This window comes from Leopardus geoffroyi, chromosome A2, assembly GCF_018350155.1.
Source record: "Leopardus geoffroyi isolate Oge1 chromosome A2, O.geoffroyi_Oge1_pat1.0, whole genome shotgun sequence".
In the NCBI taxonomy this organism is placed as follows: Eukaryota; Metazoa; Chordata; class Mammalia; order Carnivora; family Felidae; genus Leopardus; species Leopardus geoffroyi.
Genome location: NC_059331.1, coordinates 67,494,458 through 67,566,546, shown reverse-complemented (window position 1 = coordinate 67,566,546; position 72,089 = coordinate 67,494,458). Strand labels below are relative to the sequence as shown.

The following is a 72,089-nucleotide window of genomic DNA, read 5'->3' as shown; positions in this document are numbered from 1 at the left end:
TGTGAGAGTAACCTCATCACCCTGTATCTCAGGTCTCGTGGCTGTAAAATGGGAATGACGTCACCACAAACTAAGAAGGAATCACATGATTAGCACCATCCCAATACTGTTTAAACATGAAATAGACATGCATAATAATGAGCCTTGTCGTTATTGTTCATCTTATCTTGACATGATCAAAGCAGACATTCGCTGGGTGTCAGCCTTGAGATTCTTGTTTCAGAGAAAATGTTCCCACAAGACAAGTAAAAAACAACATTTCAACGCCTACAGATAAAGCCAAAGTTTTGGTATGAGTCCTTCTTTGCCTCCTGGTGACTGTCTTCAGTAAGGAATCCAGCTGACAGCCATGTAGGCAGAAAACGATCAAGATGATTATGTAAAAAGAGCCAGTTAGTTATATAATATTTTGCTCACAGGCTATGTGAAGTCTTTATTTTATGACTATGAGCTATGTTTGGCAGAATTCCTTCTCTTACGCAGACACACATTCTCATTGCCCAGAAGAATAACATTCATTGATATTCTCCTACCTTCTTCTCATGTTCTAGAGGAACATGAGAACTATTGATCGAGGAGCCATCAAACAAGAGATCTTAAATCCACACTTTCGGACTAGGTATGTTGAAATGACTAAGACCACTTCGTTATTCAGAGCCCTGAAAAAATAGGATATGAGGGTTACTCTAACGGACACAAATAACTCAAAAGTGCGTGTTTCACATAAATAAAACATTAGCAAGCTGTAGATGAGCATCGAAGAAGAACTCCGTCTTATGGCATCTCTTATATGACTCTTTGCAGCAGTGGGGGGGACCCCATGACAGTGTATAATGGAACCAGAAACAAAAACAAAAAATAAAAGAAAGAGAGAGAGAGAGAGAAGAAGAAGAAAGAAAGAATACAGAAATAAAACCAAAAGGGGAAAAAACCCTGTGGGCTGATATGATGAAACATTCATTACTTTGTGGGAAAGCAGCCAAAATAATTTATACTTCAATACCCCGTACTGAAATCAGAGAGAATGGGGTAGAAATGCCAATACAACTCTGCATGGAGAGAGCTGTGAAGCATGACACATTGATTGAGACATTTAATGGCAATTCAAACAGACTAATTATGAATTAAGGTACTAAAAATGCATGTGATTTCACTTCTGAGGCAACAGCTGAATTTTTATTTCGAGATGCGATATTTGGCTACTCATCATAGTATGATTGGGACAATATAACTTTATTGTGTAAGTGATTTTGTGCCAACAATGTGAAAACCGAATTTCAGATCCTGCTTATATGCAAAATGGAATGTGTTCAAGATATCAGTTAGACTCTCATGGCTCTTTAGCATTTACAAACAAATCGCAGGAAAACTAATGTTTTTTCATGTTTTTCTAAAAATATTGTTATAAGAGAGTATTATTCTCCCAAAAGTAAACGTTTTAATCTTGACTACATACCCATAATGCATGATGTTCGTATTCGGTTTTCTTTACTGAAAAGGTTCAAGAAACAGTTATGATTGTAAACCACATCTAGAGTAATAACAAAAATTGAAGTTCCTAGAATTTTTATTTTTTAAATCTCGTGATATCACTTATTTATGTGTTATCTATCATTAGCATAAAAAACATGGGTAGATTTGCATATTATGATGCATATAGTTTTATCGCTGAAGTCAATGAGGTCAAAAGCGCATGCGTGTGTTATGACTCTAGCTGTCACATACATGATTTTTTCTAACAGATGAAGTGTCTGTTGACCACTAGTTTATTCTAAAAACACTTCTAGGGCCTCATTTATAAATAATTCTTGATCTTATTCTAGTTTTACTTTCCCTCTTTATTTGTTATTATGTCCTTATCACTCATGGTATATTTCCACTTCTCCCTGAGTTATGGAAATGATGACGCCCGAATTGAAGTGATACCAGATGAACTTTCATCTCGACGTATTACTGAAGGTGAATGAATCACAGGCGACCCAGTTCTTCAAACAAAATAAACAAACGAAAGCACTCTGAAATTGGTTTAGGATATAAATTTGAATATTTTTTGCCATTGATTCTAAAGTCGCTAACTTTCAATTGTATAATGAGATCATTTCAAAATAAAAAGCTATAAGGCACGGGGCGCCTGGGTGGCGCAGTCGGTTAAGCGTCCGACTTCAGCCAGGTCACGGTCTCGCGGTCCGTGGGTTCGAGCCCCGCGTCGGGCTCTGGGCTGATGGCTCAGGGCCTGGAGCCTGTTTCCGATTCTGTGTCTGCCTCTCTCTCTGCCCCTCCCCCGTTCATGCTCTGTCTCTCTCTGTCCCAAAAATAAATAAATGTTGAAAAAAAAAATTAAAAAAAAAAAAAAAAAAAAAAGCTATAAGGCACTAAATCCTTTTTTAATGAAGGGAAAAGATACAGTCCCTGTTCTAATAAGAGTAACTTTTTTTTAAAAAAAATGACCCCATTAATAGGCCTTTCTCTGTAAAATATTGGAGATTTGACATAATTTAATTGTTTACACATCAGTAAACATATGCCTCTTATGCATCAAAAACTGAAAAGGCACGTCAAATTTTATAGAGGATTTAAATTCATCTTCTTATGATAAATTAAAAACATTTTAATGTGTATATTGCATTACTTAGTTAACTCCAAACATGTATACAACTGCCACAGTTTCGTACAAAAAAAATCTAATTACAATGCAGTACTTCCCAAGGAAAAATAAATAAACCTAGGTATTTATAGGTTTCTGGAACTTTCAAATTTAGCCAGTTCTTAAATAATTTGGTAAAAGCTAAAACACATAAGATGTCTTAAGTGTCATAACAGCAAAACTAAGAAACACTATGATTTTAAGTGTATTTAAGACTACCCATGAAAATGACTGTTATGGCTGAAGAAATGTCCTAGGTCTGAATGGTATAAAACATGTAAATGTAAATAAAAAAAAAATTACTCCAATCAGACATCAGTTAATATTTCAGAGTATCTTTCCATTGACAAAAGATGACCTTACTAAAAAACAGTGAGACTCAGAAAACCAGGTCTGATGGGAGGATTTTTCTACCATTAATGGGATTTTAAAGGAAAGAGTCAGCAGATATGAGAAGTCGATTCTGCTTAGTGAATACATTATGGCACTTTTAAAGTTCTGATGTATTACTTCCTAAATGTACCTCTTGAAGCATGTCCCTTGTTAATTAAAATTTCTGAATCACCTAGGTTTAATTTTCTGAGCTCCATTCTGAACTCTATCCCTGAAACCTCACTAAGATACTGGATAAGACCAATCATTTCTGAAGATAACCAAAGGTAGTCTTGAAAATGGAAGTCTTTGGGATCAAAAGATTCCACCTCGGCAATTTAGGACTCGCTCCTTAACAGGGCTGTTTAGGGCAAATAAATAAATACATACATAAATTTAAAATGATAAATAAGTAGCTTTCTAGCTTGTCTACCTGATGGCATCCTACCGATCCTCCGATATGAACACCGCTTAAACGCTTACTCCAAGACCCTTTACCTGACTGCCTTCTCCCGGCCTGTACATCAGGAATATTTTATCCCACACTCTGCTGAGCTACCAGCATACCTCATGCATGACACCCCTCTTTCATCATATGGCATCATAGTGTTTTGTGTGCATGCCTGCGCCCCTGATTAGACTGCATTTTGGAACGAGTAAGAATTACATCTTTTGGAATGTCATAACTTGTCTCCTTGGTGTAACACCCAGTGCAGAGTAAATGCTTCAGTAAATATTTGGGAATTAATTTGAAGGCTGCATAAGCTCCTTCTAGGGAATTGTGTCCAGAACCTCACTTCACAGAGGAAAATATTCCCACTGAGCTAAATAACTGCATTTCTCAGGTCCACTAGAGCTTAGCTCTTGTCATGTGGCTCAGTTCTGGTCAGTAACATACTATGCAACTGTTATCTGGACTTTCAGAAAAATCTTCTTAAACAAGAAAGGGTGCATCAGTCCTTATACTTTCCTCCTAGGGCTTGGCTTAAGTTTCTACTCAAGGTGCCCTATGCGATAACTGGAAATCCAGCCACCGTCTTGTGCCACGAGGAAAAGGGTCCTATCCCAGGCACAGGGAAGGAAAGAATCCAACGGTGATGAGGGTCTTGGTGGATGGCTTAGTGGAGCCACAATATTGGACCAGTGATATGGGCTGAATTGGATCTTCCAAAAAGTCTTACGTTTAAATCCTAACCACAAGTACCTTGCAATGTGACTGTTTTTGACAGGGTGTTATAAAGGTGATTAAGATAAAATGAGCTCATTAGGTTGGGCCCCAAATGCAATATGACTGGGGTTTTTGTGCAAAGAGGAAATGAAGGCATAGACACCTACAGAAAGAAGACCCTATAAACACTGAGAGAAGACGGCAATCTACAAGTCAAGGAGAGAGCCTCAGAAGTAACTGACCCTGCTGATACCTTGATCTTGACTTCTAGTCTCTAGAACTGTGAGAAAATAGATTTCTGTCACTTAATCCACCTAGACTATAGCACTTTGCAAAAGCAGTCCTAGCAAACTAATACAGGTCTTGGTTCAGAAAACTGAGACGCTGCTACAGGCAAATACCTACAGTGCAAATGTGGCCCCACAACTGTGTCACAGGCAAAAGCTGGAAGACTTTTAGGTGCATGTTAGAAAATGCCTACAAGGCCTTGAAGAGGTTGCTGGGAGAAAAATGGACATTCAAGGGGAGTCTGGTGATATAGAGCTCAGGAAGAAGAGAGAGCTGTAGAGAAATCGTCCACATCTTAGTGGTACACGTGTGTCGTTATGAACGGAATGTTCAGAGACATTGAAGAGTCAAGTCGCTTCTTGTTAGATCTCAGGTGGAAATGAAGAAAAAGTTATTGGAACCCGGAAGTAAGGAGACGCTTGCTATAAAGTGGCAAAGAACTTGGCCAAAATGTATTCTAGTGTGTTGTGGAAGGTAGAACTTACAAACGACGGATAGTTTCCTGAGGAGATTTCTCAGCAAAATGTGGAAGGTCCATCCTGGTGTCTCCTGAGAGAGATAAGTTGAAGAAGGAATTGTTAAGCAAAACAGAACCAGAACTTGAAGATTGGAAAATCCTCACTCTCTTCATACTCCAAAAAGTGAAAGAAAACAAAAAAATTCTTCTGGGGCAAACATCAAGGCTGTAAGTGGACAACTCTTTGCAGATACAATCAGCTTCTTACCAGAAGTCGGGGACAGAGATGGGGTGGGGCAGATGGAGATCTGTGGGAGGCTCTCTTATCTGATGCCTTGGCCCCCGTGAATTGCATGAAACATCAACAAGGGTTTTGAGAAATTATTTTGCTTTCAGATCATGTTAGCTTTCAAACGTGGGATCCATGACTCCGTTCTTCTTTCCTCTCTTCTCCTTATTTCTTCTGGAACGGAAATGCCGATCTTGTGACTGTCTACGCATCGTATTTTGGAAGCAGATAATTTTTTGGTCTGGTGTCATAGTTTCAGAGCCGGAGAGGAGCTTTGCCTCAGGAGAAATCACAACTCAAGTCTCACCCTTCCTTCATTTAGGTGAGCTATTCAGTTGAGATTTTGAATTTAGAACTGATGCTGGAATTGGATAAGACTTGGAGGTTGTTGTGATGCAGTGAATATATTTCCCCTGTGAGAAAGACATGAATTTGGAAAGTCCGACAGAGGAATGTTATATGTGGAATTCTGTCCCTCCCAAATTCACTCACTGATACCCCAACCCCAATACCTCTGAATGTGACTATTTAGTTGTAGAATAGGAGTTGTAGAATGAGCTAGATCACAAAAATTTCATCAGTCTTCTTTTTTTTTATTTTTTTAATGTTTATTTATTATTGACAGAGAGAGAGAGAGAGACAGAGCATGAGTGGGGGAGGGGCAGAGAGAGAGGGAGACACAGAATCCGAAGCAGACTCCAGTCTTTGAGCTGTCAGCACAGAGCCCGACGCGGGGCTTGAACTTACGGACAGTGAGATTATGACCTGAGCTGAAGTCGGACACTCAACCGACTGAGCCACCCAGGAGCCCCCCATCAGACTTCTTAATGGAAACTTTAAACCCTCCCCTCCCAAATTCACTCAAAATGACAGAATATATTTTTCAAACTAGAAATCTGTATTAATCAAATTAAGACCATCTGGGGTGCCTGGGTGGTTCAGTTGTTTGAATGACTGACTTCGTCTCAGGTCATGATCTCGTGGTTTGTGAGTTCGAGCCCCACGTCGTGCTCTGTAGGGCTCTGTGCTGACAGCTCAGAGACTGGAGCCTGCTTCGGATTCTGTGTCTCCCCCCTCTCTGCCCCTCCCCTGCTCATGCTCTGTGTATGTCTCTCTCTCTCAATAATAAATAAGCCTTAAAAAAATTAAAAAAAAAGAATCAACTATCATATATTTTCTTTAATGGATGTTTTCGGGTACGCCAATGCATCCTTTCTCAAGGACTACTGGAATAAATGGTCCACCGAAACAATAAACCAGTAGTGGGATCGAGTAGCAGGAATTTCTATCATGATGCTGAAGAGAGGCTTCAGGGAAAAAATGTGGCAGCTGGGTTTTAGAGCGATAGCCAGATTGTAGCTGGGGAATAAAAAGGCATTTAGGGTGGAATTCAAACTATTTAATGAGTCATATGCCATCAGCATTGAGCAATTAGAAGCAATGCCAGCCCAATCACAATGGATGCAAGCTGCAAACATGATGACTAGTTAGCTTGTGTTTCACCGTCTAGATATTAGCCTTCCTTGGGGCTGGCTTCATGGGCGCACAATTTGTGCAGTATGCACAACACTTGCAGAAGGGCCCTGTGCTTGGGTTCATGCTCTGGTTTTTAGCCATTAAATTCTGAAGTTTATCCCTGGACTTTTGTTTTGTGTGGAGTCTGATGGACCAATGGAGCATGTGCGAGAGCAGGCCGACCCAACAGGCGGCATTGTGTGCCTGTGGGCTCGGATCCTGGGCAGGACAGGCAGCAGGCTTGGGCAGAGTGCACCCAGAGCAGTTGGGCTAAAGGTTCTGCATGCACATTAGGGTCAGTCCCCGGTGGGAAGGCTAATCTTAGTCCCAGCAGTGGCAGCAGAAGCAGAGATATAGCCAGCTTGCCTTGGGAGTGAAGGCGCCCCTCACTGGGACAGTTTTCTCTGGTTTTTAAAGCCACTCCAACATGTCAAAACCAATGTCCACAACCTTAGAAATAAAAATTAAATTTAAAAGCCACCATATTTGATAGAAAATAACACTATTTTCATAGCGAAATGTTCTTGTCCTGAAAAACACAGCAATAGACGCACAAACGTAAATTTTGAATTATAGCAAAATCTTGGTTCGTGAACATAATTTGTTCTGGAAACATGCTTGTCATCCAAAGCACTTGATATCAAAGTGAATTTCAAGAACCTTTGGCTTAGTTGCGATCATGTGGCATTCAGCTTCACATACGGCTCGTATTGCAAGACATCACTCGCTTATCAAATTAAAATTTATTAGAAACGTTTGCTGGTCTTGCAGAACATTTGCAGAACAAGTTACTCACAACCCCCGGTTTTAGCGTATATAAAAGTCATGAAAGTCTTTTCATTTCTGGTGCAACCACCAGAAGTTAGAGCAGGTAACGGAGTATGCATTACACGGTCATCGCATAAATTTACATTTCAAATTAAATTCAGACTTACATGAAACTGATATGTACGATGAGTTGAATCTTTCTAGGAAAATTGTCCCAGGAGAACCATCAGCCCTACCTATATTAAAAATTATATTCTGAAATAATTCATCAGAGTGTATTCCAACGTTATCGTTGCCAATAAAAGACTCCCAGCACCAGTGCTGGTTGTATCAGCAGAAAGATCTTTCTCAAAATTAAAAATTACCCCAAGTTATTGTGATCTTGTATCTGCCAAGAACAGCCCAAGTCATTTTCAATTATATTGATTGAAAATGAAGTTGGTAAAAGAATAAATTCTGTTGAAGTAATAAATGAATTTATGGAGACGAGAGCCAGTATAATCTTATAATCAATCGACATATATTAATAAAGTAATATTACTTATTGTACTGTTTAAAATTATGATACCACAATTTTTTCATAATTTATAAGTTTATGTCGTAATTCATATAGTATCATTGCCCCTACTATGTTTTATAAGTAATATAACATCTTTTAAGAAATAGACATTATCTTTCAGTACCTTTAATGGCATTTTTGAACAAAGGTGCATGAATTTTCATCATGCCCTAGAAGTGATGCAGCCAGCCTTGGCCTAGTTGCCAAAAATAAAATTAAAAAAATAAAAAAATAAAACATACACTGACAGAAGGCCAGATATGTTTCTACATATTGAAAAGAGTTATAATTTTATTAAAATGTTTAAAGATGTATTGACAATAAGGGCACAGAGAAAACCTACACAAACAACAAAAACACGGCATTATTTATTTCAGAGGATACCAAAATGTATTAGAAAAACAACAACAACAACACAAACCTCATTTGATTCTGTAACTTGAACTTTGATTATATGAGCGTAATAATGAGACCATTCCCTATGACAGCCCCACACTCTGTTATTCTTATAACGGAGACATTATAGCTATAGTAATAGGAGGTGTGTGCACGAGTGAAGCTCCTCACTTTGCAAAGCAACGAGGCAACAATAAATGCAAAACTATAAATTCAATCCAGATATGTTAGGAGAAGCAGGCTAATTAAATTATAGGCTTAAATACGAGAAAAATTTCCAACAGTGTTGAGGATGACCTCCGTAGAACACAAATGAATGAGGGCTGGGAGGAGATATGATAAGGCTTTCTTTGTGATAAGCCTGAAAGAGGCTTTAAAAAATTTAATTGTGATATGCATCCCTTGATAGGAATTTAAATTGAAAAATAAACACTACTGGGGCGCCTGGGTGGCTCGGTCGGTTGAGCGTCTGACTTTGGCTTAGGTCATGATCTCACAGTTCGTGGATTGAAGCCCTGCATCAGACTCTGTGCTGACAGCTCGGAGCCTGGAACCTGCTTTGGATTCTGTGTCTCCCTCTCTCTCTGCCCCTCCCCCACTCACACTCTGTCTCTCTCACAAAAATAAACATTAAAAAATAATAAAAAATAAAGTCGCTAATTTAGTGTCAGCAGGATTTGAAACCCTAAATTATGCTCATCCCACCATATAAGTGCAAGGGTAAAGGCAAAATAACAATGCCTAGCAGAAGCCTTACAGTAAAACTTGAAAGTACTAGAAAGTTCTACCGCTTGCATTTGACCATTCTAGAGTATAAGCCCTTCTAGGGTGTAAGCCAGATCCGGTTGAGGAATTCCTTTGTGTTTCAGCGGAGAAAGTTTAGGAGTAGAGTAGAATTTCAGTAGGTGGTACAACTTTCATTTGTATGTGGAAACAGAGAAAATATTTTTTTTTAATGTGCTTAGGGATCATCAAAAACAAAAGTGGTTCATAGGTGGATCACCCTTCTCTACTCTTCTCTGTGATCCATTTTTTTTCACCAGTAGTTATTCACAACTCTAGTTTCGAGACTGTAATTTTAACTTCTTTTTTAATCCTTGAAGGACCCCCCAAATGTCTGCCATTGTCTCACCTAAGAGCATGGGAAGCCCCGAAACACAGAGAGCTTCTCACCTTTCTATCGGTGTATTTTGTAGCAAGTTTGCCCCAGGCGTGCTTTAAAAACATCTAGAAAACATGAATTCAAAAATATTTGTTACCTGCAGCACAGAAGCGCATAAATATCCAGGACAAATTTTCCAAATTGTGAGAAGCTAAAAGTAATTATTGGACTGAGGGACCATTGTTTGACAGTAAACAACCTGTTGCTGTATTTTTTTTGTATGCGTTTTTGTTATATTTCTATCAGGTAAATATCCAGAAACAACAGAAATCAATCCACATTAACTGACTCAACAGTTTGCAACAATTGCCAAGTAAAGATGGACACCCCCGATGTTTGGCCGCAGAAGGTTGTTTGCTGTCTTTAAATTAGCATACCTGGTCAGAGAATTGGGTTTTCCAGGGAAACAATTCCTTTACATGATGTATAGCTCCATTCTGCTCCCTGATTTTCCCGTAAAACAGACATAAACAAATAAGTTGTTAAGAACTACTTTCGGAAGAAAACGAACCTCAAGGTTTGGTCAATGGCCAAGTATTGGTTTAACCTGCTCAAGATGAAGTGTCCCTCTCGCAACCCAATGACCGTGCTTCCCCCACTGTAATGTCAGACAAGGGGGTCATCCGCACCAATGGTGGGTAAGATGTAACTTAAGAGCTTATTGTTCCCCCTGAAGACTATCTGTGTACGTGTGACAGTAACTGCAAAAGTAAGACACATAGAGAAACCAACACCAATCGACAAAATGTAATCAGCGACCACCCATCCCACCATATTCAAGAGGCCCGGAAGGTAGCAGCACTGCAAGACAAATGGTCTTGACATAAAAGGGTCGAAAATCAGTGTCCAGTTTTCCCTGAAAGCAGTCATGCTACCGCAGAATGTGTAAAAACTGTGAATGCGTATGTGACCTTTGACACGGAGACCTCTCTCACTGTTATTTTTACACTGCTCCGCTGTCATTTGATTGTATAAATACATGCTTAAATATAACTCTCTGAAATAAGTCTTTCCGTAACATGGTGGCTGGAAGGGTTGGGAAGGCGACTGCAGGTTGTTTTTTTTATCACCATTAGTCTCTTTCCTTTTGGACATACTTTCCCAAACTAAGTACACTGAAGGGCTGTAGAATTTGGACGGCAAACAGAGGTCATGGCATCTTTTGTATTAGATTTCTGTTCACGCAACAAATCACCACGTTTCATGGCTTCCAACAGCAGAAATTTCTTATAGTGCTAGAGGTCGCACGTCTAAAATGGATCTCGAAAGGCTAAAATTAAGGTGTCAGCAAGGTTGCATCACTTTCTGGAGTTTCTAGGGAAGCATCCATTTTTCTAGGTTCTAGATGCCGACCGCATTCCTTGGCCTATGGCCCCTTCTCTCATGTTCAAAGCCAGTAACCGTGGTTTGAATCCTTTTCATATCACATCTCTCTGAGCTAGCTGTTTTGGTTTCTCTGCTTTTAACGATTTGTTTGATTAAACTAGACTCACCCAGATAATTCAAAATCTTCCCACCTCAAGGTCGTTAACCTGAATCACATCTGCAAAGTCCCTTTTGTCATGTAACCAGGGGTCAAAGTCGTTCTAGGTCTGGGGATTAGGCATGGGCATTTCGTGCTGGCCATTAGTGTGCCTGCCATATATTCCAGTATATAGAATCAAAATCAGATTTCCACTTATATGTTATTTTTGTGAGTTTATTTTATTTTAAGAGAGAGAGCAGATGCATGTGCAAGAGTGTGGGAGGGACAGAGAGAGAGGAAGAGAAAGAATCCCAAGCAGATTCTGCTGTTCACACAGAGCCTGATGCAGAACTCAAGAACTGTGAGATCATGACCTGAGCCAACATCAAGGGTCGGGTGCTTACCTGATTGAGACACCCAGACCCCTTTCACTTACATATTCTAAAATACCGTCCACCCATCAGAAGAATCTGTTATAGTCGCAAATAGTAAAGATAGACATTTTATTTATTTTATTCTCCTCTGTACCTGTGGTTCTCAAATTATGATACCTGAAGAACAAACATCAATGCCATTGGAAACTTGATAAAAATGGGAAATTTTGAGCAACATCCCCAAACTATTAAGTCAGAGTCAAGCCCCAAATCTGGGCTTTTCCAAGGACCTGCAGGGAATGTTCATGGAGAATAACGTTTGAGAACCACGCTATCTACCTGTCGAACTGTAGGTTAGGAGAAGTAATTTAAGTCGGGACCGCATAACTTTCTTTCTAACTTTCATAACTTTCTTTCTTCCTAAAAAGATTGGGATGGGAAATCCCCACTAATGTTTCTGATCGAAGGCCATCAATGAATTGAATAATGTATACTTTCAGTAATTATGCATTCCTAAAAGAGTCTGTAAAGATTTATTATGAGCCATGTGCCAGGCTAAGGTCTCGTAATAACACGTGGTGTGTACTTCCTTTGCCCAAATCTACCTTCAGTGGCCACATGGGAAAGTAGGTACAAGGTCGTGGTGGTAGTAACTTTATCAAGAAAATCAGTAAATGCTACAAATCAAATCGGAATCTGATTTTCCTGCACAGAACGGATTTCTAAACATTTGCTGGCAAACCTTTGTTAATGCTCAAGTATAAGCTCTCTGTCCTTAAAGAAATTGCATATAATACCAGGTGAAAAAATACTGAGGGATCAGAAGCGAGAAGCGAGACGATCATGTCCCACAGAATTTAGAAAAACAGTGACGGTTGTTCTTATGTCCTCATTTTGATTTTTTTTTTCTTTTCAGTTAATTTTTGTTATTTTTTTACTATTCTATTAATAGCATAACATTAAATACAATGAAAATAAATATTTGATCCCTTCCAGGTAAATATATAGAAATGCATTCAAATTAGTTATTAAACAAATAAATTGAGATTGGATTGCAACATAGAATCCAACTCCTTGTGATGTGAAAGAACCATGCTTACAAAGTGGGATTCAGAAATCCTAAAAATAAACAAACGAGGAACACTATACCAGGCAAAGTCAGACAAAAAGACACAGTGTTTGTAAGAATGCTCCCTAACAAAGCGAAATTCAGAATAAAAAGCATTGGCCAGTCAAAAAGCACAACCTTTAGTGTTAAAGGCCATGCTACACAATGAAGATATAACAGTTATGGAAAATGTACTATCACATAACACGGTGGTAACCTTCACGAGGTATAAGTTACATAAAATATGCAATGAACTCATGCTTTTAAAACTGCCTTACTAAATCTAGCAAATAAATGACCAAGAGCAAAGAAATCCTAGTATCGGTGAGCAAACCCATTGCCACCTTACAGTTTTTGAAATCCACTCCTAATCAGAAAGATGTGAAGTCCTTTGCAACAATGGCTAATTCCAGGTTTGTGGCACAGGAAAACAAGGTGAGCTTGGGACATCTTATTGAGCAAAACTTTGAGAAAGTGGTCACGAATTATTTTTAGAAGTGACAAAATGACACCATGAAAAAGAACCCACTGAAGAATAGAACTGGCCAGGTAGGAATAATCTGTGCCTTAAAAAAAAATTGATAAGAATGTAACTTATAATACTGACCAAATAAAAATCCAGGTATGTACAACGATAGTCACAAAAGCAGAAGGCAAACTCGTCCTTTCCAGAAGAGTCTATCTATGCAAAATGTTGGGCTTTTTGTTATACTTGCCGTCTACATGTTATACTTCATGCGAGTATAGCTCTGATTAAATTAAACCAAGACAAAACAAACAAAAAACTGAGTCAGCGAAACTTTCACACTTCTTCCTGGAAACATCTATTATTGTTCATCTAGTAAAACCCAAGGGTTTCGTTCTGTTTTGTACTAATAGGAAGAAATCAACAGGTACCATTCGTATAAAGAAACTACTATGAGGAAAAAAAAAAGTTCATGAAAACGTGTGCAGTGACTTTCTGTTTAAACAGATGGTTGTGGAAAAAGCAACATAAAAGGCGGAAAGCCAACAGAATGGTGCAGTAGGAAGCCATAGGCCCTCCTCCTTCCATGGAGACACGGACTTAAGAACATTACGTGAGCCAGATTTCCTTCGGTAGAACTCCAGGCCAGTGGAGAAATTATAGCACCACAGGCAGGCTCCGGGCCAAGAAGAGGTGCATCAGAGCAGGTAGGAAACTGTGTTGTACTTCCCTACTTTAGTCCCTCCCACTCTCACCACATCAAGCATATGAGGGAGGGAAAGAGGCATGTGGAAGGCATGTTCAATGTTCTGGCCCATGGGGGGAGCTGCCCAAAGACTACTTTCTGCCTCACCTGACTCAGAGCATTTAGGGAAAGGAGGTAAACACACTTCAGATGCTTGGCTACCTACCACACTACAGAATAATGACATATCATACATCTGATATGGGGTTAATATCCACTGTATATAAAGAACTCCTACAACTCAACAACAATCACAAAAAGTAATCCAATTAATAAATGGGCAAAGTATGTGAATATACAGTTTTTCACACATATACAAATGGGCAGTAAGAATGTGAAAGGATGCTCAGCATCACTAATCATTAGGGAAATATAAAGCAAAACCAGAATGAGGCGTCACCTCACACACATTAGGACAGCCACTATCGAAAACACAGGGAACAGCAAGTGCTGACAGGAATGTATGGACATCAAAGCCCTCGTGTTCTGCTGTTGGGAATGTAAAATGGTGCAGCCACTATTGAAAACAGTACAGAGTTTCCTCAAAATGTTACAAATAAAATTATCATTTGATGCAGCTCTCCCACTTCTGATGATACATTCAGAAGAACTGATCTCGAAGACATATATGCACACCCACATTCATTGCAGCATTATTCACAGCAGCCAAGAATTGGGAGCAACCCAAATGTCCACTAACAGATGAATCAAGAAAATGTAGTATACACATACAATGGAATATTATTCAACCTTCAAAAGGAAGGAAATTCTGACACCTGCCCCATGCATGAACTTTGAGGATACCATGCTGAGTGAAGTTGGCCAAAGAAGACAATTTCTATGTGATGCCACTTATGTGAGATATCTAGAATAGGCAAAATCATGGAATCAGAACCTAGAATAGACTTTCCTAAGGGCTGGGGAGGAGACAAAATAGGGAGTTGTTTTTGATGGGTATAGTTTCAGTGTCACAAGATGAAAAAGTTCTAGAGATCTGCTACACAACAATGGGAATATAGTTAACCCTACTGAACCGTGCACTTAAAATGGTTGAGGATGGATTTTATATTATATGTTTTTTTTTAACCACAATTTTTTTAAAAAGCTGAGCCAAAAGTTTAGAATATTGACAAAAGTGTTTTTAAAGAAATGAACTATAAAATAAAAGTTGGAGAAATAAGAAAGTAAAAAACAAAGGCAGAGACATAGACAATCAAGGAGTCAATAGGCTGCGGATTGAGTTATTATGGAAAAAAATTATCAAAAATGGAAAATTGAATTAGTGACTTCATGGATGGAGCTGCCAACTAATTAAATAGTCATCCCAGTAATTCAGGAAGACAATATAACAGTCCACGTTAGAAGAGGGCTGGTGAGGTAGATGATCTGGCAGTGAGAGATAACAGCAGAGTGATAGAATCAGAGGACTCATTAGTTAGGATCGATGATCGATCCTTGAGGAAAGAATGAAAGTCATTACATCAAAAGCACTCATCCAAGATTTCCATTTCAAGCATCCCACCCTTTAAATACTCTCACCTTTTCAACTACCTTCTTGTAAGTTGACCTAAAAATTATACAAGACCAGAGATTTTCCACTCCAATTCTTTTCCTGTCCCCTGAGTTTTTCTTTCCTTTCTTACCTTAGATTAGATTCCAGGCACAGTTGAGTGGAGGGATAGGTGGATCATGCTGAAAATAGCAAGATTAAGTGACAATCAATCTAGATTATCTATTTTATCTAGATTTCTATCTTATCTGGATTATCTTTCAGAATGTTGAAGCCACTGGTCCCATTTTTTTCCATCTTTTAATAATGATATGTAGGGGCGCCTGGGTGGCACAGTCGGTTAAGCGTCCGACTTCAGCCAGGTCACGATCTCGCGGTCCGTGAGTTCGAGCCCCGCGTCGGGCTCTCGGCTGATGGCTCAGAGCCTGGAGCCTGTTTCCGATTCTGTGTCTCCCTCTCTCTCTGCCCCTCCCCCGTTCATGCTCTGTCTCTCTCTCTGTCCCAAAAATAAATAAACGTTGAAAAAAAATTTTTTTAATATAATGATATGTAGGTTATGATATATAATCTATAATCTTATGATATATAATTTTTCATATTCCTATCCTCAGAGTTCATTTTCTTATTGGTTTTGGGTTCTTATTCAGCTCTCATTTAAAAACAAAAAAGGCTAGCCACAACCCCCATTTTCTCTTACTGAACTTTGTTGTATTTCTATCTATTGCTCTGGAGAATACTTTTTCAGTCTCCTGCACAGGGTATTGAGTATATGGACTAGGTTTGGTTTTCCCAGAGCATAGCAGGAAAATGGGTTAGAAGATTAATCATTCAGTGTGTAACTTTCATTCATTTCTTCCCTTTTGGATTGTCCCACCCACATCTATCACAGATGACTTTGTGATCAGCCCCTAACAATGAAAACCTCATCTTGTCTTCCTTGGAAAGACACCTCCAAGTTCAAGGTGGGAAAGAGGACTGGGTACCCAGCTGCTTCTGGAAGACACAAACAATTCTCTTGTTTTAAGCTCATGCACAATTTGTTTTCAGAATCCCTAAGTTAATGGTGGTTGTGGTGGTGGTGTTGCATGTTTGTGTGTGCATTAGATGAAAGGATGATGAGAGGGAAATGACCGATTGGTTGTATAAAAGTCATCAAAATGAATTAAATTAATACAATGTAGGGGCGCCTGGGTGGCTCAATCGGTTGAGCATCTGACTCTTGATTTCAGCTCAAGTCATGATGTCACAGTCTGTGGGACTGAACCCCATGTCGGGCTCTGGACTGAGTGTGGAGCCTGCTTAAGATTGTCTCTCTCTTTCCCTCTGCCCCTCTCCCCCACTTGTATTCTCTCTCTTTCACAAAATAAAAAAAATAATACTAATAATAAAAAAATAAAATAATATGCCATGTAAAAACCATGACGGAAGGCATGACTCTCAGAGTGTTCCTATAAATTACTTTGAGGGCAGAAGAAAGAGAATGCATAGTTTCACAGTTCAGATGAAATTGGTTGGTCAAAGTTAGATTTTCTTTAAAGACCCATTTTTGCCTTAAAAAATGTACATTCTGTTTTATATTATATCTATTTATCACTAAAATATTTTAATGACGTTACATTAATGGATGTTCCAGGAAGTGCACCACATTAATCATAGGGCAGTGGACACCTACAGGAACCATGCTGTCTTAGAGATAAGCAGTGCCTTAGATTGAGAGTTGGGCTGAATTTAGATGTATAAGTTACACCATGCATAAACCTTGAATTTAGGGTACCAATCGCTAAGAAGTGACAAACTGACCATTATTGTCAGATTCTGTGCTATCAATAAATGGCTTCTATAACATGATAGCATATTGACATACTCCTGAAGTATGTGCCCTTTAAGAATCAAAAATTCTAGGGGCGCCTGGGTGGCTCCGTCGGTTAAGCATCCAACTTCAGCTCAGGTCATGATCTTGTGGTTATGAGCTCGAGCCCCACATTGGGCTGCTGCTTCCAGCTCAGAGCCCACTTTGGATCCTCTGTCTTCTCTCTCTGTCCCTCCTGTGCTCATGCTCGCTCTCTCGCTCTCTCTCAAAAGTAATACATAAATAGGGGCGCCTGGGTGGCGCAGTCGGTTAAGCGTCCGACTTCAGCCAGGTCACGATCTCGCGGTCCGTGAGTTCGAGCCCCGCGTCGGGCTCTGGGCTGATGGCTCGGAGCCTGGAGCCTGTTTCTGATTCTGTGTCTCCCTCTCTCTCTGCCCCTCCCCCGTTCATGCTCTGCCTCTCTCTGTCCCAAAAATAAATAAACGTTGAAAAAAAAAAAATTAAAAAAAAAAAAAAAGTAATACATAAATATCTTTTAAAAATCTAAATGATAACAGGTTTAACACAATGCATTTAATGTGAATTTTTATGAAGCCATGTAATTATATCTATTATTGATCATTGTATGAAATGTTATGCCGAGGTAGAGTTCATGCAGATTAATCGAATTCTTATGATCTCTGACAGTGAGATCTCAAGTACCTCAAACCCACAGTAAAATGCAAGAAAGTAAATCAGAGCATGAGCAAGTGTCATTGGGATTTGAACGATCATTCCTACATCGGCCAAGGGCATTTTCTACATCAGGGCAAAAACATTTCTAACAGAAAACCCTTATAGGAAAAAAATATGGGCTGGATTGGGGAGAGGAACGTATGCAGAAATCATTTCTTCCTCTGAGGGCCAAGATGAGTTAACTCATAGATTGAAACCTTCGCAACTTGGATCGAAAACTTTGCAACTTACTCGGAAAACTTCGAAAACATACATCTTGCTGAGCTCTGAGGCTGTGGCACACACCGCTGTTCTGGATCTCCCTCGGAAGGTTCGTTGGGACTTTCTCCTCTTGTAGACTTAAAGCACCATCTGCTTGAGAAACCACTGGGCTGTGTGACATCCTTCTCTTCTTCCGATGGTACGTAATTCTCAGTGCCAAATGCTTCTCTTCCCATCCCCCAGTTCATGCTCTACTTCTTCTTTGTGGTTGTTCTTCCCTTTTCTCTTAATCCACGTGCTTCAGCAACCAGGACTAAAGGTTTTTAACCTCCCATTGTTCGCCACATCTGGTACTTACTATTGCCAGATAGTCCCTTCATTCTTAACTCTATCTCTATTTCTTCATTTTAATAGACACTATCCTTGACTACGAATGAAACAAAACCTAAGTGTCCCAAGCGTACCTCTCCAAATCGAAAGTCTTTACATATTTGTTCAACATAGCCGGAGGAGAGACAGACCACAGGATGGAGAGCAGAGGAGAATATCCTTGCGTACATTTAGAAGGCAAAGCTCTGGCACTACATGTATTTTCTTGTACTGTTGGAATACAGTTGGGATAGGTGTTCTCATCAACCCTGCTTACAGAAATACATTATGAGTTTTCTTCTAAATTTCTTTACTAGGAGCCATTATGATTTTTTTAAAGATTTTTTTAATGTTTTTTTTTCACTTTTTTGAGAGACAGAGACAGAGCGTGAGCAGGGCAGGGGCAGAGAGAGAAGGAGACACAGAATCTGAAGTAGGCTCCGGGCTCTGAGCTGTCAGCACAGAGCCCGATGCGGGGCTCAAACCCACAAACCATGAGATCACGACCTGAGCTGAAGTCAGACGCTCAACCGACTGAGTCACCCAGGCGCCCCTATAATTTTAACATTAAACAAAGTCTCTAGGATTTTGTTCAACCACTGGCCTCAAGTTTATGGAAATAGTGTGCTTTTTTCCCTTTTTTTTTTTTTTTAATTCTCAAGTTAGCTAACACGCAGTGTAGTCTTGGCTTCAGGAGTAGAACCCAGTGATTCATCTCTTACCTATGATACCCAGTGCTCATCCCGAAAAATGCCCCCCTCAGTGCCCATTCCCCATGTAACCCATCCCGCCATTGCCCACTCCTGTCAACCTTCAGCTTCTTCTCTGTATTTAAGAGTCTCCTTGGTTTGCCTCCTTCTCTGTTTTTATCTTATTTTTCCTTCCCTTCCCCTATGGTCTTCTATTAAGTTTCTCAAATTTCACATATGAGTGAAATCATATGATGTCTGTCTTTCTTTGACTGACTTATTTTGCTTAGCATAATACCCTCCAGTTCCATCCACGTTGTGGCAAATGGCAAGATTTCATTCATTTTCATCACTTCCATTGTGTGTATACTGCATACCACATCTTCTTAATCCATTCATCAGTTGATGGACATTTGGGATCTCTTCATAATTTGACTATTGTTGATAGTGCTGCTATAAACGTTGGGGTGTCTTTTTATAAAATACTCCCCATCCTATTGGATGGTTCTGGTGAAATAAACTTTGTACTGACACTTATTCTCTTCCTTCCTCCTTCCCTCCCTTCCCTCTTCCCTTCCTTCCTTCCTTCCTTCCTTCCTTCCTTCCTTCCTTCCTTCTTTCCTTCCCCTTTTTTCTTTCTTTCTTTTTCTGAATGATAGTGCTAAGAAGCCACTGCATTGTGATGATGGGAAAGTGAAAGCAAGCCTTTAACATGGCGGCAATAATGGAGTTGGTACTTACGCGCTTACAAGAACTGCAGTCTCTTAGCCACCTTTCCAATATAAATTTGCTTAATCCTCCTAACCATGCTATGTTTTCTACTTTTTCTATTTCATAGAGAAGGAGAAATCAGGTGTAAAGTGGTAAATAAAACTTGCTCGGCATCACGGAGAGAGTAAAATGAGGACCAGATTCAAATCCACAGTGTGGCTTGTGGGTCCATAGTTAAAATCTCTTACCATATATTTTAAACATTTTTTTTAATGTTTATTTTTGACAGAGAGAGAAAGACAGAGTGCAAGCAGGGAAGGGGCAGAGAGAGAGAGAGGGAGACACAGAATCCGAAGCAGGCTCCAGGCTCTGAGCTGTCAGCACAGAGCCAACACGGGGCTCAAATTCACGAACCATGATATCGTGACCTGAGCCGAAGTCGGACGCTTAACCGACTGAGCCACCCAGGTGCCCCCATGTTTTAATTTTTAGAAAAACCTCTTGATTTTACTTTTATAGTCAGATGCTCCTCCCCAAAGAAACACAGTATTACAGGCTTGTAGCTGAAGCAGCATTCTTCGACTTGTTTATATCCCTCTGTACCTGGCTCAGCTATTGCTTTTAGCAGTAAGTCACAGAATCCAGGTTTTGTCCTACCTGCCACTTTATTTCCTTCTGTCAAACGTAGCTGTTGTTTACCTTAGTGATTTATCAAAATTTCTCATCAACTCGTTTTTTTAAAGCTATCCAACTCCTCCCAAGCCTCTCTCTTTAAAAGTGGGGGGAGAATCACTTTGTCAAAACAGTCACAGAAAGCTGAAGGCAGAAAGGGCTGCTACATCTTTCTTTACGTTCTGGGGTCCTTTTCAACGTGCCGGTTTCATTTGTACCTAAAAACTTTAAAAGATACTCAGTTCACCCACACTTTCTGGCTGACGCCAAATGGAATTCTCAGTACCCGAGAATTGCGGTCATGGAAGATAACAGGCTCACACTGTGTGCCTTGTACCGTGATTGATTTTCAGATGCTCTTCTGTGTAAGGGGCAAACTTAGAGGAAAGTAGACTTTTTTTCTTGATTAGAAAGAATCCAAGTGCGTTAGAGAATAGGTATGCACAGCAACAGTGGCTAAACGCCAGCTGCCCAGCCCCACTGGGGTAGCGGGGATCCTAATTTTCTGCAGCACGATGGTTTCCAGAGTTAGGGATTTATAACCAGTAAAATATAAATAAGATATCTGAGGACTAATATGAGATTGTTAATATTTTCTTTCCTAGTAAGAACACTAAAATACATATACACACACATGACCCCACGATCCACTGATCATCATACCGCATCCACATGGATATTACCACTTATTATCTAGCCTTATGAAAATTTCCCTACAATGTCTCAGTGTTTCTAATTTTCCCGTGAATACATGTGGATGTCTGTGTAGAATAGGACTGGCCAAAGGGAGAACTATTTTGTAGGCCATAAAGCCTCAGTTGGAATTCCAAATTCTGCCTCGAAAAGCAATCCCACACCCGGATATTGTATCCTGAACGTATCAGATAACCGGCTATTTGGATATCTATTCACTCCACAAATATTTGTGTCAAATTTCTATATCTAAGCCAAGAAATGACAGCTCTATAGAAAGGCAAGAAGCAAGACCTTCTAGACTTATGTGTATATGAGGAAAACATATAGTCAATATGCACATAGTGCAGCATAAAACAAAATAAGTAATCCAATTCAGTAGTCCCCCCACATCTGCGGGGCGTATGTTCCAAATGCTATATATACTGGGTTTTTTTTTCTACATATACGTACACATAATAAAGTTCAATTTATAAATTAGACACCGTAAGAGATTAGCAACAATAACTAATAAAACAGGATAATTATAACAATACACCGTATTAGAAGTTATGTGAATGCCATCTCTCTTTCTCAAAATATTTTATTGTTCTGTGCTCCTCCTTCTTATAATGATGTGAATGATGAAATGCCTACATGATGAGATTCAGTGAGACAAATGGTGTAGACATTGTGATGCAGCATTAGGCTGCTATTACCTTCTGACAGTGCATCGGAAGGACCATGTGCTTCCAGATCCACAGTTACGGGGGACTACTGTATCAAATAAAAACACGGCCATGAAAGGACCTTAACAGGGCTCACATTTTCCTTTCTTTCCTTCTTTTTGGGTCCAAATTCATTTTTATTTGGAAAATATAAAGGTGTTACACTTGAAATTGCTAACAAAGCTTTTTAAACAATCAATCATCCTGTTTTGACTACGACAATGAAAGTCTGGCTTGAAAAGAAAAGAAAAAAAAATATGCAGCATCATTTACTCACAGGCCTTTCAGAATTTGTTCTTGAAGTTTCTGGAACTTTCCTGTCTGTAAAGTACAGGAATCACTGAACTACATGAGGAAGCCTCTGGGGGCCAACCAATGAGAAGCTACACAATTGTCATGAAAGGGATCCATGTACCTTCGGCATAGGAATCTGGACGATCCAACGATCCTCTCCTCTCCAGCTCGGGAGGGACTTACGCTACAGGATGAAGAGTCAGATTGTTGGTTTAACAGTACATTTCTGGCACAGATGCGACTGGCCCTTAATATCCTGTGATTTTAGGACATTCTGTAAATAGTTTGGAGTTAATTCAATTTATTCAGAAATTAAACCTGTTTATAAAGGTTCACTACTGTGCCAGAACATCCGCTGGTTCTAGTATCCATATATAATATGTGTAGGTAAATCATAGTCTTAAAGTGTACTTAGAATACTGCATTATTCAAACCCAAACCGATTTTAATGAAATGTCTGCAATTAAAAGCAGCTGATGAAACTAAAGCCAAAATTCTCACAAAGGAGGCTCACTCTCACGAAACTGTTACTTAGAGAACTTCCGGAAGCATGTGTCCCTAAAGCCATTTGAGGACAGGTAAGGAGACACCCTCCCCTCATTCTTTACCATAGGATTCCAGTTGAAAGTGGGCCAGAAGTGAGCATTTCTAAATAGTTCAGAAAAGTCCATAGCAGTGTTAAAAAGACGTTTAAGAACGTCTCTCTGCCGGGGCGCATTGGTGGCTCAGTGGGTTAAACGGCTGACTTCAGCTCAGGTCATGATCTCACAGTTCGTGAGTTCCAGCCCCACGTGGCGCTCTGTGCTAACAGCTCTGAACCCGGAGCCTGCTTCCAATTCTGCGTCTCCCTCTCTCTTCCCCTCCTCTCCTGGTGTTATGTCTCTTTCTCTCAAAAATAAATCAACATTTAAAAAAAATGTCTCTCTGTCTTTCTGTTTCTGTGAGTAGTGGTGCTCATCAGAATTTCCTAGTGGCGCAAGGACAAAGGCAAGTCCGGACACTCGCTCAGATGTTAGAATGGAAGGTGCACTGTTGGGTCGCCCTTAGAACGTGCTTCTGCGGGCTTTCTCCTGTATGTGGATCACCAGTGTGGGTCAAGTGGACTCCTGTGAGGGAGTGGTGTTTGGTGGCCAGGACCTCTTGGGCATTTCTTCCTAAGTGGAATACACAGCAGATCAGGGGGTAGGGGAGATAACACAGGGAAGCTACTCTTTCCAGCTCAGAAGGAGTTGATGAAGCCCATGTATGCATTCAAGAAGCCCATGGGATCCTCCAGCTGTGGAGAGAGGTTGATGTAGTTATCCAGAATCAGCACTGATAGGGATTCACATGATCCAATGGCCCATCGAGAAAAGTAAATGGCAACTGTTACAGAAGTAAGAGCTCCCACCCAACATCTTCTAAACTTCCTTCTCTGGCTGAAATCCTGTAAGAGACTGTCGATAACTGAATTGCCATCATCGTTCTATATCCCTGCCTACATGTCCCACGGCTTGCTCTCAGAGTGTCAGGCGCATGGCCCGAAGACGGGGGGTGAGACCTCAGGAGAAGGTTCATCAATCACGTGAGGATAGACGACAGCATGTTTCCATCTTTGAGAAACTTTTGGAGAAGGTGAGGACGGTGAGTCTTGGGAAGTACACGTCCCTTCGAGAGACAGAGACTGTTTATGGCAAGCTTCCCAGATCAATTCTGCTTGAACCTATAGAGCAGCCCCCGAGCAACGATATCTCCGTAATCATGAGACAAAAGGTTGATCTTGTGGTTTGGTAGCTCCAGATGCCACAGAGATGCCTCCACAATGCCAGCCTGTTCAAATATGGAATAGTGATGTGGCCTCAGTTTGTCACCGAAGCCAAAGCCCAAGACATCAAGGGCAATCACTGGATGAAACCTCAGGGTCAGGCCATCCCAAACCTTGTGCCAACCATAGCTGGATGTTGGAAAGCCATGTGAAAGCACAACTATCTCAGACTTCCAACCACACCCACAGAGCCTTGGTGGAAGATGCCTAGTCCCTTGTAGGTAAAAAATTTGCATGACAACTGCCATGAGTGAAGAGAGGGAGAACACTGCGGGTAGGGAGGTGTGGGATATGCAGATAAGCCACAAGCAGGGGCACAGCCAGTAACCCCACCTGAACCGCTTATCCTGGTCCAGGTAAGATCTGGACTACAAGACTCGATGTTTGGAAGAGAGCTCACATTCCATATTTAATTAGAACCCTATGGCTGGAATGAGACCTGGGAGGAAATAGCAAGACAGAGAAGTGAGATACTTTAGATGTGTATAGCTTAGGCGGGAAATGTACTAGGGTCCTAGAGTTAGAAATTCCTGGTAACAAAGAATCCCCTAGTGTTTATTAGGGATCAAAAAGGGACCATGTCTCAGTTATGCCATCTAGATCACAGGCAGATACAAGGAGCACCATTCTAAAGCAAGGCCTCAGAATCTTAGATGGCTTCAGAAGTATGATGTGATGCCAAGCTGGGAGGAGGGAGACACTTGCCTTTGGTACAAATGCATATGTCTTGGGGAAACAGCACTGGGTTGGGTATCAACAGGTATAAATTCCGGTTCCAGATGCCATGTGTGTAAATCAACACCGCTCAATTTCCCTTTCTGTAAAGGGAACTGTAATCTACCTCTCAGGGCCAACATGTTAGTTAAAATGTCTAATCAAAAAGAATGGGCAAACGCACCCAGGGCTATCAATTGGTACTGTGCTCAGAGCAGGTGTGGCAAATGAATTTCAACGTGTGTGAACACCAATATTCTGAACGGGGTTGTCCCTGGGAGCAACGTATTAAGACGGCAATCGAGGAGCTAAGTACGCTATCGTATGTTTTGAAATCTATTCCCCGTGTTGTAGAAACAACACCTAAGTGTGGAATTGACCGGCAAAGGTCAACGATACCAGTTTCATATGCAAAAGCCAAGCATGATTCTTTCCAAACACTTTCTGTTCGTTCTGCTTTTCCAATTGGTTGTAATAGCTGGAGTCTCTAGGTGGCTCTTTTTTTTTTTTTTTTTTTTTAATGATGTGCGGAAACCTGATTATCTTCTAGCCAGACTTATTTTTCACAGTTTCTTTTGAACTCATCTACTTGAGATCTAACAAAGGAAAAACTAGCATTGTTGCTAAGGGCAACCTAAGAAATGAATTCTATCATGTGTGAAATAGGCGCTCCCCTTGGAAAGTCTGTCAATAATGATTTCTGGTGCAGACATCTCCAACAGGTAGATAGTGACCCATCAATAGCTTCATCACCCTGTCTTCTCAACGTCAGGACATCTACTTCTGGGCCTTTTCAGCCCACCAAATAGGTAACGATGGGCAAGAATTCCCCATATCTCTGCAGTCCCAACCCCTTATTGATAGCTAGGTAATAATTAACAAAGCTTAGTTTCCATCAGGCATCTGTCAAGCACTTTAAAACTATTAACTCATTTAATCCACATGACAAGGGCATAAAATAGGGACTCTTGTTATCTCTATGTTACAGAAGACAAAAGAAACAAAATCCGGATGCAATTTGCCTAAATCCATACCAGTGAGAACTGGAGTCTGAATCCAGGTGATCTGGATGTAATGTGCTCAACCGCTCTGCTAGGCTCATGCCCAATACTTGAGGTGAGGATTTGTGTGGAATGAGTAATAAATTCAGCCAGTGATATACACATATTTTACTATTTTTTTAATGTTTATTTATTTTTGAGAAAGGGAGACAGAGTGCAAGAGGAGGAAGGGCAGAAATCAAAATCAGGAGACACAGAATTCAAATCGGACTCCAGGCTCTGAGTTACCAGCACAGAGCCCGACGAGGGGCTTGAACCCATGAACTGTGAAGTCACGACCTGAGCCAAAGTTGGACACTCAACCGACTGCGCCACCCGGCGCCCCTCATCCAATTATACTTTAAAGTTATTTACGAAACTCTCTGATGACGTATGTTTCCATTTTCCATCTTTGCTTAAATTTAACTCTTTGGTTCAATCTTATTCTTTCTGATAGGACTACACGGTGTCAAATCCAGTTGGGACTGAGTTTATAATGGAAAGTCAAGGGATAGCATGGGGCCTCAAAGCTCCTACCTGGACACAATGCTTCTCTATTTCTAGAACAGCTTTTAGGTTACTAAATAACACACCCTAGAGCTAGATCTATGAACTGGTGAAGGTCATTAAAGTCTCTCTTTGTGGCTAAAAGCAAATGTTAGAAGATTTGCCCTGGTCTTCCAGCATGGAAGAAACCCACAACCACAGTCCTTTAGTTGCCATTGAGTTGATGTGCTATGATGCCGCTGAAGACGTCCATGTGTTTCTTTCCTAAGATCTCCCACGGCTGTCTCCCCTGGCTTCCCTGAGACTGGGGCGCATCTGCTGGTATTAGCAGCACTGGGTAAGCTTGCCATTTATTTACTTCGAGCCAACTGTGATCAAAAGCCCCTAACAGAAGCTAGAAAGATAGCTTAGTGGAATCAACATCTGGTAGATAATACTTAAATTCCCTGCAATCCTGCGTTTACATCCTAGTAGGGTAAAATCAATCTTCCCTTTACTGGGAAAAATGCAATCAACTATAACTTTCTCAGTGTGCGTTTGTTGGTTTTAAACTTTTAAAACTAAATCATATTTGTTTTACACAGAGACAACTGATAGCTTTTGAACTGATTTGTCGCATCTCCGGACAAACTGGGTATATGATGAAAATCTGTCAATATCGTTTAATGACTGCCGGATCAAACACGAGTTTTAAGTTGAGAAACAGTATCTTAATAAAGTCTTCAAGTATGTTTATTTTTATTATGAAATGGTTGAAGTATCACAGTAGAAAACTCAAAAGTAAAACAGGATTTATTCCTTAACTTAGATATAAAGACAATTGGGTCTGAATTTGAAAGAGATAGTAGTAAAAATAATAAAATTAAATTATATTTTACATGCTCTACTTTTTTCTGTAATTAGGTACTTGGAAGGATTTATGTGTTTTCAATTATGTGGACCCTTCCTATTCTGAAATGAATCTGGGCAAACGAAAATTATTACTATAGAGAGTCACTATTCCTGATGAAATTATTTCAATTCCATTGTTTTGGGGTAGAAAATACTTGAGACTATCGACTTGAAAAGTCATTTGCCTTCATTATATGCTATCGATTTAACTTTATCTGGACTGGATAAAGGTATGAATAACTAGAAAAATAGCACATTAGAAAGAAACTAGAGCCTTAATTAAATAAATGTATCATTTAAATTTTCTATAACAGTAAACTTGTACTCAGAATTTTATTCAGTCATGTATAATTATAGGAATACATACTTGGGATTTCAAATTCCAAAGACAGGCCAAACCAAACGTCCTTAAAATGCAAGTAGTGAAACTGTTATAGCATAAAAAGTAACTGGTAGATAAAAATTATGTACACAAACCCTTATTCTTATTTTATAAACTTCGGTTATAAAATAAATTTGGTTGAACTCAAACACCAATCCGGTATATATATATATTTTTTCCAGTTCACAAGACTCTCTTACAGGTTCTATTAGAAAGGAAAAAGAGGGGCGCCTGGGTGGCTCAGTTGGTTGAGTGTCCGACTTCAGCTCAAGTCATGATCTCGCGGTCCGTGAGTTCGAGCTCCGTGTGGGGCTCTGGGCTGATGGCTTGGAGCCTGGAGCCTGCTTCTGATTCTGTGTCTCCCTCTCTCTCTGCCCGCCCCCCCCCCCCCGTTCATGCTCTGTCTCTCTGTCTCAAAAATAAATAAACGTTAAAAAAAATTTTTTTTAATAAAATAAAAAAAAAAGAAAGGAAAAAGAAACATACCTTTTTTTTTTCTTTTCTCACAGACCTTCTTTTAGACTGTAAGTGGAAAGATATTACCTGTATCCTTATCATGCACAAAACAACTTATCAGGAAAATAGATAGGAAGCTCACACGAAATGAACACATAATTTTAGAAAAGGGTTTTGCATTTGGTCAGCCGTTCTTTTTGGAGAAGTAAGACCTTAGTGCAGCTTCTAAATGGTAACTAAGTGACCAAACCAGTGCTTCTCTATGAAAATTCCTACAATATTTCAGTAGTTTTGGATTTTGCATAGAAAACAAATGGATAACTTGGGAATAACTGGACTTACGGAATTCATAGAACCATATACAGTTCACATAATTGTATTAAACACAAAACACAGCAGAAATCCATCATGGGAGACAACTACCAAATGCAACATCATGCAGCATGTATTAAGACTCTGGTATTAACTTTGAATACAGCCACATCTCAGTGAAACATGGCCCTATGACAAAACAAGCAAAACCAACAACAATGAGACCATTGTTTCCTTCTTTATTTTTCCTTCTTATGTTTGGTCAAGTATATTATCCAAAACCTACTCCCCATACCTCAATGGAAAGGCTCTGGTTTTTCCTGTGAGACCCTTATTGCTAACTAGAAGTTTCTTCTCATTTGGATTACAATTGTTCACTCCATCTTGGATTCAATAGAATCTTTTTCAGCTATAGTTCTGTGCGAGCCTTTTTAAAAAATGTTTATTGATTTTAAGAGAGAGTGAGAGAGACAGAGCAGGAGTGGCAGAGGGGAAGAGAGACAGAGGGAGAGAGAGAGAGAACCCCAACAGGCTCTCTACTGTCAGCACAGGGCCCGAAGGAGGGCTCGATTTCAGGAACAATGAGATCATGACCTGAGCCAAAATGAAGAGATGATGCTCAACTGACTGAGCCACCCAGGCGCCCCTGTATGACGCTTTTTTGGAATATGTTCCAGAAGCCCTTGGTCCCTACTGCTCAGAAACAGCCTAACTAGGTGTATCGAGTTTCATGAAACAACCTGATCCGAGATCTACATCTATGCATCTTTTCCCAATTGTATGATAAGAAGCAAACTATATAAAACTGTTGAATTCCATGATACTTCTGGGATAAACCAAATAAGCCCCGCCCCCTTCCACAGCCACCCCCTATATGCCGGCCTTTAGTCTCTGGGGCTGCAAGAATCTGATGAGAAATGTGAACAATGATCTGGTTGCACAACTCCCTCCCTATTACTCACAGTGCTGTCTTTGTTGAGTTATCCGTTGGTTGTAGCCCTTCTCTCTCAGTGCTTTGTGCGTCTCCCCTGAAGCAAAACGATAGGTGGAAGACTATGATTTTGTTTTTCAGGAGAGTGGAAAGCTGCTAGTTTCTAGCACTTACCGAAGGCCTCAGACTTCCACTTGATGGGACAGGTATGGCATTATTTCCTCTCTAATTCAGAAAGATCAAGGCAAACTTGCAATACTCACAGTTGTAAAGGAAGCGAACAGGTATGGAAAACACAGATCTGCCCCTGGACTCTCTATTACCAAGAGGTAAACAGCGAGGAAACCCAAGTTGGCAGTTACAATGGCTTGAGAGGGTCACAACCTGCACACACGAAGTCAGGCAGGAAGGAGGATTCGCATAACACTGTTGAAAAGGAAAATGATGTGCTCAGGCTTGGAATCAGATGGTCAAGTCAGGCAAAAGTGTGGGTGGGACGGTGGCATGTTAGGGAATTAATTCAATGACCGTAATGGAGCTTTCATTGTTTTGCACTTGAGAATGATGTAGTAATATGTAAAATCTTAAATTAGTCAAAACATTCCAAGCCATTCCAGATACTTCCATGTTGGGTTTAGAAGGAGCAGGGGGTCACCGGGTTCTCTAATGGAAAGGTGATGTATGTCTCTGTCCATGCTAAATACTAATGACCTTTCACTGCGCTGTTATTATGTGCTATGCACCGTGTACAGTAACTTATTTATTTTTATCTATTTTCACGTAATCTGCCTGACAATCCAGTAGGGTAGGTCTAGGCTCCATGTTACAGATGAGAAATGTAAGACTGGAAAAACATACCTTTCTCTGTTAGCAAAGAGTAAAGTCGGATTAAAGATTCCGTGATTCAAGCCCTGTGCTCTCTTTAATGTAATGTAATGGTTGAGCTGAAAATTTCACTCCTGGACCTAAGAATCCTATCATTACATCAGGTGTGGCAAGAGCCACAGAGAGAATTACCTTCAAATTATAACTATGGATGTAAATGTAACCATTCATTTATTCAGGACAATTTGTTCCAGATAATGCTGCAGCAGTGAACAAGAGACAAGGTCCCTGACCCTAAGGAATAAACTTACAGCAAGCTCCTAAGGAGAAACAGAAAATAAACACATTTTCATGATATGTCAGACAAATAGAGCTGGGTAAGAAATTAATTGGGAATGCCTTTTTATAAAGGATGATTCGGGATAGACCCTTTGCTAAGTAAGAAGACAATTGTGACGAAGCAGGAAAGAACCATTCGGATATTGTTAGAGACCGTGTTCCAGGGAGAGAAAATAGCAAATTTCAATGGCTTTATGAAAGCAAAATGTATTTGGGAAACAGCATGCGTATCCGTGTAGCAGGAGCAGAATGGAGACGAGGCAGATTCGTACAGTTGGCCTTGAACAACACAGGGGTTAGGGGCACAGACGCCCTGCACAGTGAAAAATGCCCATATAACTTTTGACTCCTCCAAGTGTAAATCCTAATCGCCTACACCGTTGACCAGAAGCTTTACTGATAACACAGTCGATGAACAAGCATTTCGTATGTAATATATATTACTATTGCACACTTACAACGAAGTTAGCTAGAGAAGAGAATGACGCGATTAAGAAAATCGTAAGGAAGAGAAAAGTGTTTACAGTTTTGTATCTTTTCAAGGACACACATAACTGGAACCTGTATTTTTCCAGGGCCAACCTTAGAAGTAAATGCAGACAGAGGGATTAATGACCCACGAAGAGTCATCTGAAGGCTTCAAGGAGAGCAGCAGCATTCTCCCTGCAGTAAAGAGAAGGGTTTTTCTTTTATGTTTATTTATTTATTTTAAGAGACAGAGAGAAAGCATGGGTGCATGCATGCATGCAAATGGGGGAGGGGTGGGGAGAAAGAGAGAGAAAGAGAGAGAGAGAGAGAGAATCCCAAGCCTACTGCATGCTTTCAGGGCAGAGCCCAACACGGGGCTCGATCCCAGCAACTGTAAAATTATGACCTGAACCAAAATCAAGAGGCAGATGCTCAACCGACTGAGCCCCCCAGGAGCCCCTAAAGAAGTGTTTAAAGGGGCCAGCTGTTAGTCAGTTTGGACTGATTTAACAAAACACTATCGACCATGTGGCTTAAGTAGCAAAACTAGTTCTAAAGGCTGGGAAGTCCTGGACCAGGGAGCCAGAATGGTCATGTTCCGGTGAAAATCTTTTTTCTGGTTTGTGGACAGACTTTTACTTGCTGTGTCCTCTCTCTCTCTCTCTCTCTCTCTCACATACACACACACACACACACACACACACACACACACACACACAGAGTTTGGGCACTTCACCTTGTAAGGACACTAATCTCATCATTACTTCTCGAAGGTCCCACCTCAGAATACTATCACACTGAGAATTAGAGCCTCCACAGATGGATTTGGGGGTCGGGCTCAAATATTCAGTCCATTGCACTTGGAAATTGAAAAGGAGGCATTACAATACGGATGATAGTGTGAGTAACAGATGAACACGGCTTGAGCAGGAAATTCTGGAACAGCAATTATCGAGGATAGGAATATCCTAGAGAATCTTTTTTTTTTTTTAAGAGAACATTTTTTTCTAAATGTTTATTTTTGAGAGAGAGAGAGAGAGAGAGAGAGACTATAAGCAGGGAAGGGGCAGAGAGAGAGGGAGACACAGAATCTGAAGCAGGCTCCAGGCTCTGAGCTGTCATCACAGAGCCCGACATGGGGCTCGAACTCACGGACCATGAGATCATGACCTGAGCCGAAGTCGGACACTTAACTGACTGAGCCCCCCAGGAGCCCCAGAATATCCTAGAGAACCTTGATTGTTTTCAGAACAGGGATAAACAGACTGTACACAAAATTTCAGCCTTTGTCCACATTCTTGGAATTAGAACATTTGTCTTCCAACTTCTTCAAATTCAGTCCATGGTGATTTTCAGGAGGAAGCTCAAGCTAGGATGAAATTCACCCTTTTCAAAATAGAGTCCCAGGAATATATCAAAATCTACCCCCAAACACACACACACTCATATACACAAGCATACATCCACACACATGTACACACACACCTTCCAGTCCAGGAAGCAGTGAGTAATATTGGTTGCACGTGAGAACGTGGCCAGTGAACTCTGTTAGCCCAAGGACATGGGCTCCTAGGCCAATACTTAATCTTCATTTGCTTGACTAAGATCTTAACACAACTACCAAATGGTTATCTCTTTATCAAGGAGAAGTGAGAGATTTGAGGCAGGTGGGTCTCAAGAGATACCTAAGTGAGGCGTGTCTCACAACCTCATAACCTCATTTTTCTGTGAATTTGGGGGGGGGGGTGGGCTGGGCATTAGGTATCTGGTGGAAATGTTCTTGATGGAAGTTGAGAATCTCAACAAACGAAGTGACCGACTGCCCTTCAGGTCCATGGTGGTAAATGTGTAGCAGAAATATCTGCATGATTAAGAATGTTTTCCTTTCGGGGCGTGTGGGTGGCTCAGTCAGTTAAGCGCCTGACTCCAGCTCGGGTCATGATCTCGGCGAGTTCGAGCCCTGCGCGGGGCTCTGTGCTGATGGCTCAGAGCCTGGAGCCTGCTGCGGATTCTGTGTCTCCCTCTCTTCCTGCCTCTGACCCATTCACATTCTGTCTCTGTCTCTCTCCAAAATAAATAAACATTAAAAAATTAAAAAAAAATAAGAAAGAAAAGAATGTTTTTCTTTCTTCAGCTGCATGCAGTTGCCAGAGTGATTTGTCTCTAGTAGTTGCACTGACTTACATGGCTTCCCAGTTGTCCAGCTGACAGAACTTGTCACATTGTACCGTGACTTCTGCTTTACTTGTCAATCTCCCTAATTAAGGCAAAGAAAATATATGTATCTTTTTTACCTCTGGTCCTTTGGGCATGACAGTGCTCCATAAATAACTCCAAAAATAGATACGCTTTTAATGACAAACGTTCAATCTCAAACACCTAGATAGTGTGGATATATTTCTCTTTATAACAATTATCTGTCCTTGACCTGGTAATGAGGGATAAGCTTATTTCTGTAACAGACACTAAGTTCTCTGTCTGAAGTACTTGAAGTTATTTGTTCCTATATATTAATGGTAAATATGTAGGACGATTATTTTATCCTACGTAGTTATATTTCTAAGTATTTCTAAATTTATTTTAAGCAATCAGCTATAGTTCAAGTTGGTAAGACTCTGATCTTCGAACTATGCTTCATTAAATTATTATGGTTACCATTGGATCATATAATATAACTAACATTTTTGTTGCATAATATATTATATTCTGACAAGTTTCAATCCCTTGAAAGCATCCTTGTATTAAGTTTTATGAGCAATTGCAATCAAGCAAATCTTTTCAAGCAGAGACACAGAGACACCTGAGATTCTCCATTAACTCTCTTTAGAAGCAAAACTGACATTTGTTGGTTTAACTCTTATCATGACACCTGTTGTAGACTATTCTCAGAAAAAAAAAAAAGATTGCTTTGAAATGCATTTAAATAGTCCTGAATTCCTGTAAAACAGTAAGAGGTAATAATTAAAATGCCTGTTCTCAAATTTTCAGAAATGCAAAATACACATAGCATATTGTATGATTATTGTCTGATTTTTCATTACATTATTTATATGAAAATCAACGTCTTCATTTTCCCAGTAAATTCAAACTGTAAGCATACATAAATACCTAAATTCAAATGCAAGGATGAGATTTTTCCCTAAGTTTTAGGGAATGGAACTTACGTGTATAGTCTTTGGTCTAGAATGTCCAGTGTTGCCGTATATACCCAAGAACAGCCCTAAACTTAAAAGAAAGACTTAAAATTTAAAAAGAAGAGTTTTTACTCATATGTGGGATTTAAGAAACACAACAGAGGAACGTAGGGGAAGGGAAGGAAAAGTACAATGAAAACACGGAGGGAGGCAAACCACAAGAGATTCTTAAATGCAGAGAATAAACTGAGGGCTCCTGGAAGGGAGATGGGCTAAATGGGTGATGGGCATTAAGGGGGGCACTTTTTGGTATGAGCATGGGGCGTTGCATGTAAGAGATGAATCAGTGGGTTCTATACCTGAAACCAAGACTACACTGTGTGTTAACTAATTTGAATTTAAATTTAAATAAGTAAATAAACAAACAAATGGAAGAAGGAGGAGGACGAGGAGGAGGAGGAGAAGAAGAACCAGAACAACTTAAAAATAATCCAGAATTCTACACATTGCGGAACCTACTTCAGAATTAAACAAAGGAAAGATAATTTGGTCCCACTGGACCCAACCTTCAGGAAATTTATAAAGGACCTTCTTTTTTTTTTTTTTTTTTCAACGTTTTTATTTTATTTTTGGGACAGAGAGAGACAGAGCATGAACGGGGGAGGGGCAGAGAGAGAGGGAGACACAGAATCAGAAACAGGCTCCAGGCTCTGAGCCATCAGCCCAGAGCCTGACGCGGGGCTCGAACTCACGGACCGCGAGATCGTGACCTGGCTGAAGTCGGACGCTCAACCGACTGCGCCACCCAGGCGCCCCGACCTTCTTCAGGCTGAAGGGAAATGATGCCACTTAGAAATTTTTATCTAAGCATGTTAGCGCTAAGCTCTTACGAAAAGTTTTCTACTATTTGAAAGCCCAAAGAAAGTTACTTGGTCATTTTAGTCAGGGAGATTTATTTACATAATCACGTGAGTTGTCTTGTCCAGGGAAATTCACCTACGTTTGGCTTTGTTATTTACTCTTTTATTAGACCCCAGACACCAGGTATGTTGTGCTTTTGTCCAGTTGAAAAGAACTCAAGTAGCGTTGCCTCATTGCCCTGTAGAGATACTTAACTGCTTTTGTATATAAGCTAGTAATCTTATTCTAACATTATTTTCCTTCCCAACTCTAGTGAGACACAAATGAACAGAGAGCATTGTGTAATGTTAAGATGCACAACATGATAATTTTATATATGTACATATTATGAGATGATTGTCACAGTAAGGCTAGTTAACACACCCATCACCTCCCCCAGTTACCATTTTGTGTATGTGTGTGTGAGACAGAGAAAGAACATTCAAGATTTACTTTCATAGCGAATTTCAAGTATACAACACAGTATTGTTGGCTTTATTCACCACACTGTATGTGAGACCCCAAGAACTTCATCATATAACTGTGAATTTGTATCTTTTGACCAACATCTCCCCATTTCCATCATCCCTCAGTCCCTGGCAAAAACCAGTCTACTCTGTTGCTTTGACTTTGATCTTTTTTTAGATTCCACATACAAGTGAGATCATACAGTATTTCTCTGTCTGATTTATTTCACTTAGAATAATGCCCGCAAGTTTCATCTATGCTGTCACAAATGGCAGGATTTCCTTCTTTTGTAGGGATGAATAATATTCCATTGTACTTACATACCGTATTTGCTCTATCCATTCATCTGCTCACAGACGCTTAACTCATTACCGTGTCTTGAAAAACATGAATAATGCTGCAAAGTGGGGATGTAGATGCCTTTTTGAGATACCGATTTCATTTTTTTCTGGTAGATACCTACATGTAGAACTGCTGTATCATACGACAGTTCTATTTTCTTTTTTTTTTTTTTTTTTTTGGTGGGGGAAGAGAGAGAGAAAGGGTGTGGGCCCATATGAGCACAGGAAAGGCAGAGAGAGAGGGAGACAGAGAATCGTAAGCAGGCCCCATCAGCACAGATCCTGATGTGGGAGTTGATCCCACGACCCTGGGATCAAGACCTGAGTTGAAATCAAGAGTTGGACATTGAACTGACTGAGCCACCCAGGCGCTCCTATTTTCTTTTTTTACTGGACCTCCGCTAAGTTTTCCATAGTGACTACATCCCCACCAATGGTGCACACGAATTTCCTTCTCTCCACGTCTTCGCCAATACTCTTTATCTCTTGTCTTTTTGATAATAGCTATGCTGACAAGTTGAGATGATATCTCATCTCATTCTGGTTTTGTTTTGTGTTTTCTGGATGAATACTGATGTTCAGCATCTTCTCATGTACTTGGTGGTGATCTGTACATTTTCTTTGGAAAAAAACCTATTTGGGTCCTTTGTCCATTTTTTAAGATGGATTATTTATTTCCCCAGTGAGTCACATCAGTCACTTATGTTTTGGATACCAACCCCTTATCAGATATATGGTTTACAAATATTTTTTCCCATTCTATAGTTTGCTTTTTCAATTTTGTTGTTTCAAATTTATTGGCCAAATAAAATTTGGCTATTCAGAAGCTTTTTAGTTTGATGTAGTCCTATTTCTTTTTTTAACCTTTTTTTAAAAATTTTTAATGTTTATTTTTGAGAGAGAGAGAGAGAGAGAGAAAATGTGAGTGGGAGAGAGGCAGAGAGAGAGGGAGACAGAGAATCCCAAGCAGGCTCCAGGATCTGAGCTGTCAGCACAGAACCTGATGCAGGGCTCGAACCCACAGGCCAGGAGATCATGACCTGAGCCAGAGTTGAATGCTTAACTGACTGAGCCACGCAGGTGCCCCGAAGTCCAAATTCTTTATTTTTGCTCTTCTTGTTTGTGCTTTTGGTGTCATATACAAAAAAAAAATCATCTCCAAAATTAATTTCAAGTAGAATTTTCCCTGTGTTTTCTTTTAGGAGCTTTACAGTTTAAGTTTTTACATTTAAGTCTTTATTTTTTGAGGTAATTTTTGGAAGTGGCATAAGATATGGGTTCAATTTCATTATTTTCCATGTAATACCTAGTTTCCCAAGCACCATTTATCAAAGAGACTATCCATTCCCAATGAGTATTCTTGGCTCTCTTGCCAAATATTGACTGTATAGGTATGGTCATATTTATGGATTCTTACTTCTGTTCCCTTGGTCCATATGAATGTTTTTATGCTAGTATCTTACTACTTTGAATTCTATAGCTTGTATTATAGTTATAAATCATGAAATATGATCCCTTAAGTTTTGTTCATTTTCAAGATTGCTTTGGTTATTTGGGGACTTTTGTGGTTCCATGCAAATTTTAAAGAATTATTTTTTTCTATTTCTGTGGAAAATGGCACTGGAATTTCGATAGTGATTGCATTGACTCTATAGATTGCTCTGGGTAGAATGGACATTTTAACAATATGAATTCTTCTGATAGGTGAACACGGGACAACTTTCAATTTACTTTTGCCTTTTTCAATTTCTTTCATTAATGTCTTACAGTTTTCAGTCTTTTCAGACTTTTCAGTCTTTCACCTCCTTTCTTAAATTTTCATAAACATTTTAGTGTTTTTGATGCTTTTGTAAATGGGATTATTTTTTTTATTTCTTAGATAGTTTGCTGTTTGTTTATAGAAACAACTAATTTTTTATGTTAATTTTGTATATTGAAACTTTACTGAATTTATTCTAACAGTTTTTATATCATCTATAAAGAGATAAAATTACGTTTTTTTCCTTTCTGATTTGGATGCCTTTTATTTATTTTCCTTGTCTAATTGCTCTGGCTAGACTTCCAGTGCTATGTCCAATGGGAAAGGAGAATGAATATCCCAATTATGTTTCTGATCTTAGAGGAAAAACTTTTAACCTTTAACTAGTGAGTATGTTAGATGTGGGCTTGCCATATGTGGCCTTTTTTATGTTGGGGTACATTCCTTACATACCTAATTTGTTGAGAGCTATTAATCAGGAAAAGTGCTGAATTTTGCCTAACGCTTATTTATGTGTATATTATCATATAATTTTATCCTTTGTTAATGTGATGTATCACATGTATTCATTTGTATTGAACCATCCTTGCATCTGAGAGATAAATTCCACTTGATCATGGCGTATAATTCTTTTTTTTTTTTTTAACATCTACTTATTTTTGAGAGACAGAGCACGAGCAGGGGAGGGACAGAGAGAGAGAGGGAGACCCAGAATCAGAAGCAGACTCCAGGTTCACAGCCGTCAGCACAGAGCCCGATGCAGGGCTCGAACGCACGAACCGTGAGATCATGACCGGAACCGAAGTCAGATGCTTAACCCACCAAGCCACCCAGGCGCCCCATAATTCTTTTAATATACTGCCGAATTTACCTTGCTAATATTTTGTGGAGAATTTTGCATCCCTATTCATCAGAATACGAGACTGTGATTTATTTTTCTTGTTGTGTCCTTATCTTGCTTTTGTTGTCAGGGTAACATTGGCCTCATAAATTGAGTTGGAAGTCTCCCTTCGTCTTTAATTTTGGGGAAGATTTTGAGAAGGATTTGTGCTAATTTTTCTTTAAATGTTTGGTAAAATTCACCAGTGAAGCTGTTAGATCCTGGGCTTTCCTTCATGGGGAAGGTTTGATAATTGATCCTATCCCCTTAGTCATTATTAATCTATTCAGGGTTGCCATTTTTTTCACAATTTAGTCTTGGTAGGTTGTATGTTTATCCTTTTCTTCTAGGTTATCCAATTCGTTGGCATATCAATATTCATACTAGTCTCATGTTCCTTCATATTTCTGTGATATCAGTTGTAATGTTTCTTGTTTCCTTTCTGATTTTATGTGAGTCCTCTCTCTCTCTCTCTCTCTCTCTCTCTCTCTCGGTTAGTCAAGCTAAAGTTTTGTCAATTTTATCTTTTTAAAAATGAACTCAGTTTTATTGACATTTTCTTTTTTTCTCTTTAAAGTTTATTTATTTATTTTGAGAGAGAGAGAGCACATGCATGATCAGGGGAGGTGGTGAGGGGAGCAGAGAGAAAGGGAGAGAGAGACAGAGACAGAGAGGCAGAAAAAGAGAGATGCCCAAGTAGGCTCTGTGCTGTCAGAACTCAGGAATCAAACCCCCCAAACTGTGAGATCATGGCTTGAACTGAAATCAAGAGTCGGACACTCAACAGACTGAGCCACCCAGGTGCCTCTTGACATTATCTACTGTTTTCCTATTCTCTATTTTACTTGTTTCTATTCTGATCTTCATAATTTCTTTTTTTCTGCTAACTTTGGACTTAGTTTATTCCTCTTTCTCCAGTTCACTTAAGTATATTGTTAGATTGTTTATTTTGAGATCTTTCTTTTTATAAATATTTATTTATAAATATTTATAAATATTTAAGTTGATAGGTATTTAAACCTATCAACTTCCCTCTGAGCACTACTTTTGTTACGTCCCATAAGACTGGGAATATTGTGTCCACATTTGCTAGTCTCAAGATAATTTTTTATTTCTTCTTTGACCTTCTGGTTGTTCAGAAGTGTGTTAATTTCTACATATCTGTGAATTTTTCTCCTATTATTGATTTCTTGTTTCATATCCTGAGTGCTGTAAAAGATACTTGATATAGTCTCAATTTTCTTGACTTTTTAATACTTATCTTGTAACCTAAAATATGATCTATCCTGAAGAACGTGATATGTGCTTGAGAAGAGCATGTATTTTGCTGCCGTTGCATATTCTGTTAGATAGGAATGTCTGTTAGGTCCATTTCATCTATAGTGTGCAAATCTGCTTTTTTCCTATTGATTTTCTGCCTGGATGATGTATCCAATGTTTGTAGTGGAGTCTCCTACTAAAGTTTCCTACTATTACTGTCTTGGTGTTCATTTCTCCTTTCAGTTCTGTTAGTTTTTGCTTTATATTTTAGATGTTTTCATGTTGGATGCAAAAACATTTACAATTGTTATATCTTCTTGACCAATGGACTGTTTTATCTCTATATACCGATCTTCCTTGTCCCTTTTGACCATTTTTAACTTAAAGTCTATTTCTCTTCTGTAGGTATAGCTACTCCTACTCTCTTCCAGTTACCATTTGTTTGGAGTACTTTTTCTACACTTTTGTTTTCAGAGTATGCATGTTCTTAAAGCTAAAATGGGTCTAATGCAGGCAGCAGATCATTGGACCTTTTTTAATTTTCTCTTTCTTCTTCCTCTTCTCCTTCCTCCTCTCCCTCTTCCCCCTCCTCTTTCTTTTTCTTCTCCTCCCCCTCTTCTCCCCCCCTTCCTTCACTTTCTGCTGCTCCTCCTCCTCCTCCTCCTTCTGCTTCTTCTTCTTCTTCTCCTTCTCCTCCCTCTCCTCCTCCTTCTCCTTCTCCTTCTCATTCTTCTCATTCTTCTTCTTCTTGTTCTTCTTCTTCTTCTCCATTTAGCCACTCCTTCTTTTTTGTTGGGAGACTTTAATTCATTTACATTTAAGATAATTATTTATAGATGAAAACTTACTATTGCAACATTCTTAATTGCCTTTTTGACTGTTTCAAGTTCCTTTCTTTCTTTTTCCTCTCTTACTATCTTCCTTAGGATTTGATCACTTTTGGGGCAGTATGCTTTCATTCACTTATATTCACCTTATGTGCATCTACTATAGGCTTTTCTTTTGTTATGTCACATAAAATACCATTTTATGTTTGTTACATTAAATGCTTTATCACTATTTCATCTTATTTAGGCTGAAAACAACTTAACTTTGATATCATAGCAGAACTATATTTTTATTTCTCCCCCTTTCACATGTTAGGTTATCAATAGTATAATTTACATCTTTTTCTATTGGGTACCCAATTATAAAAATAATTATACTGAATTTTAATATGTTTGTTATTTAACTTTTTTCTTGCTGTTGTTCTTTTCTTTGTTTGTTTGTTCATCAACTTTTAAAATACAGTGGAAAATGATATATGTACCACCATTATAAAATTAGGAAATCTGACTTCGACTACGTATTTATCATTACTGGTGAGTTTTACAAATTCATGTTTTACAATATTGATTAGTATCCTTTCATTTCAGTTCAAAAAACTCCCTTTATTATTTATCATAAACTAGGTCTCATGATGATGAACTCTTTCAGCTTTACTTACTAGTAGCGTTTCTATTTCTAGTATAGCAGTTTTTAAAAATTCTTTCTTAGAATTTCCATCTCTCTGCTTACATCATCACCCAACCTTGCATGTTGTTACATTTTTCATCATTGTTTTAATTTAAATGTTCGGTAATTCCGACATCCTTTCCATAGCTGAGTCTTATTCTGATCTTTACTCTGTGGCTTCGAATTGTGTCTTTTGCCTTTTGGTAAGCCTTGTAATTTTTTGTGGAAAACTACATGATATAGTAGGCGAAAGGAACACTACTGAATAGGTCTTTACTGAGGTGGTGGTGAGGCCTATGGAGAGGGAAAGCATTCTGTAGTCCAATGATGAGATCTCAATCTCTTAGGAAGCCTGTGCCCCTGGGTTGTGAACTTTACAAGTACATCTCAGTTCTGCCTCCCACCTGAAGTGATGCAGGATGGCTTGAGGAGGCTTAGATGACTGGAGTTGGGTCTTTCCATTCCCCTAAGTAGTTAGATTCTGATAAAACCCCAATAGACTTTGGTAATAGGTGCTGGCAAAATAATTTATCTTGAGAGCAATCTTTTTTAAGAAGAACAGAATGTTCTGGCATACTTCCACATATTATTTTTCAACTCCCCTGCCTAAAGCCCAGGGGGATGTTTCTCAGCTTTCTCAGCTATTTACTGTCAAAACCTGGTAGAGCTCTAGGAAATTCAACTCACAAAAGTGTGGGGGACCCCCCCCCCCGGGGTTTTTAACTCCCAGACTTGCCCACACCGATACTCCAGGAATTTGTTAATCACAGTTCAGATATTCCTGCCCCAGCACTGGTCTCTACTGAAGTTTTGGTTCCTTGGTTGGGGTCCAGCTCTAATAAATTGTGATTCCCAGTATCAGCCTGTATGCCTCTCCAATTTTAGGGGCAGCTGTTTGTTCTGTGATCTCAACTGACCCCTGATAGCTCTCAGAAAAGCTGTTGAAATTCAGTACATTGAGCTTTTTATTTTTTGTTAGGATGAAGTGAAGAATTCCAAGCTTTTTACATGCCGACTAGAATCTGAACACACTAAATATCTTTTTGTTCTAGAATTGAAACACAATTATAATATAGAATTTCATCAAAATGTACGTTTTCATCACTTTTTATAAAGAACGTTAATAGTAATAAGGCAGAAAGAGGTACCGATTTTAAAATAAGCAAAATTAATTTTGTTCTAGTAAAAAAACACTCATGGCAAATACTAACAGTAATGGTAACAAACCTGTACATCATTTTGTTAGTTTAACCGATGAGCAAAATAAGAGGGATTAGACTTCTAGAATAACGGAGTGAGGATGTTATTCATTCCTCGGCCCCACGGAAACAACAGCGATATTAAAAAAAACTATCATCTTTGAACTCTAAAGTTTAACCAAAAGCACAGAGTAAACTAGAAAACATCCATTCCAGAAGAGCTGCTGCATCTTGGCAAGAACAGCAAGACGTGTGGTATTTTAATTGAGGTTTGCACCATTTCTACCTTCGGAATGGTGCTGTGATGGTCATGAAAACAGGGAGACCTGTGTCACATACCTTTATAAAGCCCCAGCCCAAAGCCCTGTATATTTTGGTAACACTACCAGCATCTTCTGAGGAGACTCTATTCCCGGGGCATTGTCACTATTGGACATGATTCAGATCTCTGCCCCAAGGATGCAGCTCTTTCCCCAAGGTATTAGTAATCACAGTTGTCTAAGGCTGTGAATTTTTGTGGAACAGATAACAGGCCAGCAAAAACTTAGATAAACATCTTCAGAGATAAGAAATAGATGATTATGTATGATCTTGAAACGCTTGAACGCATTCTGCTGCTATGGAGTCAATTGTTCCCCCCACCACCACCAAATTCATACGTTGAAACTATAATCCCCAGCATGACTATGTTTGAAGATAGAGCTCTTGGGAGGCGAGGAAGGCTGAATGAGGTGGAACCCTAAACCTACAGGGTTAGTGTCCTTATAGGGTAAGGAAGAATCACCCCAGATCTCTCTATACACAAAGAGGAAAGACCATGCGAAGACAGAACAAGAGGGTGGCTGTCTATGACCTAGGAAGAGAATTCTCTTCAGAAACTGAGTTTACCTGTAACGTGATCATGAACTGCTAGCATCCAGAACTGTGAGAAAATAGGTGTCTGTGGTTTAAGCCACAGGTCTGTGGTCATTGACTGTGGCAGCCTGAGCTGACTGATACAGCCACACATATATGAGAAGCGGTAGGCATATGCCCAAAAAGGACCAGAGATAGAGCCTGATAACTCATCAATGGCTGGCCTTAATGTCCTGCATAACAGGAAATTACAGCTAAAAATGACTTACATTAGCTTTTTACCATCCTAAAGTTTGAAGTTGAGGCTTTAAGCACAAATCCCCATGCCAATGTGTATGATACTTATCAGGTCAAGGCATTTAAGGGACTCTTCTGACCCATTATTGACTAATCATCAAACTATGCTGACTGAGAGGCAGCCCCTGAGAAGGCCAGGCTTTAAAAATAGCACTTTAAAAATAAAAATGATCGGAGAACTCCGTGGCTTCATACAGCCTTGAGTATAGAACCTATAAAATCCATTCTGGAATTCTGTTAAGCAAAGGAACAGAACAAGAGGGAAAAAAAAAAAAGTGTTAGGAACAAACCTCATGGGAGGGTGAGAACTCATTTCAGATTTGCTATAGTACCTAACATCCTTGCTTTTCAACAAAAAATTATGAGACATTCACAGCAAAACAAAACAAGAAACAAACCAAACCACAAAAACTATGTATAATGTATAAAACTGTTGATGGGCTTAACAGTGTATGAAGATGTAATCTGTATGATACTAATAGCCCAGGAAAGGGATAAGTAAGAGAATGATATTAGAGCAGTTTCTATGTACTATGTAATCAAATTAGCATTAGTCTGAAATAGATTGTTTTAAGTGAAGATGCATATTGCAATATCCAGAGAAGCCACTAAGAAAATAAGACAACATACTAAAAAAAAAAAAAAAAAAAAAAAAGAGGGGTGCCTGGATGGCTCAGTCGTTGGGCGTCCGACTTCGGTTCAGGTCGTGATCTCACGGTCCGTGGGTCCGAGCCCCGTGTCAGCTCTGTGCTGACAGCTCAGAGCCCGGAGGCTGCTTCGGATTCTGGGTCTCCTTCTCTCTCTGCCCCTCCCCCACTCATGTTCTGTCTCTATCAAAAAATGAATAAACGTTAAAATTTTTTTTTTTATATTTAAGTGTCCCGCAAAGAAATACCTGTTCAACCGAAAATACAGTAATAATGAAATAGAGAAACACACAAGACATAAAACACATAGAAAGCAAACTGTAAAACCCAGTCATATAATTAGTCTAAATAAATGGATTAAGTACTCCAATTCAAAGGCAATCTAATGACGTGATTAAAAAACAGAATCCGGGGCGCCTGGGTGGCGCAGTCGGTTAAGCGTCCGACTTCAGCCAGGTCACGATCTCGCGGTCCGTGAGTTCGAGCCCCGCGTTGGGCTCTGGGCTGATGGCTCAGAGCCTGGAGCCTGTTTCCGATTCTGTGTCTCCCTCTCTCTCTGCCCCTCCCCCGTTCATGCTCTGTCTCTCTCTGTCCCAGAAATAAATAAACGTTGAAAAAAAAAAAATTAAAAAAAAAAAAAAAAAAAAAAACAGAATCCAACCACAGACTGTACACAAAAGACAAATGAGATTCAAATACCAATAATTCCAAAGTAAAAGGCTGGGAAAAAGATATGCCATACAAATTATCGAGATTTGCAATGGCTATACTAATATACAAAGTAGATTTTAAGGCAAAAATTATAGTACAGAAAGTATTACTAGAGGTAAAGAGAGATATTTTATACTAATAAAAGATTCCATTCAGCCGGAATAATTACATATGTTTACTTAACCACAGAGCCCCAAAATACATGCTACTTAGAACTGAAGAGGGAAATAGTTCAACAAAAATAGTTGATTTCAGTATTCCACTTTCAATAATCAATAGAACATCTAGTCAAAAAAATCAGAAAAGAAATACAGACAACTCGAAAAACACTCTCAACTTGACTAGTATCTAGAAAACATTATAATCAATGACAACGGAAAACACATTATTTTCAATAGAACACAGAATATGCAAATATCAATATAATATTAATAAAACAAAGAATAGAAACCACATGATTATCACTATAGACGTGGTAAAACATTGGACAAAAACCCAATGCACATTTATGATTTTCACAGGCGGTAACTCCTTTCGTAACATCCACAGTGAGCATTGTACTTAGTGATGAAAGACTGAAGATATTCTGCCTAAAACCAGGAATGAGGCAGGCACGTCTGTCCCTGCCACTTCTAGTAAACATACCGAAAGGGCTAGCTAGTCCAATCAGGCAATAAAAAGAAATAAAAAGCACCTAGATTGGAAAGAGGGGGTAGGACTATCTTTTCTCACAGATGACATGATCTTGGATATAAAAGGTCTGAGGGCATCATGAAAAGAATTAGAAGTAAAATACGTGTAGAACGAGTTTTTAGAATATTAGGACAATACTGAAAAACCAATCGCATTTCTATTTACAGCAATGACCAATACGAAATTAGGAATACGGTTTTTCACAACCACATCAGAAAGAATAAAATACTCATGAATAAATGTAACAAAAGAAGCGTAAGGCTTGTACCCCGAGAAATAAAAAAATTAAAAAAAGAATTAGAGCAGTAAAATAAAGAAGTTCAAAATAAATAGAGAGGCGCACGTTCTTGGATTGGAAAACCCAGAAGTGCAATGATGTCATTTCTCCCAATTTGGTCCATAGATTCAACAAGTAGGTTTCAAAAAGTGGAGATTAAATCCATAGGATCTTATAAATATTCTATAAATGTTCCAACAAAACTTTTTTTTTTTTTTTGCAGAAACTCGCAAGCAAGATCCCAAAATTTACGTGGAAATGCAAAAGTCCAAAGAAATGAAAATATATCTATGTTGTGAATTTCAGTGGACTCTTTTTAGAGTAGTTTTAGATTCAGATGAAAATGAAGCAAAAGTTCTAGCGTTTCCAAACACCACCAGCCCCCACCCCCACCCCTTATCTCTCCTATTATAATAGCCCGCATTGAGGGGGTACATTTCTTCCTACAGAAAAACCTACATTGACACATGATATCATTATCGTCCAAAGGCCATAGTCCACAGTAGGGTTCACTCCCGGTGTACATTCTACAGTTTCGGCCTAGGTATTCTTCCCTAACCCTTAGTTACCTCTGTTATTTTTTACTGTCTCTATAGTATTGTTTTCTCCTCCAATGTCCTACAGTTGAACTCATACAGTATGCAGCCTTTCAGAATGGCTTCTTTCACTTCGTAATATGCATTTGTGTTCCTCCCTGTTGCATTTATGGCTGGGCCACTCACTTCCTTTGAGCAGTGAAAAATTATTCCATTGTCTGGGTGTGCTATAATTTATTTATCCACTCACCCGCCGAAGCCCACCTTGGTTGACTCCTAGCTTTTGCAACTATGAATAGAGCTGCTACAAACATCTATTAGCAGGCTTTTGTGGGTCATAAATTTTCATCTCCTTTGAAGCCTAAATAGCAAGAAGCATTAATGCCAGATCATATGGTAAGAGTATATTGAGTTTTGCAGGAAACAGCCACAATTTCTTTCCGCCTGTATCATTTCGCATTTCTATTGGCCATGGATGAGAATTCCTATTCTCTACTTCCTTACCAGCACTTGGTGTTGACATTATTTTTAATTTTCACCATTGTGCTAGGTATGTAGTAATATCTCATCGTCGCTTTATTTTCCATTCTCTAATGACATATAATGTTGAGTATGTTTTCAACTAGTTGCAGGTTTTCAAAGAACCAAGTCTGAAGAGTTTCACTTACCCGTTGCAAAACTTAGTAGATAGCCATACAAAATTTGCATGCAAATCTTCTTAGAAAAATTATTTATGATGCTCAAAAATCTGAAATATCCCAAATGTTTGTCAACCAGCAAATGGTTATACCAAATATAGTATATCAATACAATGGAATGTTATAGAGCAATAAGGAACAGAACACTGACACATGCTACCATGTGAATAGCTCTCAAAAGTATTATGGTAATTCAAATTGTAAGACACAAGATAACACGTATTGTATGATTTCATTTATATGAAAATCCAGAAAGGGCAAATCTGCAGAGACAGGAAAGAAATTATTGTTTGCATGAGGCAGAGCATGAAAATTGGGATTACTTGAAAATGAGACTAGGTAGGGGCACCAAGGTGGCTCAGTTGGTTAAGTGTCCGACTTTGGCTCAGGTCATAATCTCAGTGTTTGTGAGTTCGAGCCCCCCATAGGGTTCTGCACTGACAGCTCAGAGCCTGGAGCCTGCCTCGGATTCTGTGTCTCCCTCTCTCTCTGCCCCTCCTCTGCTTGCACTCTGTCTCTCTCTCTCAAAAATAAATAAACATTAAAAATTAAAAAAAAAAACAAATGAGACTAAGTGATCTCATTGTTTGAAAATCTGCTTAATTGTGCTTAATATTGCTTCATTGTGATGGCTTCATGGCACAGTAATTTTTCCAAAAGTCATAGAGTTGAAAACTTGAAAGGGATAAATTCAATGCTATATAAAATGTGATGCATTACCATATTTTTCACAGTAGCCAAGACACAGAAATAAATTAAATATAAGTTGATGAAGAAATAGGTAAAGAAATATATATATATATATATATATGTATGTATGAATATGTGTATACATATTATGAATATATGAAGTGGTATAAATATATATATTTTTTTGAATATTTTATATTCATAGATACATATATATCTATATATATAAATATAAATATATATATATAAATATATATATTTATATATCTATGAATATATCAAGTGAGATACTACACACACACACACACACACACACACACACGCTAGTATATGATTTCAACCTTTCAAAAGAAGGAAATTAAGCCATTTGTAACAACATGGATGAACGTGGAGGATAGTATTAAAGTGAACTAAACCAGACACAGAAAGACAAACACTGGATGATCTCACTTTTACGTGGAATCAAAAAAGTTGAACTCCAAAATAGAAAGTACAACAGTCGTTGCCAGGGGTTGGAGGGTGGAGGAAATGAGATATTGGTCAAAAGATACGTACCGAACACACACACACACACACACACACACACACTCACACACAGTAACTGTGAGCTGATGGAAATGCTAATTAGTTTGTGGTAATCACTCCACAATGTATTCGCATATCAAAACATCAGGTTGCATAGTTCAGATATATACAATTTTTTCATTGTCAGCACCTCAATAAAGCTGGGGGAAAATTGCTAAATATAAGAGCAAGTAATCAACCAAAGAAGTGGATATTTTCCACACGCACATCAGAGATTCACTTTGAGGAATAACGAATTCCTTCTCAATAAGAGACAAACCAAAAGAAGGGGATGTGTGGCGTGTGAAGGGAGCAGGAAAGAAATATGCGGTCTCCAGTGGCAAAGCCGCAGAGGCAAATATCAGAGCTGGGGAGTTTAAGGAAAGAGCCGCAAGAATCATGTTCAAACACGATTTCAAATACCGTAAATTCTGACAAGTTGAAAAACCAGTTTTAAATTTTTCAGCAGTATTAAACATTTACAACCGTCATTATCTCACAGCTCCCCGGGAGCCCACTGGTGGGACTGCAAAGGCAGACTGTCCTGTTTTCAAAAAAACACAAATTACCATACCCCATGTTATGATCCAATAGCCCCCATGAAATTCAAAGGAATCGTGAGTAGAGCTTGTCCAATGGTGGTCATTGCCTGATACTCTGACAGCTTGATAAAACTACAAGCAAGAAGAGAGGAAAGAATTTTCCTTTCAGTATGCATCGTTAGACACATTTGGTGAATTTGTTATTGACCTGGGGTTTTTGCAGAACCTGGATCAAAATATCATATGGAGATGACTTTACAACATAGGCGTTTAGTCCCAAATAGGGTCATTGCCATCCATAGCCACCTGTATCTTTAACTTAGATTTAAAATGCGTAGAATGGTTTTCTTCAACAAAATATATGCCTTAGAAGGTAGAGAAACAAAAATGTTGTCAGAAACCAATAGTGACTTCAAGAAGTATGTGATTCTGTTCTCTCATTTTACAGCACCCCCCCCCTCCCGAAAAAAGTCAAAACAGCCTAAAACATCTGGTTGACACACATTTAATTTTCAGATGGATAAATAAAATCATAGCACTGGTCAGTTCGGTTTTTTGTTTGCTTGCTTTCGTTTTTACAAGACACTCAAATCCTGGTAGTTTCACCAGGAAATGCTATCACTTAAAACTGACATCATTTTAGGCTTAAGGCACCCAAGTACTAGATAAATTACATTTGTCACGTTTTGTGGGCTAAAAGAAAAATTTTAAGCTTCTGTCAGGCACGGTTGGAGTTTTAGGTACTTTGGATTTATCTAAAGTTGCTGTTGGAGGAAAACCTTTGGTTTTCCACAAAGATACATTAAATAAATACTATCTACACAAGCTTAAAAAATAATGTTTTCACTGACTACCCCAAAACTGATATTCAATAACTACAAATCTCCATTTGATTAATAATGCAGACTTTCATCAAGTTCAATCTTGAACAATTTTACTTGTTCAAAGAAAAATTATCTATTTTTCCCCCAAATCCTGACCCAGACAACATACAGTTGGGTATAAAAATGCATGAGAATAATTCTTAGGAGTTGGCTACTTAAAATGTGGACCTCTGGCAGGTGTGGACTCTCAATTTTTTCTTTTTAGTCCATAATAGGTTAAGGAAACAAAATCTAGAAACTTTTATAGCAACTTGAGAAAATAATTTTTCTGTTGAATATAATCATTAAAAATAGAAATTTTTGTTTCATGCCTTTTTTGATGTTATTTTTCTTTCATTTTGTAAAAGTATAGGCCTGAGAGTTATTGGAAAAATTTTCTTTTCACCATAAAAATGGGTTGAGAAACAGTGGTCTAGACAGGTTTGATTGAGGTTTTGCAATAATAAGGATTTCCTGCTTCGAGATGATCTCATGGATACACAAATAAAATGGGAAATTACTCTGTGTTGATAATTCTTCAAAGTAGACCATCTCTTTACTTATTTTTTTTTTATTTTAGAGACAGTGTGCATGATTGGGGCAGAGGAAGAGAGTCCTTTTTTTTTTTTAAGTTTATTTATTTTGAGAGAGAGAAAGAGAGCAAGAGAAGGGGAGGGGCAGAGAGAGGGAGAGAGAGGATCCCAAGCAGGCTTTGCACTGTCAGGATGGAGCCTCATGCCGGGCTCAAACTTACAAACTGTGAGATAAGATAAGAGAAAGAAAGGGGAGGAGGGAGGGAGAGAGAGAGTCTTCAGTAGATTCCATGTTTAGCATGGATCCTGAGGTGGGGCTCAATTCCGGGACCCCAGGATCATGACCTGAGCCAAAGTCAAGAGTCAGATGTTCAACTGACTGAGCCACCAGGCACCCCATTCTCTACTTAATTTTAACAGTAGTTTTTGTTTGTTTGTTTGTTTGTTTGTTTGTTTTTAAAGCCACAGCTGTTGCTCAAACTGTGAGGGTGCAAACTTCTGGGCAAGAGGTCCCCAAGTATATGAACAGGATGGGGTAAGTATGGGTCAGAACAGGTGACCGGGATGGACCAGGTGGGCGGGACAAAGGCTAAGTGTTCTAAGGACTCAAGATGAGAAAGTTGAGGAACATCTGGGGTCCTGAAGGCAGTTGTGACCATCCAGTGAATCTTTCCACGACTCAGGCATGGTAACTATCTTGCCCCAGGTCACACAGCAAGTCTAAGCGGCAGAACAGGAAGGACTAGGTTTGGGCATCCAGCACAAAGCATGATGTTCTCCCTTTCCTGATGTTTCCTTAGCCTCTGGGGCCCTCAGGGAGTTGAAGCGTCTTACCCCTGACCTGTTTCCCTAGATCAGCTTTTGGGGGGTTTTATACATTCTGAATGCACTGTGCCCATATATGTACATGGAAACACATGTGAGAACACAGATCTGCACATGTGCTGTCGCTTGCTGGTTCCTGGGTCTCCACGCCTGCCATCAAGGCAATAGCTCTGACTCTGCATCTGTGCTTTGCCAGCCCCAGCCTGAGAACACTCTAGGTGGAACAGGTACCTTGGCCAGCACAGTGCGTGTCCTGCTCTCTCTTGGTCATGGCCGTGCCACCCCCGATCTCTGTGTGCACTGTCAGTGGGTTTGTTTCCAAGACAAAAACAAAAACAAAAGCAAAAACCCTACCTAATGGTCAATTCTCCAAATAACTACTTTGCCCAAAATACAATTCTCTGAGTGCCTTGGCATTTCCTTTTGGGTTCCCTCACTTTATACATAGTTTGGGGGTTTTCAGAATGTTTTTAGCACTTGGACTTGTTATGGATTTCTACAAAGCATTTAAAAATGCTTAGATTCTAAGAATGGTCCACTTGTTTCTTATAACTGAGATTCTCTTTTAAGCACTGTAGGGGCACCTGAGTGGCTAAGTCGGCTGAGCGTCAGACTCTTGGTTCCGGCTCAGGTCATGGTGTCAGAGTGCTTGCTTGGAATTCTCTCTCTCTCTATCTCTATCTCTCTGCCCCTCCCACTCACAGTCTCTGCCTCTCTCTCTCTAAATAAATAAATAAACTTCAAAAAATCAACAAATATATTACAATGGCACCAAAGGTGATTTCTTTTGCACTAAAAATATCATTAAATAATTTTTCATGGAGAAACTGGCTGTAAGTTAAGAAGTCCACACAGGGCATTTGCCATAATTCAACCCTGCTGAGTAAATTTAAGTTCCTCTTTAACTTACTGGCTTGATTTTGCAGGAACTCCTTGACTTATTTGTGTACCCACATTAGAGATTGTGTTTGGGACTTTTCAGATTAATTTCCTGCTATTTTATAGCTATAACTGACTGATTTTACTCAATTCTCCAGCAGGGAGGGAGCCATTTTGCCAGGGGAGGGGCAGTCGTAGTGGGAGGAGGGGCATTCTGTTTTAGTGCCTCCTTTGCCAGTTATAAATATTAAATCACACAACAGTGTACATTTTTACCTCCTCCCCCCCCCCCAATTCTAACACACGCACACACAGGGAAAGTAAATAGTATCGGTGATTGATGACATCTGTCACTGCAAGTTGAAAATCAATGGATGCCTGCGATCCATCCATTCATTCCAACAATTTTTAAATTTGTCCTTGCCTCAGGTTAGGTGTTAAATCTCATTTGATTACCTTCTCACAAATATCACTTCAGTGAGTAATGGCATAGGGGATACTTAGCTTTTTTCTGAGGATAGATACAAGTTACTGCCACATAAGGAATTTCTCTTGTATAAAACCACGTTTTAGGTTTGTCCAATTTCTTGTTCAGTGACCATATGGCAATTTTGTGGTGGTAATTAGTTTCAGTGATCCGTGTTAGAAAAAAAAAATTAATGATATTTTCTTTTATTAGGCGCTGAAAACAGATACGACTTTCATTTTTATGTTTCGATGGCTGCAAAGCTCACGCCAAATTTCATGCAAAACTATGATAATAATCACTGTAGTTTAAATATCTGGTATATTTATTATCTCCACCCTGCGGTTTCAAAATTTTGTTCTACTTATATTCTAATTGTCAGAGGTCACTGCATCTCTTTTATGGAAAATTCTCCACGTTTTGGCAGTCACACGTTGCCCCTGAATATATTATTATTATATTTCCCTCACTGTTTTTCATCCTGAGTCACTTGTATGATTCCTTTCCCATTTTAATTTTGCACCTAATTCTCTCCAAACAGGAAATATTGATATATCAATTCCTTAAAAGACTTCGCAAAAGAGCTCTAAATGTTTCTCAGGAAAAAAGTTATCTATTTCCGTTTAGACAGGTAGGTTTCATACTGAGGATTGTGTGTCACGTGGAACTGTCCCTACATGCACACAGACACACACACACCAAGCAGAACAGACAGACATCTAGAACAGAGTTAGCAACATAATGATGTGCTCAGCTGAGATTTTACCTGTTCCACCGCCCAAATATTTGTTGATGGCTGCCCTTCACCTCCTAGGTCAGTTACTGCCAATTCCACGGGGCATCTCTATGAAAGCTGTATTGATACTGGAAACACCTCTTCACATTTGGATCATAAAAACACAAAAATGGGGGCGTCTCGTGGCTCAGTTGGTTAAGTGTCCGACTTCAGCTCAGGTCACGATCTCACAGTTTGCGAGTTCAAGCCCCTCGTCAGGCTCTGTGCTGACAGGTTGGAACCTTGAGCCTGCTTTGGATTCTGGGTGTCTCTCTCTCTCTCTCTCTCTCTCCCCATCCCCCACTGGTGCTTGTCTCTCTCTCTCTCTCTCTCTCAAACAAAACAAAACAAAACAAAACACACACACATTAAAAAAAATGGTGCACAAAATCACCAAATCCATGCTATAAATTAAAACTTTATATACGCATTAGCTAGGCATCCCTAAAGTAGTATTTCCAAATAGAATTGGTTACATTGTAAACTGTGTGGGCTAAAACTATTTCCTTCTTTCTGCTTCTGTGTCTCCAGTGGGGATGTTCCTCTCTCTTCTCTGTCCTATGCTTGCTTGAGTACATTTGTATCGGGACATCTGAAAATCCTCATCCATGTCCTTGCTTTCTTGGATCTTATTTTTATGTCTCTATCTATTTCTGATCTTAATTTGGTAGATATTAATCCATTTATGTCACTCATTTCTGCGGGTGGTGTTTCTTTGTCTATAAGACACACTCTCTCTCTCTCTCTCTTCTTATAACTCCATGGTTTTCCTTCTAAGTAGAGATGTCTCTAATTCTGATTTTGACCTAAACAATGTTGTGTTTAAACCTTTGCTGATAACACTGACCTCTACATTATTTAGCAGAGTGGGGTCTAATCTCCAATTACCACTGAGTCAAGTTACCTGTTTTAACACTACTTCTTTAGCCATGTTTTATATATATATATATATATATATATATGTGTGTGTGTGTGTGTGTGTGTGTGTTATTATATATTACATATATATGTTTTCCCCAAGGACAGAAAAAAACAAACACTGTATTCTCAGCATCTGACCTGTCTGACTGGAAAGTATTCAAATTTGGATGGGAATGTCAACGATTACTAGGTCAAAGCTCAAATTAGATTCAAAGGCAATAACAGATTTATGATCTGTTGGATGCTATTACAAATAGTCCTAGAAATCTCAGTGGCTGAAGAAAAATAGAAAATTATTTCTTATTTATGTAAAATCAAACGTTGGTGGGTGGCTTTGCTCATGGTTGGTTATTCAAGGACCTAGATTTCTCTAATCTGTGTTCTATTTTCTTTAGGACTTGGAATTCCTTTCCATTCAGCCAATGGATGGGAGGAAAAAAAAACAATAGAGGAAGTATACCTATTTTTAAATTTTTAATGTTTATTTTTGAGAGAGAGAGAGAGAGAGAGGCAGCAAAGAAGGGGCAGAGAGAGAGAGAGAGAGACAGACAGAGACAGAGACAGAACCCAAAACAGGCTTCAGGCTCTGAGCTGTCAACACAGAGCCTGACTTGGGATTTGAACTCATGAACCATGAGATCATGAGCTGAGCTGAAGTTGTACGCTTAACTGACTGAGCCACCCAGATGCCTCAGTATACCTACTTTTATACTGCTTTGGCCATATGTGAACCACAAAGATCCATTCGTATTCCATCTGGAAGAATGAGTCACATGATTCCAATAGACAAAAGACAGCTGAGAACTATAGCCCAACCAGGAAAGCCATATCTCCAGGATGCTGCATGAAGGAAAGTGAACTCAAAGTGGTAGTTAGATGCTGTCAGAGCTAGATTTGGAAAATACTTTTTCCCCCCAAATCCTTAGTATTATCAATGTGAAAACTAAAGCCCAGGAATGTAGATTATATGTCCAAAGTCACCAAGATAAGTGGAGGCAGATGCAGGTGGGACTCACTTGCTCTGTCCGCCATGATGGCTTCTGTGATGTTCCCATGATGCAAGAGCCTAGGCAACGCTTGGTTCCATCCATCCACAGTTACCCAGGAACCTTGGCTTTCATGGAGGGTGAGAACTGGGCTGAAAGTAAGAATACAAGCCATAGCTAGGGTGAGCATATAATTTATATTCCAGACTAGGACACTTTGAGATTGTCATGGGCAAACCAAAAAAAAAAAAATTCTATGTTTAACTTTCCTCACAAATTTCACCTGGGAAGTTTTTGTAGCGACTATTACAAGGAGAGCTGATAACATATAGAATTTTGTTTTCACTTTCTAGTCCCAATTTAACAATTATAACACATTTCTTGAGCGGAAATTCTCTCCTGTTGACATTCCGATTGATTTTTAAGAGGACTCAAAATACCATTCTAAAACTCTATCAAGAGCTTCAAAGAGCAACCTCTATAGAACAAACGACTCCATTGAACATAATTCTGAACAAGTTGTTTCCACACTGTGTCTGAGAGTTTCAAAATGATCTATTACCAAGCCACGGTGGGAAGACAGGAGACAGGAGCCAAGGGTGGAGACCGGGAAGCCACACTTTATCTTCAGCCTCCGAGTCACCCCGGATAAATGAAGTCTTTTAAATATGGAACACAAGAAAAAAAGATGGAGTGCAGAAAAAATAGTGGATCAAAAATATACCTTTCTGTCATCTTTCCTGGGCAAGCACCTCCTCGTGCCAAGCCCTGCGTGAGAACACAAAGAACGTCTCCCTCAAAGCATCTGTAAACATTTGCAATTCCCTGTGGAAGGTGCCAACTGTAGCTAACATATGGTGCTATCAACGAAGTCGTCCAAAATGACTGCCCACACAGATAAATTCACTTTTAGCTGTCTTGTTATTCCAGTTTAATGATGCAGTGTTGGCTAACTCCTGCGATATCTTCCAGCGGGAGAGAAAACAGAATGGTTTCAAAATCCTGTTTCAAGCGCACTCTGTAAGCAAATGACACCATTATCTATATCAATTTTGCCGTGCCATCACCAGTTTTGATCAGATCTCAAGCATAATTCGTATGTGGAGACGTTGACGCTCTACGGTTGAACCTGCTGTGCAAACACCATAACCAGGCAGCCCGGGATTAACCCAATGAAGAGACATGGAGGGATTGGAGCCTCCATTTGGCACTGGAAGGAACAGCGGCTTTCCTTGGGAAATGAATTGTTCTGTTCATTTACACAGTTTACAACCTTGTTTATAGGGTTGTTAAATTAATAATTTACCATCAGAACAGGATCCCTATGGCCAGCATAAGGGGGATGGGTGTGTAGAAATGTTGCACTTCACAACCTATTAAAAAAAGAAAAGCATAGGGGCACCTGGGTGGGTCAGTCGCTTAAGCGTCTGATTTCAGCTCAGGTCATGATCTCGCGGTCCGTGAGTTTGAGCCCCGCGTTGGACTCTGTGCTGACAGCTCAGAGCCTGGAGCCTGCTTCGGGTTCTGTGTCTCCCTCTCTTTCTGCCCCTCTCCTGCTCATGCTCTGTCTTTCTCTGTCTCGAAAATAAATAAAATAATGGCCAAGGCTGTGTATAGTGGGTTTACTCTGCGTCAGACCAAGGTCTTGGCTCCTCATGGCTGAGTGTACTTCATCTTTCCAACCAAAATCCTAGGAGGTCGGTGAGCTTAGCAACTCAATGGTTTTATTAAAGAAAAAGATTAGGTTAATTTCTCAAAGTGGTTATTCATTTAGTAATAGACTGAAATAGACACAAATACGTATACATATATACACACACACGTCTAGAATATGCACAATATATAGCATATATGTTAGAATACACAGCCATATGTACATATATATATATATATATAGTGTATATGTGGCATATATATTGAATGTGTCAGAATATATACATATATATGTCTAGTATACATATTTTAAGTTTATTTGTTTTTGTTTTTGTTTTTTTTTTGAGAGACAGAGAGAGCGAGAGAGCACAGCAGAGAGAGAGGGAGAGAGAGAGAGAATGTCAAACGCCAGTGCAGAACCCCATGAACCGTGAGATCATGGCCTGAGCTAAAACCAAGAATCGGCTGCTCAACCGACTAAGCCACCCAGGCATCCCCAGTGTGTGTGTATATATATATATGTATATGCTATATATATATATATATATATATATATATATATATATATAATTTATATGGTATATACATATTTTTTCTGATATTTATTCCACTTCAATGAAATCTTGCCTTATAATCTTTTGTTTGTTTTTTTAATGTTTATTTATTTGTGAGCGGGGGGTGGGCAGAGAGAGAGAGAGGGAGACAGAATCCAAAGCAGGCTCCAGGCTCTGTGCTGACAGCAGAGAGCCCGACGCAGGGCTCGAACTCACGGACCACGAGATCATGACCTGAGCCGAAGTCAGATGCTTAACCGACTGAGCCACCCAGGTGCCCGTAGCCTTATAATCTTAACCATCAATTCAACCCTCTCTTCTATTTCCTTTAACTTCTTTTTATAGACTTTTGGACAGTGGTCATGCTTAATTCTTTTTTTCATTAAACTGAAGCCGTCGGTGCTGTAGGTCCCATGATCTTTGTCCTGCTTACTGCCGACAGCATCTATAATGGTGCCCGCATAAAATAGGCATTCAGTGTTCAGTTAAAATGATTTGATTCATGGTCACTGTTGTATTCAACTCACCCCCTTCTACCCCCCGCCGCCTGGAATTTACATTACAGGGGGGAAAGACATCAGTTTGAAAGATCACTAGATAAATTTAATAGTATGATCCTGGATAAATGCCTCAAATCTTTATTCTTCAGGTTTCTTATCTGTACTCTAGGGCTACAACCAAACTCAGAATCACATAAGAACCATTTAAGATTATACCAAAAATATGCTACGTCTAACTTTTTGATACCCGAACTTCATTTCCACCAAGATTTCAACATGATTGAGTGTCCTCTATTTATCTTGTCGGAGATAATAACCCCCTGAATCACAATCACGCATGCTCTAATGCTTTTAAACAAGTCAAAGTCAGTTTTCCCCTTCCAGGCCAGGAGGGCAGTTAGAGTAAGTAGAGTAGAGGGAGTCCAGAGGGGAAGCAACGCCATCAGCCCTCCGCGGGCACCTGTACCTGTGTGTTGTGCTGTACATCACAGGCCCCTCTGGCCAGTTGGCCCCGTGCTATCTGTGCAGATGGGGAGAGTGAGAGCAGTGACCACAAAACTCTCCCGATGTATGCTTCCGGAGATCTTCCTTTCCTTTCATGGAGCACATGAGTGCTTTATCAGGGAGTGTTTATTGAGCGTCTATTTCTCAGCTACTGTACTAACCATATATGTATTTTCTCTAATATTCACGGCATTGCTTAAATGGCAGCGTCCCGAAATGGCCCTTAGTTATGTGTTTCTGTGGCCGTGTGTTTTGATAAAATACATGAGTGTGAGATTATCTTTCTTATAATGTGCCCCTCCCTCCAATGTCATCATTTTCAGCATTCATGAATCATGAGCATGTCTTTGTCCTCCAGTGTTCCAAGTCGTTCCATTTATGCCTGCTTCTCATGCTATTAAATCCAGGGGTAAGTGATTCTTGAAGCTTGACAAGGTTAATTTGGTCTTCTCTGGGTCCGTGTGTGTCTCTCTCTCTACGCGTGTCCACACATGTGCACACACACATGCACACACCTGCTCAGGCTAGCCAAAAGACATTGACCATGTAGCGTATGCTAAGTAGAGTTTTACTATCATGTTATTACACTCAAAGAATTTATAATCCAGTCAAGTGAGATCCAACCAATGTTGGCATGCCTGGGAAGAGGGGATTCCATAACACCTAGAGTGTTCATTTAAGGTTTCTGGATAATCAGATTATTTGTGGATTATACTTTCATGTGGATTATTGCTATTTATTAATGCCAATTTCATATGGTCATATAATTCGGCAAAATGCGTTCAGCATACCTCAATATAATAAAAGCCATGTATGAAAAGCCCACCTAGTATCATCAATGGGGAACAACTGAGAGCTTTTCCTCTATAGTCAGGAGAGGACAGGGATGTCCACTCTCATCACTGTTATTTAACACAGTACTAGAAGTCCTAGCCACAGCAATCAAATCACAAAAAGAAATGAAAGACATCCAAATCGGCAAAGAAGAAGCAAAACTTTTCACTCTTTGCAGATGACATGATACTCTTTATAGAAAACCCAAAAGACTCCAACAAAAAATGGCTAGAACTGATACACATATTCACTAAAGTCACAGGATACAGAATTGACATACAGAGGTGTGCCTGGGTGACTCAGTTGGTTAAGCATCTGACTCTTGGTTTCAGCTCAGGTCATTATCTCACAGTTTTGTGGACTTGAGCCCCACATCCAGCTCTACAGCTGGCAACACGGAGCCTTCTTGGGATTCTCTGTCTCTCTCTCTCTCTCTCTCTCTCGTGTGCGATCTGCCCCTCCCTGGCTCACACTGTCTCTGTCCATCTCAAAATAAATAAACTTAAAAAAAAAATAGGCAGAGGACATGAATATACATTTTCCAAAGAAGACATACCGATGGCCAACAGAGAGGAAAAGATGCTCACCATCATTCATCATGAGAGAAATAAAAATCAAAGTTACAGGGGCATCTGCATGGCTCAGTTGGTTAAGCATCTGACTCTTGGTTTCGGCTCAGGTCATGGTTTCATGGTTTGTGAGACTGAGCCCTGAATCAGGCTTTGCACTGACAGTGCAGAGCCTGCTTAGGGTTCTCTCTTTCCCTCTCCTTCTGCCCCCGCCCCCTTGTCTCGTGCTGTCTCTCTAAATAAATAAATAAATAAATAATCAAAACTATAATGAGATATCGCTGCACACCTCTCAGAATGGCTAAAATCAGCAACGCAAGAAACAATTCTTACATTGTTGGTAAGAATGCAAACTGGTGCAGCTACTCTAGAAAACAGTATGGCGTTTCCTCAAAAAGTTAAAAAGAGAATTACTCTATGATCTAGCGATTGCACTCCTCGGCATTTATCCAAAGAATACAAAAACACTAATTCAAAGGGATGCATGCACCACTATGTTTACAGCAGCATTATTAATAATAGCCAAATTATGGAAAAAGCCCAAAGGTCCATCAAGTGATAAATGGAAAAAGAAAATGTGGCTTATGTATACAAAGGAATATTGCTCAGCCATAAAAACGAATTCCATCTTGCCATTTGCAACAACACAGATGGAACCGGAGGGTATTATGTTAAGCAAAATAAGTTAGTCTGAGGAGGACAAATACCGTATGATTTCACTCATATGTGGAATTTCAGAAACAAAACAAAGAAGCATAGGGGGAAAAGAGAGTGAGAGACAGAGAGAGGCAAACCAAGAAACAGATTCCTCACTATAAAGAACAAACTGTGGGTTACCAGAGGGGAGGTGGGTAGGGGTATGGATTAATGGATCATTGATAAGGAGCGCACTTGTCGCGATGAGCACTGGGTGATGTATGGAACTGTTGAATCACTAACTTGTGTACCTGGAACTAATGTTATTCTGTATGTGAACCAACTGGAATTTAATTAAAAACTGAAAGGAAAGGATGTAAAAAAATGCATTCGTAGGATAGCTGAATACTGTATTTTTGTAAGCAAGTAGCTTGCCATCACATGAGACACACTTTCAAAATTAAATAATTTCGGAATAATTCCAACGAATATTTGTTAAAGCACATTCTCTTTACCTACGACAGCACTGTCCTAGGCACAAAAGTTTCAGTTTCAGTTTCAGGTTTTTAGTAAATTCAACCCATCTGCTATTTGATTTCCACTATTGACTCGATTCCCTCTAGATAATATTGAGCGGTGATTACCAATGATTATAATTGTGTCACAACGGACATGTACAATGCTGAAGAAAGTGATCTAGTCAAGACACTGGCAATAGGATGTGGCGTAGAGTGATTGCTGGATTGGTATTTACACTCCTTCCAGGGAGAGTATCATACAGAAACCCTCCATTTTGTCTGTTGGGTTGACTTTGACCTCTGCTTAATAGGTGCTCTCCACGATGGAGAAAGGTGGCCATGGAGAGACTATGCAGTGCCCTTTAAACTCTTTTTTTTTTTTTAACATTTATTTATTTTTGAGAGAGACAGAGAGAGCAGGGGAGGGGCAGAGAGAGATTGAGACACAGAATCCAAAGCAGGCTCCAGGCTCCAGGCTGTCAGCACAGAGCCCGATGCAGGACTCGAACTCATGAACCACAAGATCACGACCTGAGCTGAAGTCGGAAGCTTAACCAACAGAGCCACCACCCAGGCGCCCCTGGAAGGCCCTTTAAAACCTCCAACGGTTTTCCTTGTGAATTTTTCAGTGGCAGCGTTTAGATCCCGCAAACCACCACACATCTGGCTCCCATTCTATGAATTCCCACCGCTATTCAGAGAGAATATTACAGGGAGATATTCAACCCAGTATGGCTGAGCCCTCACAGTGGAGGATGACAAATGAGAAGCAGGGTTGAAAGAGCCATCTGTTTTCCTTACGTGACATCAGCACAACATTTGTAATGGGATTAACATTATTCCTTCCAGTCTGAGTCAGGAGCGTCCCTGCTTTATCTGCAAAGGTACTCCACTTAATTTGTTTTCCTGGTGATGGATGTATGATTGGATTTAAGACCATCATGGGGAATCAAATGTGCACGCCCAGAGTGAAAGAGCACTGCGAAGAATTATGGGTAGAATGTGACACAAGTAATATTTTTGCTAGAGTCATTTGGACAAGAGAGGAAAAAATAAGTGATGCAAAGCTGGAAGGTCCTTGTAACAGAATCGTTCCAATGCAACACATTGCTTTTGTGTATCCCTGAGGAATAAGAGTTTGACCCTTAAATCTGGATGGGCTGTGATAAAACAGAAATACCCTTTCTCTCTGATCGAGGAGTAAATGATTCTTTGCGCCCCTGATGACAGCATTCTCTGCTGTCCAGAACCCTGCTTCAACTAAGCCAGAATTCCAATTCCCTTCATATGGTGAAGATACAGGAATAAAACGCAGAACGGCATACACAGCCCTGGATAACAGTTTACAAGATGAGGTTAACTCCTCCCCTTTGGAGCCGGCCTTGGTTACCGATTCAGGTTCAGTACCTTAAAATAGGCATGAGTAATGTTTTGAAATCTGAGACATCCTGTACTGCTTGTGTCTTAGCAGCCGTTTACTTTGTGGAGACAGGATGTTGAATAATATTAATCAGCTTAATTTAAATGCCAGAGGGTAAATATTTAGGTCACATGGTTTGGTGCGCTATTTTTGCAAATGTTGCTAGAGATAAATGAGTGTATTTTACAAACACAAAGTCTATGTACATTTTCTAAGCACTGATATATGATTAATTTTAAGTCTTTTATGACCTAAATGTGAACATTTTAAGAGCTCATTAACAAATCCCTTAGTTTTCAGATACTTCTAGGAAAATTATTTACAAGCTCTTTTTAAACAGTATTTGACAGGGGCGCCTGGGTGGCGCAGTCGGTTAAGCGTCCAACTTCAGCCAGGTCACGATCTCGCGGTCCGTGAGTTCGAGCCCCGCGTCAGGCTTCGAGCCCCGAGTCAGGCTCTGGGCTGATGGCTCAGAGCCTGCAGCCTGTTTCTAATTCTGTGTCTCCCTCTCTCTCTGCCCCTCTCCCGTTCATGCTCTGTCTCTCTCTGTCCCAAAAATAAATAAACGTTGAAAAAAAAATATTTAAACAGTATTTGACAGAAAAAAACAAAAAACAAAAAAACACACAATGTATGGCCTTAAACTATAACAGAAAATCTGGGATTTTCAGTACATATATTCCTGCTTTTGTTTATTAAAATTTAAATATCTTAGGAGCGCCTGGGTGGCTCAGTTGGTTAAGCGACCGACTTCAGCTCAGGTCAGACCTTGCGGTTCACGAGTTCGAGTCCCGCATCGAACTCTGGGCTGACAGCTCAGATCCTGGAGCCTGTTTCAGATTCTGTGTCTCTCTCTCTCTGCCCCTTCCCCGCTCACACTCTGTCTCTCTTTCTCTCGAAAATAAATAAACATTAAGTTTTTTTTTTTAATTTAAATATTTTAAACATAATTAAACTATAGTAATTCCTGGGCCGCCTAGGTGACTCAGTTAGTTAAGCGTGGAACTCTTGGTTTCCTCTCAGATAATGATCTCATGGCTCCTGGGTTCGAGCCCCATGTTGAGTCCTGTGCAGACAGATTCTGTGCTTGGGATTCTCTGTCTCCCTCTCTTTCTCTGCCCCTCCCCAACTAGTTCTCTGTCTCTCTCTCTCTCTCTCACACTCTCTCTCTCAAAGTAAATAAACTTAATTTTTTAATATAGTATTTATCATAAAGTTTCCTTGTTGGAATCCTACTATTTTGGAAATAGTATTGTTTACGTTCATCCTCCAAGCTCAGCATCAAGGACCTCAAATCCCATCTTTGATTCCTGAGCCGCCTGGTCTGATCTGGATGCTCAGTTCCCGAACCATCAGAGACGAGTAGGCTTGCTTGTCGCTGAGCACTATGATGATCCCACACTTGGTTTGTTCCACTTGAACCGTTATCTTCCCTTCCATGCCTCTGCTGCTGCAGGCAGCCACAGGCCATGTCTATCATGGAACCTGAATTAGATCCACTCCGTCATGGTTAGCACTCTGGACTCCGAACTTGAACTAGATACTTGTTCAGTGCGTGATGCATAAATAAATGGGCATATGGAAGAATGACCACATGTGCAAATAAATGGATACACTAGGAGGGACACAGATCAGTTACTACTCCTGCCTCAACGTATTCATAATCTTGTACACATCTTACTCTAATAATAATAATAATAATGAAATGCAAAACAGAGTAGGTTTAGGTGTTGGTAGGATATCCAAATATCGATCACCTTGAAACCCTTCATAATCCTTCTCTTTGTTAAGGAAAGAATGGATAGGCATCTTGGTCCTTCGCTGGAGGGTTTCTATGGACCCCAAATAACCTTCCTACCAAGAATTGCAATCCACGGATTGTACCATGTTTTTGTCTTTTCTCAACACACTAATATCCTGTCTTCACTGCTTATCCACACAAGCTCAAACCGCTTGCTCCTTTCCAAACCACATCCTGTTCAAATAGCTCAACTGCAACCCTGGTTAAATACGACCATCCTCCTGCACACTGAGACACACAGCTCACAAATGCTTCCTACTTTATCTTGCAAAAGAAAGCAGTCTGAAAAGACAAATCCACAAATATATATATATATATATATATATATATATATATATATATATTTTTTTTTTTTTTTACATCTACCCATTTAGCAACATACAATGCCTTCTGGTCTACCTTTCTCCCGCCTCCTGCTCTTATGGAAACACTCATCTGGAGGAGAAGCCAATCCCTCTCCTTGTCCACGAAGCCCTGTCCCATCCTCCTTCCTCAGAGCATCATTGTGGCAACTCCTCATTCCCTTTACTGCATTGCTAAATTTTTCTTCTCTACTGGATTATTCCCACCGGCACAATGGCATACATTCACAATCATGCGGTTCTGGAGGCAGAAGTCTAGAACGCAGGTGTTACTCTGGCTGGCTACTTCCAGAGCCTTTAGAGGCCGCATACAGTCTTTGACTTGTGGCTTTTGCCACATATCACCACCTCTGCTTCTGTCATCACATCTTCTGCTGCTGATTCTGATCCTCTAATAAGGATCTCTAGGATTCCACTGGGTGCATGTAGAGAATCAAGATAACCTCTCCATCTAAAACTTTTTCACTTAATCACACCTGCAAAGTGTGCATCGGGTAAAAATAACATATTGCCAGCTTCTGAGAATTAGGACACAGACATCTTTGGGGGACCAGTATTTAACCTACTCACGTCTCGTCTGCAGACAAAAATTATCTCTTGATCCCACCTCTACAAGGATAGCCCAATCTCTGTGTCACCTTTGACATCAAAGTTCCTCAGAAGAGTGCCACTATGTCTCTTCTTTAAGTCTCCTCTTCTTATTTTCTTTTGAATACATTCTAAATAGTCTTCCACTCTTATCACTCCACAAAGCTTATGTTAAGTTTACCACCGTCAGCACTGCCAAACCCTAATGTCAGCCTGCCTATTGGTTGGACCTCTCTGAGGCACGACACGAAGGTGGCATCTCTTCCTTTGTGGCTTGTTGTAGGAGTTGGCCTTCTCCTGTTAATACTGCTGCCTTCTTAATTCCCTTCTAGTTTCACTTCATCACCCAAACTCAGTATCTCAGGGTCTGGTCTTTACATCACCTGTCTTCTCAACCAATAGTCTTTCCCTTGGTGATCTCATCCACACTCAGGACTTCAAACACCACTCATGCTCAGAGCTTAAATACTGAGCCTGAAGGTCCTAATAAACTCCGGATTCTTCTTTGACCAATAGATATTCAAACCACATCCAAAAACATGACTTCCTCATATTCAACGCCAAAAACTTCCTCCACTCAATGAAAAGTGCAATATCCCATTTTCTTGAAGAAAAAGCCACACTCATTCTTGATTTCTCATTTTTTCTCACATTCCCAATACAATCATTTACTGCATCCTGTGGTCCCTACCTTCAAATAATATTTGATATCTGGGCACTCCATCACACCTTCCAAGACTCCATCATCCCTTGCCTGGATTATTGCTATAGTCTCTGTACATCTCTCCCTGCTTCCACCATTTTCCCCTTCAGGACATCGTCAAATTTCCTATCAGAAAATCACCTTTAACTATAAAGTCGGATCCTGACACGTATTTACTAAACTTTCTCTATGCTATCTCCATAATCAGGCAGAGTATAAGTCAAAAATTCTACTGTGGTCTACAAGGCTCAAAAAAAATAAGTAAAATAATCTGGCTGCAGTTAAGGAGGACTTCACCTTATTCCTCTCTGTCTTTTGTCAGGTCTCTAGCCACAAGAAAAAGACAAGACTTCTCATTGCATAGAAAGCTCATCCTTCCAGGTATTTTTAGGACACACTTATTTCAAAGTTTTGTCCTGATATCACCTTTTCGGTGAGATCTATCTTGACTACTGAAGGGTAGCGGAATATGCTTTTTTGACATAAAGATTATTTTGAGATGGTTATTTTTTGAGAAACAGCTGACACAGGAGAAACTCTGGAAACAAAAGTAGAAGTTTACCTTTCTGTAAGATACATTTACATGTATAAAGGAAATTTCCATTTGTAATCATCTCCCTCTGTGTATTTGGAAGAGAAGGATGACTTTACCTTTTTAGAGAGACAGCATGAGTGGGGGAGAGGGAGAGAGAGAGAATGAGAATCTTAATCAGGTTTCATGCTCAGTGTGGAGTCCCATGCAGGGCTTGATCCCAAGACCCTGGAATCATGACCGAAGCCAAAATCAAGAGTTGGATGCTTAGCTGACTGAGCCACCCCGGTGCCCCTAGAGAAGGATGACATTAAATCATAAAAAATATCTTATCAAAGGTAAAGACAAGACTTAAGTTTGCATAACAACCCTAACCCAATTTACTGTGCTTTTCCTGGTCAACTTCCGTAACTAGCCTTTGCTCCTTCTAGCTCTTTCTTTTGTCTTTAGCTGAAGATGGTGTTAAAGGTGGTGGCTTGGGCTATCTCAGGGAGTTACTCACGTTTTCTAAGTAATTTCCACCTATGCATGTGATACACATGTTGATAAACTTTAGTTTGTTTTTCTTTTGTTAATCTGTCCATTATTATGGGGGTCTCAGGCAAGAACTCCGTAGGGTAGAGAAAAACTACCTCCCCTCCTCTACTTAAAATTTTTTCTCCCCTCCTCTACTTAAAATTTCTTCCTCTCCCACTTGGAACTCAGCCTACTTCATAACATTGTATCACCTTATTCTATGAAGTATTTAATTGACTTATTTTGTTTATTGTGTATCTTGATATGGGCAGGGATTTTCATTGATTTTGATAACTGCCATATCCCTATTGCCCAGACCAGTCACTGGTACATTTAGTAGTTGCTCAAAAAACATCTGTTGAATTGATAAAAGGTTAGTTATATAAACTGACATATAAACAGATAAGAAATAATATACTTGTTAATATAAAAGTATTTTCATGTGTTACTAGGTGCTTCAAGAAAAGCATTGACTATGACTTTGACAGTGGGATATTATGTTGCCTAACTTTGCCACCTTCACTGTCTATCATGAACATGAAACAAGCATATATAATTTCATCAGTGATTACGGAATAGGCACCAGTGGAAAGGACTGAAAAGTGTGCTAAGTATGTTGACATGCACAATAGACGACAGAGAAATCAGCAGAGAGCTAAGGAATGTTCATGCTGAAAATAAAGATAATAAGGGTCATTCAGACCACTTTTGGCATAGGATTTAGTATCAGCAAAATTGATGATAAGAAATTATGAGTGGGATATTTTGGTTATAGCATAAGAGTGAGAAAGGTTGAAAACAAAACTTAGGACCAGAACATACAGTGTAAACCTAAATCAGTAGGTCATAGGAAAAGAATTAAAAGAATCCTAACCATTTCAATAATTCATATAGTTCACATGTTAAAAGTGGAATTTTATTAATCCTCCCAAAGATCCATAAAAATTAGTAGAGTCCCTTTCTTAAGGACAATAGCCAACTTGTTCTTTCTTTGCTGAAAAGCAAACAATTCCAGGAATACTGACTCTCATTGGTAAAAAAGAATCATGGTAGCAGGATTTGCTGATTCATGTCCTGTTTACAATGGTACTTTAGAAAAATAAGTTTAATAAGACAGGGCAGGGGCAAACGACAGACGATGGAGGTCCTAATCAATAAGTCTAAGATCCAATCAATAATATCTAAGTGTAGCTGAGTTCCTACCTTGAAAGGAAGATGATGGCAAAAATATGGTAGATGGAAAAAAAGAATCCATTCGGTTGAGAGGAAGTTGCCACAAATAAAGATACTTTCAATCTCTACATATTCCAGAGAGAATGTTCCCTGGTAAGTTTCCTCACCATCGTAAATTTAACTCAGATCCAATAATACAAACTACAATCACCATCTTCATTTCAGGATACGGTGTGATTTATTCACGTGTCAAGACTCTGACGACTTTTAGTCCTAAACTTAACCAATTTTAGCATCTTTGATGTATTTCCTTCAACTTCCTATAAATCCTGTCATTCATTTTCATCTGTCAGGTCTTAAAAAACACTTATTCATAGGTACCTCCTTAATCCAAATTGTATTCAGAAAAAAAAAAAAAATGCTTACTCTTGTTAGTCCTCATTTAAGATTTGAAAACTGAAACTCTAGGAGAGTAAATGACTCCTACAAGAAAATGCTGCTTGATACTGTATATCTGAAAATGGATAATTTCTAATTTCAAATCTGCGTTTCCTTGTGCCAAACCGCTGTGCCTCCAATAATGCCTAAACTTGGTAAAGTGTCTCTTCTGACTTCCTCCGAATTCCAGCCTTCCCATAGCTTCCACTGTACCCCGTGAAATGTAGCCAGAATTTATACATCACGACGATGCTTTTGATCCATCAACATAAAACATTTGCCTTGAATTGTTTATTTGATTCTTACAAGGAGCAGGTGAACCAGTGAGGCAAGCCACCTGCAACAAAGATGACAAAACGGGGATAATTAAATTTGCTTTTGCAGGAGAGGAGGAATAATCTTCCCTCTGTCTTTCTAGGTTATTGCCTTCGACCCCTCTGCAATAAAACAAATTCATAGGAGAATAGCACATTTAATTACATGTATATTTTACAGAAGCCCCGCAAAGTTATGAGACTCAGGAAGCTTTTCTACATTTTAGACAAAAAGAAAACAACAAATTGTGAAGAACGGACAACACAAAGGGGGTTGAGTTAGGGATAGTAAAATGGTGAAGAATTAACAAGTTTTGCTTATACATCCTTCCTGATGCTAAATTCCCCATTTCTGGTATTAGGGATGTCATCTTTCCTGCTAGTACAGGGAAGATTCCTTTCATAGAGGACATTTATCTCCTGCTTCAAGGAGGGACAAAGGAGGGACAGAGTGTCCTTCTTTCACGAACTATTCCTCAAGTGCCTTTAATTAAAAAACAAACAAACAAACAAAAAACAAATGGCCAACTAACAGAGATCACAGTCCTACAAGACAGGAGTGTCCATCAGTTTACAAATATCTTAGTAAATTATAAGAAAAAGGCAATCTTATCAATAGCCTCATCTTCAGAAACCTATAGACTCAGGTTCCTGGAGCCTTAGTAGGACCTTCCTCTCCACAGTGATGTGGTGAACAAAGGCAGAAGGAAATGGCAGGTGAGATTAACTTTCCTTAAATCCTGCAGCCCTTTGACAAATACTTGAGGCCGGCTGAGGAAAACATTTCTCCCCTACCATCCAAGGTTAATGCTTTTGCTAGAGGGAAAAACAACCTTAACTTGACAATAGCTAGGCCTCCCGTATCCTGTGAATTTTCTTCAGTATATGGAAGTCTTTTTGAAAACTTCCCCTTGACTTTACCTCCCCCAAAGTCCCAACTATATAACCAGTCTCTCTTCATGGTCCCAGGACAGTTCTTTCTGCCTATGGGTCCTGTCCCTGTGCTTTAATAAAATCACCTTTTTGCACCAAAGACGTCTTCAAGAATTCTTTCTTGGCCATCAGCTCCAAACCCCACCCCCCAACGAACCACTCCAAAATCTCATCAAGATAGGTCAACTTCAACAAGGAAAGAGTCCCCATGAAGGCAAACCTAAAGCCACGACAGTGACAATAACAGCCATCACCTTGTCTCCCTCCCTGAGACACACATAGAACAAGGTTGATTACGATGCTCATGGTGAGCTGAGTATTGCTGACCATGAGGCAGTTCAGCTCCCCAATAAAGGACATCTGCAAATGCTCAGGGAACTGGATTTTGTGTTTTTATAATCTCAGCTGTTTGGAAGAGATCAAACCTGTCTGACAGGACTTTTAGATCAACAGGCTGGATGAAGTTGACTTAACCTACCTGTACAGATGACCCGAGTAGTTCCGTAATGTGACACATCTCAAGGACAAGGGTCCAGGTTGCTGCAAACCAGCAACAGGAAGTTCCCCGGGCATGTGAATATGTATGTCATTGCCTTATTAGTCGGAGGTAATTGTCATAACTTGTAAACTAATACATAAATAAGAATATCTACCAAAATAGGATGTTTTTTAACATGCTGTTCTTCTGGCTCTACCTCGTTTCTCAGCTATGATTATAATATGAATACATTTATTTTAAGTGATGGATAGTGTAATCATTTTCCGCATTTGTTCGAAATGTGAATTTTGCATCCCCAGCAGTATTTTATTTTAATAGAACCCTGTCATTGCTGGCAAAGTACATAAAGTTTGCTCCTCTCTTATGATTTAAGAGGAAGTTGCTTTCTACAGCTCAGACATCGTGGTACATCTGCTGTAATTACAGTTCCACAATTATGGTTTAATAAGCTGTGACACACCTACAGGTACTCCACACGGTAATTTCTGTGACAGCACAGACAGTGGGTGGAGCCTGTCATGTGTTCTTAGAGGATCTCAACCTGCAGCAAATGTTTTGATGGTTCACATGAATAACGGTTGGGGCGCCTGGGTGGCTCAGTAGGTTAAGAGTCCGACTTCAGCTCAGGTCATGATCTCACAGTCCGTGAGTTTGAGCCCCGCGTCCGCTCTGTGCTGACAGTTCAGAGCCTGGAGCCTATTTCAGATTCTGTGTCTCCCCCTCTCTCTACCCTTCCCCTGCTCACTCTCTGTGTCTCTCTGTCTCTCAATAATAAATAAACGTTAATTTTTTTTAATAATGGTTGAATGTACCCATATCTCGTACATTTAAAAATATTTAAAACTCCATTAACACCTGGCCAACCGGATGTGCGTCATTCAGACAAATAAGGATCAGGCTAGTCCTCATTTCTGAGTCTCCCCAAAGTTCCCTCATGTCGTGGTGTTTGAGCTCCAAAGCAAAAAGTCTCTTTTCTTTACACTTTCAAAGGAAGAAAATCTCTTTGCTGTCTGACAGACCTGAAATGTATTCTGACTTCACCACTTGAATAAATGTATTTGGGGAAGAAACTTGAAATCCTGAAAACCTCAGTTTATTTTCTTGTAAAATGATGACTGTAACATTAATATTATGGGAGTAGTTAAGAATAAATGAGGGGGCGCCTGGGTGGCGCAGTTGGTTAAGCATCCGACTTCAGCCAGGTCACGATCTCGTGGTCCGTGAGTTCGAGCCCCGTGTCGGGCTCTGGGCTGATGGCTCAGAGTCTGGAGCCTGTTTCCGATTCTGTGTCTCCCTCTCTCTCTGCCCCTCCCCCGTTCATGCTCTGTCTCTCTCTGTCCCAAAAAAAATAAATAAACGTTGAAAAAAAAAATTTAAAAGAATAAACGAGTTAAGGTATATGAAGCGATTGGTAAGGTGTAACCAAGCCGTAACTACTCGCCGTTATTTGTACTTTCAGTGATGTTGAGGAGGGAGCAAAAGCCAGGCTGAGAGCAAAGCCCAAGCTAACACCCCACCAGGCCCCACGGGATATGTGTGACTTACCCCAGGCGCTCCTGTCTGCCCCAGAACAAAAGAAAGGGAAAAACAAGGGCTTACCTGATAGAGATCACAGTCATACAGGACCTGATTCTCTATCAGTTTGAAATGTCCTAATGATTTAGAAGAAACAAAACAAAATCTTATCCATAACCAGACCCCCAGGAATCCACAGACTCCCGTTTCCTGGAGCCCCAACATCACCCTCCCCTCCATAGGTTTGAAAATCTTCTAGAACCAGTCACTCGTCACAACCTCAAGGGCAGCTCTCCACGCCATGGGTTTGGTCCCCAGGCTATAATGAAAACACCTTTAGGCACTGAAGACATCTCAAGAATTCTTGGTGTTGGTTCCAAACCCCACTCCTTCAAACCACATCCATGCGGCAGCACACGTGTTCACACTTTTCCTCACAGCCATGCCTTTTTCCAGCCTTTTGTTGATCGTGTTACCTTATTCGTGTAGAATGATACT

The 72,089-nt window shown here is 39.7% G+C and overlaps 1 pseudogene; it reads right to left on the bottom strand.

Annotated features, from left to right (window-relative positions):
- Positions 1 to 23,302: 23,302 nt before the first annotated feature.
- Positions 23,303 to 55,204, bottom strand: LOC123607232 (annotated as a pseudogene).
- Between the last annotated feature and the right edge of the window lie 16,885 nt (positions 55,205 to 72,089).